Genomic DNA, 67,893 nt, shown 5'->3' with positions numbered 1-67,893 from the left:
GGCAGTCGCTCTCAGCCCCTTTGCTCTGCTGAGGCAAGTGGCCACGTGTCAGGAGAGATGCACCTCTGCCGTGCTAGAGCTCTGGCTGCAGAGGAGGCAACTCCTGCCCTGGACCACGCAGCCTTGAGGGCAGAGGCTCTGCTGGGTGGGAGACGAGACCAGGGCTCTGGCTCAGAGGAAGGCGTCTGCGTTGGAGGGGATGACAGGCAGCTTTCCAAATTCTCCCTCCCGTGACATTTCTGGTCGGAGCTGCATAGAGCTCTCTGGCCATGTGTCTGCTGCCTGGAGCTATCCCTGCCGCGAACTGTTCCTCTGCCCTCAATGTTTCCCCTGTCTGGGATCACAGACCCCATCAGCAACTACTGTCGGCTCAGCTCTGACCTGAAGAAACCTCCCCGTTTCAGGCACTCTCTAGAGGTTCTCCCCGTTTGCAGGCAGTAAGGAGCAGGTCAGACAAACCCCGATGAGGGCAACAAAGGTGATGCTGGTGCTCTCCGCAGGTAGAGGAGTGGATGAAAGCAGTTTACTTGGCTCCTACCACACCCACTGATCCCTCAGTGTAGCGGCTCAGGACTCTCAGTCTCCCTCTCCAAACATAGCAGCGCCTTTTCCCTGAAAGAGCAGGAAACTGAAAGCGTAGACTCCGGAAAGCTCTTCACCTTTAAGGCATCCCCTGCCTTGATCTTCCTCTGGAAAAGTCCCCTCTGAAATGCCCTGGGCAGCTCTGGGTGCACACCCTGGCTTCACCCCTTCACGCTTGTCTAACATGAGCCCCTGGACTGGGAGTCCTCCCGACGGATCCTGTAGGCTACGATAGCTGTAGGAGACCCTGCCAGGAACCGCAGCTGCATTGCCCTGCACCAAGAGACTTACCGTGTCAAGGGCTGTAACGATTTCTTCCTTTGAGCTCTCCTCTGTCCTCCCACTCCAGACTGCTTTCAATCTCTCTCTGCCCTACTCCTTTCCTCTGAGCCCTGCCACGCTTTGCAGAGGAGTTGTTCCTTGGCAGAGCTCTCTCTCTGCAGTGCTGCCTGCTTACCCTGAGCTCCCTCCATCCCAGGAGCCTGTCTCAGCCCAGGAGGACAGGACCTGCCCAAGACGTCACTTTCTCTGCCCCCCACCCCACGCTGCGCTCCCGCCAGCTGTCCCTGGGGCTCTCCAGGATCCCATGTGGAAAGAGACTGAAGTAATCACCGATGTGGCCTGTCTCACCTCTGCAGAGACATTTCTTCCCAGCACTGTCCTTTCTCCTCTCAGAGACACCGTGAGGTCTGACAATCACCCTGCCTTGTCCCGTCATTAGGCAGGGCACCTGGACACTGACAGGGAGGGATCTCCTTTACCCCTGCTGAGGGAGGGGAATCGGCTGAGTCAATGGAGGCATCTCATCCTGGATGTGTAGTCCTGGGGCTGGAAGGGACCTCAGCTCCCTCCCATGCCTCCCACAAACCCACAGCAGGTGAGATTCCTCTTGCTTCCGCAACGGTGTCTGTTCAAAATAGGCACCTGCACTCCTTTTCTATGGTCCCATGGTCATTGGTGGAGATGGAGAGCAGGAGTTCACACACAAACACCTGGTGACACTGGAGGTGCCAGAGGTAGTCCACGAGAGTGGAGCAGGACTGAGAGAGTGGGAAACACCTGGGGGCATCACCCTGCAGCCTGGTGAGGATGCCAGCTGAAACGACGGCAGATGCCCACATGTAGGACATCAGCACCTGTCCCTCCTCACGCTCTTCAGGGCCGCCTAAGGAGGTGTTCAGCTGACCAAATGGAGTCATGTGCCCGAGGGAGAGTGAAGGCTTTCTCTTTCTCCCCTCCCTTAGCTGTATTTACTGGCTGTCCCTTGTCTGTAACAATAGCTGTCTCACACGTCCCCACGCAGCCTAACCGAATTCAGGGCAGCCGCTCAGCTAATGGCCACATACAGGCCTGTAGTGCTGTGTGAGACGCCGAGGCTCTCCAGACATCCATAGCCCCGTACTAGCTACTCTGAGGAACATTAACTCTATCCCAGCCAAAACCAGCACACCAGGGTGCCCCTTCGCTGATGTCGGGGAGCGCTCCATGTCTTCCTGACGACGGCAGCCAGTCAAACACAGGCGGTACAGTCAGGGCAACAGGTTTCTTCTCCTGCTGCAGGCTGCACAGAGCAGGTACACAGGGCTGCTGGACTGGGGCCCCCAGGCGTCCCCGCCTCATTTTTCAGCCGCACCTTCTACTCCCCCTTTTCCCCTTCTATCCTGACGCTCTACTTTCCGAGCTTTTGGCTGGCACGTTTTCCCTTTATATTCTCACCAGTTTCACCCCAGGCCAACTAGGTTTCTCCTCTCATGGCCTGCCATCTCCAACAGCTTCTCACTTTCTAAAGCGGTGAGTTGCGCCTCAAGCCAGGGTTGATGAAGACAAAAGTGAACGAGAGCTTCTGTAAGCAATGAGACGGCAGACACCATCAAAAAATGTCTATCGTCTCCACTGCCCACCTTAGAAACCTCGAGAAATCTCTAAAGGCACAAATAAGGAGCAGCTTAGAAGCTGTTCACATCAGTTGGGCAGGTTTGGATCCCAGTGAGATCCATGTGTTTAGAGAAGACTTTTCTGAATGACTCCTCAAGTTCTCCGTCTCTCAGGCTGTGGGTGAGGGCCTTGATTAAAGATGTTAAGGCAGCACAGAGAGACTATTTCTTTCAGGCTTCCTATTCTGACAGTATCTGGTACGCGCTACACACTGTAAGAGTCCCATCGACAACTGTATCCCCAAGCAGGGATTGGAGGAGAGGAGCAGGCGTAAACATCTTCTGCTTCCTGGTGCTGAGAGAGATTTTCAGAGTGGGGGAAAGGACGTAACTGTGAGATGCCAGAAACTGCGGAGATGTGAAGAGAGCACGACACGGAGGGGGAGAAGCAGAGGTCTCCCAGGGAGGTCCTGGGGCCGTGCCTGGGGCATGTGAACACAGGGCTCTGGGATGAGCCAAAGGGTACAGGAAGGTCCTGAGGGGACATAAAAGCAGATGGGGGCCTGGGGGCACCCCGAGAGGACCCATGGGCCAATGGTGAGCTGGCTCCCTACCCCCTGCAGTGGACTCCCTGCCCCTTCCAGCCCGGGCGGTGGGTCACAGCGGGGTCCCTTGTGACCCCCCCTCTGTGACACCCCACGGCACCATATATAGCCAGCGGGGCCGTGGCCCTGCAGTGTCTGACAAGACAGCGACGGGACAGGGCGGGAGCACGGAGCTGGCGAGGAGACCCCGAGCGCAGCCCACGTCTTTCCCTGCCGCCCCTGGCAGCCTCGTGCTGCCGAGGTGTTGCCCTTAAGCTGCCCCCCCCCTCCCCTCCCCCCAAAACTTTCCTCCATTTCGCAGGATGGCGGAGAGACCCCCCAGCCACCCCAGGGTGGCCTGGGAAGAGGTGGGGGCTCCCCAGGAGAGCCGCTCTCTGCCAGAGCCCTACGAGGTGTCCACGGTCCAGCCCCTGCAGACCGGTGAGTGAGGGGCCCCCCGGGACTGGCAGAGCTGGGGCCAGCAAGTACGACCGGCTCAACGCCGGGACCCCATTTCCTCGGCACGCTGGCAGCAGGAGTCCCACGGGCAGGGACACAGTGATGCCTGAACGCCAAGGCTGCTCGGGGCTGGGAGCCGTCCCCAGCACAGCCTCCCTCCTCAGCCATGCCGAGCTTTTTCACCGATTGGGAAGCTTGTTGGCAAAGATGCTTTGTCCTACCGACTCTCCTGTGTTTCCCCTCCACGTAGGCGAGACGCTGCCAGAGGGGAATCCAGAGCATCCGGAGCTCCAACTGGGATGGGATTCTGAGAGCACCTGGTTGCTTTCTTCGCTCGACAGCAGCGACATGACCACGGTAATGAGCTCCCCCCTTGCTGGGACTCTTGTCCCTGGCATCCGCAGGAGGCTTGTGTGAGCAAAGGGACCCAGAATCAGTGGGGTTGGCATGGCCTTACTGTCCCTGCTGAGAGGGTTCCTGCTGTCCCCGAGCAGGGACTAGGCGAGGGTGGCACTCCAGTGTCCCAGCAGCAGCTCCAGCCCTTCTGGCCACCAGCCAGCCCTGGTTCTCTCCAGGGCAAACACACGGCGCCCATGATGCCAACCCTCCTCCCTCACCCTGGGGACCCTCTGCTCTCACCCTCTGCCCTGCAGAGACTGCAGTCCCTGCTTCCAGCTTTCCTGCGGGCACTGCTGACAGCACTGCCGGGCACCTCTTGCCAGAGCTGCTGGCGGTGCTCAGCCAAGAAGCACCATCAGGGTGCTCGGCGTGACATGTCTTTGCTCCCCTCCTTCCTCCCGTAGGTGTTTGGAGAATACCTCCAGCCTTCTCAGATGACAGACATTCTCCTCGTGGCCATTGAGGCCTTGACAGCAGACGACATCTACGACAGGCAGCTGGGCAGCAACATCCTGGATATGGCCATGAGAGACCCTGCCTCCTGGCTGACGGATGTAAGTGCCCTGCGGCTGGATTGCCCTGCCCGTGAGCCCTGTCAGCCCCTGTTCTTCCCTCCTTCCCTAACCCAGCTCTCTCGGGCACCTGAAGGCATTTCAAGGCAGCAGAGAGGGATGGGAAGGTCAGCAGTTTCGGTGGCAGCTTGGGAAATGGCTGCACTCCAGTGGCAGCACCATCCTCACCTGTGTCCCCTCCAGGTGCCAACGATTGTGAGGTACACCCACAAAAACATGGAGCACATCCGCATGGAGCCAGCCCGGCACAGCCTGGATTCATTCCTTCTCCTGCTGACCAAGCGGTGCCCCAGGGAAGTGGTCAGGAGCCTGTTGAAGATCTCTCCAACATGCGACAGGTACCGGCCCCGACAGCCTTGAGGGCTCGTTCCCTGTGGGGAGAGGGGCCCAGGGACGCTCTGGCTGCCAGGCCCATGGAAAACTGCAGGACATCCCCACGGAGCAGGGCCCTCCATCCCACCACGCTTCCCAGCCCCGGTGGGTCAGCCAGGCCCGCAGCAGCCAAAGCTGGCCAAGCCAGAGTCCCGCCACCACGCTCCTCCCTGCCCCATGGGGAACACCACCTCAGCCCCCTCCTGCCTAAGCGGGCAGGGTCCCCGGGCACCCCAAGTGAGGGGGGTGGGCAGGGCCAGGGCTGCAGCACCGCCTGGGTCCGGAGAGGCTGGCCTGGGCACGGTGCAGTGGCCAAGGCAGCCCTGCTGACCGAGCGCTCTGGGTCTGCAGCGCTGCCCTGGCCATGTGGGAGGTGATGATCTCTGTGCCTTGGGCTTTGTGGAGTGTCTTGACGGAGCTGCTCAGCGTGCTCCAGGACCAGCGGCTGCGCAAGGTGTTCAGCTGTGCCGCGGAGGACGCCTGCATCTACCCCTTGGCTGTGAGTGACCTTCAGGGCTGTGCCTGCCTCCCCAGGGAAACAGGCACGGCCCCCTCCCCTTCCGTCTGCCTCCAAATGGCCACCTCCTCCAGTACATATGGACACAGCCCCGGAGGGTCAGCAGGGACCTGCCCAGCACCAGCCAGACCCCGTGCCAGACACTTGGGGCCGCCCTGTGCTGTTTTGGCCCCGGTGAAAAAACACGAAGCCTGCCCCTGCCCGGGCAGCACCCTGCTTCCCCCCTGCCTGCATCCCCCTGCCTGCATCCCCCTGCCTGCATCCCCCTGCCCTGCTCTGCAGCCTGGAAACCCGGGGCAGGGGCAGAGAAAGGAGCAGAAGCCCGAGTCAGGGCAGTTGCTGGGCCTGGGGCAGAGGCACGGCCTCTGCGCAGGCTGAGGGGGCTTCAAGTCTGGGGAGAGGAGACACTTACCACCGCCCACGTGTCGTGCCCCCTTTGTGCCAGCGCGGTGGAGGGAGCCCTGCGGGCTCTGCTGGTCTCTCACTGCTGTCTTCGTTTTAGCTGCTGCTCTGCGCCGACGTTGGAACAGAGGAGTTTGCTGCCCTGTACAAAGCCCAGAGGTACCTGAGGCATCCAAGCCCGGTGATGCTCTCGCTGGTGCTGAGGGGCCTCATCACGCTTTCAGAGACACCCGAGACGGTGAGCAGGGTGTAGTCAAGCGGAGCCATGTTGGCAGCCGGGGCCTGGGGCAGGGGGTAATGTGGTGGCTTGGCCTTGGCTGGGAGGCAGGAGGCGGGGTGAGGGCTCCAATCACCCTCCCTGCTATGGAGGGGCCTGGTGGGTGCCTGGGGAGCCCTCCAGGCACAGAGGCTTGCCAATCCACCTGCCCCCTTCAGGCCAGTCGGTTTCAGGGGGTGGCTGAGCAGGGGACACTGCTCTCCTGCACTCCCTTCCCTTCCTCGGGCTCTCCCCGCATCCCCATCAGTGGCCACTGCCTGCCAGGAGGCTGCTGCAGTGACTCCTGGGCCACCTGCTGGGAAGCCGGGCGGGAGGCTGGTGCTCAGCAGCCGGCGCATTTTTGCCAGGGTGCTCGTTCCCTGCTTCACAATAAAGAAACTCTGTGTGTTTCGTACAGGCAAGAAAAATACCGGTCCTGCTGCCAGACATCATGGAGACCCTGCAGGATGCCAACGCTGATGTCAAGATGAAGGCCCTGGTACTCCTCAGGAACATGATGGGTCACATGAAGAGGGAGGAGGCCAGCGTCATCGCTCTGCAGCTGGCGGAGAAGCTCCTGCCCCTCTTTGATGATGTAAGGCTGCTGTGGGAGCCTGAGCCCTACAGATGGGCACCCTGCAAAGACAGCTGCCCTTCAGCCCAGCCCTGTGGGCAGCACTTGGGCAGGGCTCCCCTCCTCACTCCTCTTGCATGGCCTTTCAGGGCTTTGGGGCTCTTCAGCCGCAGCTGCAGATCTGGCCCACAGCCCCTGTGTTCAGGATCCGACCCCAGAGCAGCCCCCCTCACACCAGACACGCTGATGCCCTTGCTCACTGTGGGCAGGGAGCGGCTGTTGCTCAAGTCCCCCTGTCCTCCTCACCACCAGGTGTCCAGCCAGGTGCGGGAGCTCTCCATCAGCTTCTTCGAAGGCGTGATGAAGACTGTGGTGGGGAGAAACGTGAAAAAGATGAAGAAGAAAGTGCAGAGGGTCCTGCTCCCGCTCTTTCTCCACATGAACGACCAGATCGAGAGCGTGGCGAAGGTGAGTGACCAGCGACCCACTGGGGACGCCGGGAAGGGCGTGCCGACGCTGGCCTGGCATAAGGGGCGAGGGCTGCTGGACGTCAGAGTCTGGGAATGTGTGTCACCCCAGGGTCCCACTGCTCCCCTCCTTCCCTGCCCTGGGCCCACCGCTGCCTTCCTCCTTCCCCCCTGCTGCCTGCTGCTGAGGTGGATGGGGAGCGGGGGTCCCCTCCCAGCCCCGCTCTCCCCACTCAGCCCTCCTCCAGCACAGCCCAGAGGAAGGCTCCCTGCAGACCCAGCACGAGCAGGGCCGGGGAACCTGGCACAGGCATTTCCCAGACCTGCCCTGCCTGGTCCAGCAGGGCTCAGCAGCAGCCCCACGGCCAGCGAGCACACGAGTCCCTACGGGCTTCCCAGCTGTCCCTGCAGGTGTGGGAGGCCAGGGCTTTGAGCCCCAATCCCTGTCCCCCAGGGCTGTGCCCAAGAGACCCCCAAATGTTTGGGCCAGGGCATGTCCCAGCTCCCTGAGGGCAGGATCGCTGCAGAAACAGAGCCCTGCTCACCCCGATGCCCTTGCAGGGGGCCAGTGAACTTGGCCTCTGCAGAGGGGTGCAGCACTTAGAAGGGGTGGAGAGCCAGCTTGTTCCCCAGCCTGGGGCAGGGAGAATGGTGGGAAGGGAGGTGCAGCCAGAAGGGGACTGGCCCTGCATCCCGGGATCAAAGCTCTGCTCACCCGGAGCCTGGGTGTGGAGGAGCTGGGGCAGCCCCGGCTGGGGAGCCAAGCGTCCTGCTGGGGGATGCTCCTGGGACGTGCTGCTGGCTCCATCCTGCCCCAGTGTCTCTGGGGCTCCAGCCCTCGCTGCCTACAGCTGTGGGCCCACACCTCCTTTGCCCTTCGGCCTGCCCCCATCCCTGGCAGCAGCTCAGCAGCTCTTGAGGATCTCTGTTCTGTTGGCCGGCAGCAGGAGATACCTGAGGTGGTGGCTGCCCCGTGTCCCTGCCCTGGGCACTGAACCCAGTTCAGACTCTGTCCCCTGCTGCCTCTTCCCATAAGGGGCTGGGAACAGCTCGGAGCCTGGCCAAGAGGAGGAGGATGCCAGGGCTGCTTCCCTGGGCTGTGGTGCCATCTCCCAGCCTCTGCTTCTCTGCAGGCCTCTGGGAACACCCTCCTCGCCTGTGCAAAGTTCCTGGGATGGAGGAAGCTCAGCTACCTGGCCGAGACGCGTCAGACACACCTGATTGGAGAGTGCTTGGTGAGGACAACCCCCAAGCCCCACGGCCGGGCCCCACGTGCCCGTGGGGAGGGCTGTGCAGCTGTGCCTCGCCTGCCCTGCTCCAGCCTGGAGCCCAGAGCCTGGAGCTGCATCCTCCTTCCTTGCCCTCAAGCACGCAGCCCCCAAGGGCTCTTCTCCAGGCCCTTCTCCCCTCCCTGCCCCCAGGGTGCTGAACAAGACCCTGGCACATGTAAGCCCTGGCACTGGGACAGAGGGGTCGCAGCACCCCCAGGCCCCCTGTGCCTGCGGCTCGCTCTGAACCTCAGCCCCACAGGGCTCCTGCCTGGGAGGGAGGGAGGGAGGGAGGGAGGGAGGGCACCGGTAGGAGGGACTGGTCCGGATGGCTGGGGAGGGTCTGTATGAGCCACGTGCCCTTGTGCTCTCTCCAGCTACTGCACAACAGGAGCAGGGTGGAAGAATATCTGTGTCAGAGCCTGCCGTACCTGAAGGACCCTCAGGCCACCCTGCGAGTGGCGGCCATCAGGTTCATCGGTGAGCCACAGCCCCTGGGGTCCCTCTTCTGGCAGCCTGGCCCCGGTCCCCTCCACTGCACCGGCAGCAAGGGACAGCCCTGTGGCTGCCAGAGCCCCGGCTGCCCCGTGCAGGGCCCGCCACGCAGGTGGGCTCGCTGGGAGCCTTGCTCAGTCCCACCGCCCTCACGTACTGTCCTTCCCTGGGGTCCGCCCTGCTGAGGGGGAGGAGGGGGTGCAGCCAGTCTGGCAGGGCCGGGGGCCGTGCTGCTGGGAGCGTGCTGGGGAGCAGGAGGTCTGACAGGAGCTCTGTGCCTAGGGCTTGCCGCGCAGCACCTGAGGAACCGAAGCTCAGAGAAGCTCTGGGATATCTGCAACGGTGAGTAGGGGCGGTGCTGTGCTGGCCGGGGCTGGCGGGGCAGGGGACAGAGCCGGGGCAGGGTGCTGCCCTGCCTGGCCCCGCGCCAGGGCAACGCTCCAGGGGCAGAGGAATGTGTCAGGGGCACATGGGGCATTCCTGAGCAGCAGCTTCCAGCTGGTCTGTTTGTCCCACCTGCTCCTCCTGGCCAGGGCAAGAGATGGGTGGGGCTGGCATGGGCTGGAGGGGACTCCTGGGGGTCTCTGCAGGCAGTGGGGGTTCACGTCCGCTTCGCTTCCTTTCGTTGCAGCCCTCCTGCCCTTGGGGAAGGACACGGAACTCTCGGTCAGCTCCCTGGCAGTTCAGACCCTCTTCATCCTGACAAGAGATGTGCCAACATCAGGATGGAGCCTGCGATCGCTGTGCTGCTGGCCCTGCTGAGCCTTTGAGAGATTACGTTCTCCTCTCAAAAACGGCCGTATTTGAATATTTTTTTTTTTTAATTAAAGCTGGAACAAGCAGCCCCGTCCCATGGTGTCCTTCCCATGGGGACCACCCTGAGGGTGCTGAGCAGACAGCGTCCTTCCTGGCCTCTGCCGCTGCCTGCAGGACAGCACACCCGGACCCAGGGTGTCCTTGCAGCCAAGCCCCAGCTGCCCCGCTAGACCACAAAGCCCCGAGGGGAGGAGGGGAGAAGCTTTAGCCCAACCTGCCCCTCCTGAGACATCCCAGGGCACGAAAAGGCACCCGTGCTCTGCCAAGCTGGCGAGTCGTCACTTGTCCCGGCATCAAACTCCTCTCTTGTACTGGGAGCTGGGCTGGTTTGGGCTGGGATGGAGTTAATTTCCCTCGTAGTAGCTGCTACGGGGCTCTGGGTTGGATTTGTGCTGGAAACGGTGTTGATAACACAGGGGTGTTTTCGTCCCTGCTGAGCAGTGCCTACACTGAGCCAAGGCCTTTTCTGCTTCCCACCCCGTCCCACCAGCGAGCAGGCTGGGGGTGCACGAGAAGCTGGGAGGGGACACAGCCGGGACAGCTGACCCCGGCTGACCCAAGGGATATTCCACACCATATGACGTCACGCTCAGCAATAAAACTGGGGGGGAGGTTGGCGGGGGGGCTGCTGGCCGGGCATCGGTCACTTGGTGGTGAGCAACAGTTTTCATTTGCATCACTTGTCTTTCCTGGGTTTTATTTCTCTCTCTTTGTCATCTTCCTTTTCATCATTATTATTACTATTTCTTATTATTATTACTTTAGTTCATGTCAATTATTAAACTTTTTATCTCGTGCGTTTTCTCTCTCTTACCCTTCCGATTCCCTCCCCCCATCCCGCCGGGGGGAGTGAGCGAGCGGCCGTGTGGTGCTCGGTTACCGGCCGGGGTTACACCACGACAGTCCTTTCTCCACCCCCTCTTCCGTGCCGATGTCATACCCACATCTTCAATGTCTACTACATTGCTTCCAAGACAATGTCGGAGGACTTGGTGTTTTAACGAGTCTGTTCTCCTTTTGTTCGCAATGTTTTGGGAGTTAAGCTCATGGTACCATTGGGTTCCACTGGACCAGATGTTCTGGATTTCAAACGTCTCTTCTTGGTGTCCAATGGCAGGGGAGATGGTCCATGAGCTCCCCTTCTCTCCTCAGGTTTCTTCATGTACGACAGGACTGATGGCATACAGCAGACGCTGTGGAAATGAATGTGGAGGGGAGAGGAGAGGCGAGGATGGGGACTCGCCACGTGCCCTGGGGTTGGAATGAATGGAGACTCAGAAGGTGCAACACCCTGAAAGGTGAAGTCCCCCCAAAGTAAAGCACTGGATTGAGGTATCCACAAAGGACTCTGCAGTGCCATGGGAGTCAGCGGGGACCCAGCAGGCACAGGAAGGGGAGACTGGAGAGATGCGGGAGCTGCCTGAGGAGGCCCAGGGCTCTTGTGCTGTCCTGGGGAGTGGGGCTGGTGGGAGCAGAGAAGAGGTCAAATGCAGTTGGGGTTGATGGTCACCAACAAGATGACTGCAGGAGATCCTGGGAGTGACTGGCCTCTGTTTCCTTGTGGCATTTTGGCAAGCATCATCCCTGGGGCTGGTGGGGAGGCTGAGACCCCTCTCTGCCCCCCAGGACCTGCTGTGCCCTTCAGAGGGGCCGGGGCTGTTGCCGAATGGCCAGAGCTCTGCAGCACCCTGCGATGAGCACTGCAGTGGGACCAGCCCAGACTGGGCTGCTCCGCTGGGCTGGGCTGTGCTGTGCTGGGCTGCTGTAGAGGGCAGGGGAGGTGGGGAGAGGTGGGGAGAGGCTGGGCTGGGCTGGAAAGAGCCCAGGAGAGGGAAACACCAGTGTTCCCAACGCTGTGAGAGTGTGCAGGGTGAGGGCACCCAGCAGGGTGCTCACGGTGCAGAGCCAGGCGTCGTGGTGAAGGAAGCAAGGCACCAAAGGTGCAGAAGAGAGGGGCCCGCTCTGTGCCATGTTCCCTGGACACCCCGGGGAAGCTGCCCTGGGAAAACTGTCCCAGGTCAGTCCCGCACACCGGCCATTTCCATGTCTGGTCGTACACCCCAGCCCTGAGGAGGGACTTTTGCTGCTCCATGGTCAACTCTGTTCTCCTCCGGAGCCCTGTGATACCCAACTCCACCGCACTCATTAATAGAAAGGGAACCAGTTTCCTACTGACTCTTACGACACACGAGTCCCGGAGCTCTGGCCACTGCTGGTCTCTCAGCCAAGCCCTTTCCCAGACAACTCCAAAGAGATCAGGTGCTCATGGCCTTGTCCCTTGGATCTTTCCAACATTGAAAATCTCCATTGACTGAGGTCCCACCAACGGGCCTGGGCCCTTGCTCCACTGTTTCTCCCTGAACAATTTCTCAAAAACCCCAGCTCTCTCAGCCTCTGCTTCTCCATACTGTGCTCCAGGCCTCAACCACCCTTCTGGCCTCTGCAGGACTCGCTCCATTCGGTGTAGGGTCTTCCTTGTGCTGGGAAGCCCCATACTGGACGCAGCAATCCTGATGCGGCCCTGTGGTGGGTTCACCTTGGCCAGCAGCCAGACAGCCACCCAGCTGCTCACTCCCTCACTCCCCTGACTCAACAGGACAAGGGGAGAAAAGAAACCAGGAATCTCATGGTTCAAGACAAAGTCAAGGAGATCAGTTACCAATTACTGTCACGGGCAAAGAGGTGTGGACTTGCCGAAGATTAATTTAATGTATTGCCAATTAAAAAGATGTGGATTGTGAGAAACAATGACAAAACTATTAAAGGACCCTTGCCCTCACACATTCTCCCAGGCTCAGATTGCTCCATTGCTCCCAATTCATCTACCCTCCCCAACCCCAAGAGGAGCAGGGGTGGTGATGAAGAGGGGGTTAACAGTCAAAGAACACCTCTGCCGCTCCTTCCTCCTCACACTTCTCCCCTGCTCCAGTGTGGGTCCTCTCCATGGGATCCCACCATATTTGTGGTCAAGGCTCTGTGTTGTTCATTTCTTCCTGTCTTACTTCTTTATACTCCCAGAATCGCGGCAATGTTGAGGTTGGAAGGGACCTCTGGAGATCATCTGGTTCAACCCCCCAGCTGAGGCAGGGCCAGCTAGAGCAGGTTGCTCAGCACCTTCTCTAGATGGGTTTCAAATATCTCCATGGATGGGCACTCCACAACCTCTCCAGGCAACCCGTTCCAGTGACTGACCACCCTCACAGTCTAAAAGTGTTTTCTTGGCTTCAGATGGAATTTTATAGACATTAATACGATCCCTCCAAGACTTTTTTTCTCCAGGCTGAACAGACCCACATCTCTCAGCCATTTCCTCCTATGAAAGACGCTACAATCCCTGAAACCAGCTCTGTGGCCCTTTGCTGGACTTGCTTGAGTAGGTCAACAGCTTTCTTGTACTGGGGAGCCCAGCCCTGGACAAAACACTCCAGACGTGGCCTCACCAGTGCTGAGAAGAGGGGATGGGTCACCTCCCTCCATCTGCCAGCAATGCTTTTCCGAATGCAGCCCAGGAGGCTGTTGGCCTTTGCCGCGAGGGGGCATTGCTGGCTCGTGCTCAGCTTGTTGTCCTCTGGGAGGCCAAGGTCCTTCTCTGCAGAGCTGCTACCTGGCCAGTCGGCCCCCAGCATGATGTCCACAGTGTGGCTGGATCACAGGCTCTCTTCCCACAGGGACTTTCTCAGCAGCACCTTGTCCTTCTTGGAGATCAGCTCCACCTCTGGCCCAGGCCCCACGGTGCTGCAGGGTCACCTGGGACAGCAAAGCCCTCTCCTGCCAGGGCTGCACAGCCCAGGCCTCTTTCTCTCAGGCCTTGGGGACTGCAGCTTGTGCTCTCCTTGTGGGAACCTCATCCATCATGATGTCGCCACCTGCCATCCACTCCAGCATGCCTCTGCTGGGAAGCAAAGCCTTTCCACGCAAGGGGTCCAAGCTCTGCGCAACAGGTTTCCATGTGACAATCTGCCCTTGGGCCTGGTGCCCCGTGTGAGGTGCTGCAGCCCAAATGGGCACCAAAACCCACAGCCTGGGCCACAGACAGCAGGAGCCCCGTGTGCCACCACCGAGCTGTGACTTCAGTGGAAGAAGAGCTGAGGTGGGGAAGGACAGCTCCCACGGCTTTTGTGGTCATGGAGATAGAACATCTTTAGGAGAGACCAACAGGGAAGATGAGAAGTGGGGGATGCCTTGTGTGATGTCAGGGCAGCTCAGATATATGAGGGTCTCTGTGGGACACGTAACAGGTCAGATGGCGGCTTGTGTGGGGGTCACCTTCTGAATGGGCCACCCAGTCTTCTGCTCACCTGGACCTGGTACTCCCAAAGGAGGAAGAGCTGGTCAGGGATGTGAAGACCAGTGTCAGCCTTGGCTGTAGTGACCATGAAACGGTGGTCTCCCAGATCCCCAGGGACATGGGGAGGGAGAGTAGCCGCAAGCAGACCCTGGACATCAGGGCATGAGAACTTGACCTGCTGAGGGCACTGGCAGGTGGGAACCCGTGGGGGCAGTGTCAGGGCCCTGAGAGCATCCATAGGCCTTCATGGCCCTGAGCAGCATCACCTGAGGCCTCCACCTGCCTCTCTGTCCAGGGGCCCAGGAGACCACTGAAGCAAGGCCTGAGTTTCAGCCCCAGCTTCATCTATGCTGTAGGCGTACGGGTCTCCAGACACAGCCACAGACACAGCCTTGCCTGTCCATGCACCTTGTTGATTCGGACTTGCAGACTCACTCCCCAGCTTGATTCTTTATCGGGTGTACAATGGAATGACACCATGGCCCTCCAGGTGCCAGACCCCAGCTGATTGTCAGAGGCCTAGGGCCGTTCTGCTTCCTTTCTTCCCACCACTTGCTCAGGTTTTGGGAGGAGAGCAAGGAAAAGCAGGTGAGGTTTCTGGGTGCCAATGACTGAAGGGGGGAGCAGAGCCCTCACATGTCAAATGATCTAAGGCTCTGCTAGTTCAAAACTGTTATCTTCTGCTCCTTTCTCGGAGGCCTTAAATCTTCTGCAGGAACCTGGAAGCGCTGAGATCCCTCCACCTCCCTCTCTTTTAGCAGTGAAGTTGACAGTACCCAAGTCAGAGGTTTTGTTTCAATTCTGCTTCCAGCCTAAAGCCCCCCATGGTCTGGAGATATGCCAGGAAACTTGCAGGAGTAGCCCGCTCCTCTGGACAAAGAGGTGGATGTTCCCAGGAATCTCTGGAGGAATGGTGTCCCGATAGCTGTGTTCACGGAGCTGGTCAAATGCCTGTCTCCTTTGTTTAATGGGGGCTTAGATGCCTTGTTCATGGGTAAACTCTCTCTGTGGATGCTGACATGGACTGAGTGACCTGGTCTGACCTCAGAGCTGGCCCTGCTTGGAGCTGGCCATTGGACTACAGACCACCTGAGCTCCCTCCCTCCCTGAATTGTCCTATGAGCATATGATGTCGAGACCCTCACCTCCAGCTTTGTCTCTTCTTGTACGGTGTGTGGCAAGGCACAGGCTCCTGGAAGGGCTGGTGGGAAAGAGGCTGCTGGGGGTCTCTTGTCCAGCCTCCAGGCTGGCTGTGACGTTGTGGAGCAAAGAAGAGCTCCAAAGGTGGAGATCACAGCAACGCTCCTCTAGTCCATTTTATTTTCCGAAGGCTCAGCCTAAAGCTCCCAAGAGGCCGTTTGTGGCTGTTGCCTCTGCCATATCTTTGGCCACTGCAGAAGAGAGCTTGGCTCATCATCGCTCCAGGTAGGTGTAGGCTCCTACTAGGTTGCCCCATGCCTCCTTCAGCAGCCTGGAGAGGCCCAGTTCCCTCAGACTCTCCTCACAGCTCGTGCTTTAGGCCCCCAGCTCCATCTTGGCAGACCTCCTCTGGACCCTCTCCAGTTTCTCCACTTTCCTTTTGAAATCTGAGGACCACTGGCACGTATGGCACCGTCCTGGTGCCCAGGCTCTTCTCCTCAGGGCACTCCGTAGCCAGACAGGTCTCCACCCATCCTGCTGCATAAACCTGTTGTGCAGCATGTGGGTTGAGATAAAAAACCGCTAATAGGCCCCAGCTGTTATTGCTGAGCGTGTCGTCATACGGTATGGAATATCCCTCTGGTCAGTCGGGGTCAGCTGTCCTGCCTGTGGCCGCCCACCAACTTCTTGCCCACCCCCAGCCTACTCGCTGGGAGGGAGCAGAGTGAGACACAGAGGAGGCCTTGACGCTGTGCAGACACTGCTCAGCAACGGCCAAAACGCTGCTGTGTCATCAACACTGGTTGAGGCACAAACGCAAACCACAGCACCACAGGGGCTGCTACGAAGGACGTGAACCCCATCCCAGCCAGACCCAGGACACTTGAACTGGGGCTCCAGAAATGGACACAGTAGTCTACTGGTGGCCGAACAAGGGATGAGCAGGGGCAGACAATCCCTTCCCCCACTCTTCTGGCGAGGCTCCTCTTTACACACCCCAGGACACTGCTGGCCGCCTTTGCCACCACGTCACGCTCCTGGATTTTGTTTTGCCGTCTGTTCCCCAGCACCACCAGGGCCTTTTCCGCAGAGCTGCTCCCCAGCCAGGCAGGCCCCTTCCCCTGCCACTGCAGGGTGTCACTCTATCTCCCCCAGGCGCAGGACCTGGCCTTTGTCCTTTGTCTTTGCCATGAAGTTCCTGGCAGGACAGTCCTCCCGCCTGCCAGGTTCCCCTGAAAGGCATCCCGAAGGCACAGGAATGGTCCTCCCAAGTGAGTATCATTGAAACCTGTGGTGAGAGCTGCCTCCTCCGCGTCATGGATACAGGTGTGAAACTGCACAGGGCTCAGGAGAGTCCCCTGTGCCGCCTCACCAAACCCCAGTATGTCCCCTGGCCTCCAGGTAGAGGATGGCCCCTTCACCACTGCCCTCTCAGCCTCATCATCCAACTGGTGCTTTGCTCGTCTGATTGTCTATCCGTCCAGACTGTAACGGCCTCACTTGGGTACAAGAATATTGAGGGAGACCATGCCAAAAGTCTTGCTGAAGTGGAGGTAAACGACATCACCTGGTGTCCCCTCATGCACAAATGCAGCTCCTTCATCGTGAAGGCAGCCAGGTTGGCGAGGCATGGTTGACCCTTGGTCAGTCCATGATGATGCTCTTCTCTTTTAGGTGCCCAGGGATGTCACCCAAGAGCACTCCTTCAATGGCTCCCTCCTCACCAAAGTGAGCTTGTACAGCCTGGGGTTCCCTGGGTTCCACTTTGGTCCGCTTGCAAAGATGAGCGCAACACTTGCTTCTCCTAACTCACAAGAGACCTCCTCCAATCCCAGGACCTTTCAAAAGGGATATTCCACAGAAATATCCATCTTGCCCTGTAACTTCATGACCACTGTTGTTCCTGTGATACGGTGTGTTTAGTTTCTCTAATCTTTCTTATCATTCCACCTGTCCTGATACAACGACCATTTCTAAGGTCATCTCTGCAGGTGCAGACTCTCTAGACAAAGGCCCCTTCCATTATTCTCTCATTTTCTCCTACCCTTTTTCTTTGTTCGCTCAGATAACTCTCACCTACCCAGGTGCTGCTTTGAGCTTCAGGGAGTCAAAAGCTTGCCTGTCTTTCCGTTCTCTAATTGTCTCTTCAGCCAAGTCTTTAATTATGATTATAACTAAATTTTCTGTCTCTTCTAAAACATTTCTCCTAAGATTATCCCTTGTGGAAAGGCAACCTCATTAGAGACAGCTTGTGCTTAGCGTATGGTTGAGGAGGGTGTTTTACTGTTTAGCAAACTTTATCATGCTTTTCTTGTCTTTGGTTGCAAATGGGAAGAAATCTTCTGTGGCCTGTGTGCAGCCAGTTCTCGAAGGAGAGCAGGAGGGAGCTGGTGCAACAGAGCTGTAACATTCAGCTCCAGAGTTCAGTGAAGTCTGATGTAAGGCAAACTGATGCAAGTCCCAGGGGGCCAATGAGAACAATGGTGGGGTTGGGGAGGTGAGGAGCGAGGTTGTCCATCCGGCGTCAGACCTCAAAGGACTGCTGTTCCTACCTGCCCAGGCCTCCTGAGGAGACACTCTGCATCAATATCAATTGGAGAATGCTTCTATCACCTCTTCTCTACAATGAAAAGAAATAAAATATCAAACTTTAATTTAAAAAATACATTTTATTAGGTGCCCTTTGAAATCTTCCTCTTTCACTGCACTATGAAATGACTCCAATGAGCTGTACAAGCCTGGAAGACCTGAAGAAAACTACAGGAAGAGAAAGAGCTCGTTAAGGCTCTCTGTCTTTTAATGAGACCCATGGAGTATTTGGTGCCGAGTCCTTGAAGCTCCCATGATGAGAGGAGATTGAAGAAACCTCTCCAGAAGTCCAAGTCAGAAGCAAAGGAGTACTGAAGTATGACTGGGTCCCCCTGAGGACCATTCCTGACAAAGCCTCCCCATGGACTCGTTAGAGCAGGTAATTGGAGGCTGTGATTGCAGGTAGGCAAAGGCACTGTGCAGGCAGCTGTGATGCTGAGAAAAGCCTTGGTTGTATTCAGAAAGCAGAAATGCCAAGCCCTGACCCCCAGGCCCTGAGAAGGCCGACCCTGTCCCTCACGCGTGGCTCAGGGCTCTTCCTGGGGGCAGTGGGATGTGAGGGTGAGCAATGCCAGGTGTAGAAAAACTGTACAACCCCTCCCGGCCTCCCCAAGCAGGGGAAAGGAAGAAATGCAGTCCAGAGCCTCAACAGAAAGTTCCTCCTTGTAGGCCTCGGTGGTAGAGGCAACTGCCGTAGCCAAGGGGACAAAGACCTCGGTTTTGATGGGCCTTTCAGCCTTGCCAGAGGCCGAGGCCGTCTCTACTGCAGGCTGTCCTACACTGTCCCATGCCTGCACCTCTTTCCCTTCAGGCTGCCGACACCCTTCTTGCTTTCCCACCTACCTCTCAGCCCAGCGTTTCTATATCTTCACTGATGTCTCTCCACCCATTGTTGGCTTTTCCTTGAAAGACAAAGCCATGGGCTGATCCAGACGCCCTCTGGGTGACCTCTTGCACCACAAGGCTACCCTCAGAGTGAGATTTCTTTTTCCTCACCTCCAGTCTGAACCTTCCAAGCTGCAATCTGTGGAGGTTTCCTTCTCTTCCCACTACCCAGAAAAGCTCCATTATCTTGGAAACCACCCTTCAAGTAGTTGCAGGTTACTACTATAGAGTCCTGAGCCTCTACTTCACCAGGCTAAAGAACCCCAGGTCCCTCAGCCTCTCCCCAGAGGCCTCAAACCACATCCTGGCAGATGCCCTTTGGGGCCACTCCAGTTCTTCCCCATTCCTCCAGACCAGGGAGGCCTTGGTTTTCCATTTCTAGGATCCAAGAAGAAATTCCTTTCCTTTCCTTTCCTTTCCTTTCCTTTCCTTTCCTTTCCTTTCCTTTCCTTTCCTTTCCTTTCCTTTCCTTTCCTTTCCTTTCCTTTCCTTTCCTTTCCTTTCCTTTCCTTTCCTTTCCTTTCCTTTCCTTTCCTTTCCTTTCCTTTCCTTTCCTTTCCTTGCCTTTCCTTGCCTTTCCTTGCCTTTCCTTGCCTTTCCTTGCCTTGCCTTGCCTTGCCTTGCCTTGCCTTGCCTTGCCTTGCCTTGCCTTGCCTTGCCTTCCCTTCCCTTCCCTTCCCTTCCCTTCCCTTCCCTTCCCTTCCCTTCCCTTCCCTTCCCTTCCCTTCCCTTCCCTTCCCTTCCCTTCCCTTCCCTTCCCTTCTCCTGACTCGGCACCTTTGCAGCAAAGGCAGACAACGCCATCCTGGGCTGCAGGAGGAAGAGCACTGCCAGCAGCTGGGTGGGGGTGATCCTTCCTCTCTACTCAGCCCTGCTACAAGTGCTCTTGCTCACTTCCCTCAAGCTTTTCTACATTGCCACCTCACGCGCACTGCAGCCAAAGCTGCCCTCCGCATCTTCCAGCAGTCCTGCCTTGTCTTCTGGTGAAAAACAAGTCCAGGAGAGCATCCCCCCATGTCGGGTCAGGGATTACCTTCTACCTTCCCTCCTACCGAGGCCTTTTAGCAGAGGTCCATGGTCTTCAAAGTCCCCAGCGACTCCCAGGTCCTAAAAAGGTGTCCCTTCCTCCAGCTGTCTAAAGGAGACCTCACCCTCTTCCTAACCTTCCTCAGGCAGTTCAGGGATCCTGACCATAAGAGCATTGTCCATGGAGGAGTCAGTGATCCACAGAAGAGTAAACCTGAGTGGACCCGGGCCTGTGCTGCGCTGTGCTGGGCTCCACGTGCAGCTTGGCCTTCAGGCTGTGTTGTGCTGAGCATGTCCCTGGGTCACAGGATCAGCTTGATGGCAACAGAGAAATCTGCAGGAAGCTCCCACCTGGGACTGGCCAGGAGGCCCACTGCACGTCCTTACCTTTGTCAAAAACTGCAGCAACAGATTTGCACGTGAACATCACGTCTCAGGGCAGTAGAAATGATGACCAGAGTGTTTTTTCCCTGTTAGAAAACCTTGAAAGAGATCACAGGAGCAGATTCAGAGATGGAAGCTGCACAACTCTCTGCACCACTGTCAAAGGCCCTGGCACCTGAAGGGACGTCAGATTGCCTACACGATCCTCTCTTTGTTCAGAGTGTTTCTCTAACAAATGGCATTGTAAGGAATGCCTCGCAGAGTCTGAGTGCCTTTCTTACTGGGGACATAACAAACCAGAACCTCCAGGTACAAAACAACCACCAAGTCACGTGTGCCTGCTGCTGGCTCTCAGGTTCTCAGCCAGAAGTGAATGTCACGGTCACCAGCCCAGCCCTGTGCCTGCTGATGGCCAGTCACTCCAGGAGATTGGAGACTAAAGTGGCCTCACACTCGCCTTCACGGCCACGTGCCTCCTCCTGGCCTATGAGCTTCTCAGACACAATTGATAACGTCATCACATCCCGAGCCATCAGCCTTCTTGTGGCCTATCGGCCGACTCGACAGACGTAACCTCACCATGGTCTTCCAAGCCACGTGCCTGCTGCTGGCCTTTCAGCTTCTGGGACTGACACGGCCAAGCTGTGTGCCTGCCCCTGCCCCCTCAGTTACTCAGGTGGAAAGGAAGTGACAACCCATATCCAACGCCTCTTCCTGGAGAGGCCTCCCAGCTCATTAGGGAAACGGCTTCCCACAATCCACGTGCCAGGCAGGTGCCTTCTGCTGGCCTATCAAGGACGCTGGCAGACGTGAGCCTAACAGCAAATATCCCAGCCATGAGTCAAGGGCTGACCGAGCAGCTACCTCAGAAAGAAGTGACCTCCCCGTCCTTTACCAGCCATGTTCCAGCTGCTGGTCAATCAACTCCAGAGGCAGAAGGGGCATCACAGTCACCTTCACAGCCACGTGCCTCCTGCTGGCCCATGAAATTCTGAGGTACCGCTGACCTCATCATAGCATTCTCACCCCTCTCCTCCTTGAGGCCTGTGAGCTAGTCAGATTCCTCACAGTCCTCTTCCACTGCCTTGAGAATGCTCTGGGACCTCCTGAGCCCTGCTCTTCCCCCAAGGGTCCAAACAGCAGAAGTTCAGGTTTGGAGAGGGGTTGAAACTGAGCAGTTGCATCACATTTTTTTTCCCCTTCCTCGGTTTTGTTTATTTCTCTCTCTCTCTCTCTCATTGTTTTACTTTCCATTACAATTTTTTTTTTGTTGTTGTTATAATTTTTATTATTATTATCTTATTATTTCAAGTATGAAATTGTTCTTATCTCAATCCACGAGTTTTCTTACTTTTACTCTTCCACTTCTCTCCCCCCATCCACTGTGGCGGGGAGGGTGAGCAAGCAGCTCTGTGGTGCTTCGTTGCTGAAGGTGTAAAGCGGGACAGGGACACTCCCAGAGCTTTCCCACGGGTGACACTGGAGACACCCATCCTCTAAGACAAGAATCTGGAGCCGCCTGGAGTGCACGGTGGTTCTCCAGGGTCATCACGTTCCTGAGGTTGTGTTGGGATGGAAGAGGTCGGCAAAGATGGGGACTGGGGCCTGAAGTCCAGGAGATGTGCAGACCTCCTCTGGGCACTCTCCAGTGGCTCCCCACCTGCCTAGAGCAGGAATTCCCACAGAGGGACACACTAGTGCAGGTGTGGCCACACCACGGCTCCCTGGAGGGGGATGAAAACTCAAGATGTCTGGGTGGCCATGCTCCTCCTAGCACATCCCCCTGTGCAGCTGGCCTTGCTCATGGTGAGCATGCACCACTGGCTCGTCTGGCGTCCTTCGTAGTGCCCAGGCCCTTCTCCTCAGGGTCACTGCTCAGCTGGTCCAGTTCCCTGATACATGGGGTTGTTATTCCCTGCCGATGCAGGACTGGGCACTTCTCCTTGGAAAACTTCAGGAGTTTTTGTTGGCAGAATCCCAGAGTTTCTCAAGGTCCCCCTGCACTGAAGATCCATTTTGTCACCTCTTCTTTTTTGCATGCAGACGGCTCACCGTGGTTGTGGTGAGCCATGACCACAAGATAACCGCATGAGAAGTTGCAGGGCACTGCAGGTAATTGCAGGATTTACTGGTTCTGTACTGACCAACATAGGAACCAGCACGACGACCCTCTTAGAAACACTTCACGAGGGCACAAAGCAAGCAAAGCCAGGGCCAGTGGGGCAAGAGCAGAGCTGGGCTGTTTGTCGAGGAATGTATGAGGATGATCAAAAAGAAGAATTTGGGAGGGGGAAAGAGGGAAAAGGAAAAGCAAAAGTTCAGCTCAGGATATGATGAGGCGGGTCTGGGGTAACCTGCCTGTCCACCCTGAGTCAGTGAGTTGAGTGGGACAAAAAAGCCACACCTGAGTGGGTCACACTTATGTCTGCTTACTTCTGTGGTCCTGGGGAACCTGAGCGCTCTCCCTGTCCTCATCAAGGGAAGACCCATGGTGGAAGGAAATGCACACTCACTCATGCTGGAAGGGACCTCGGGAGGTCTCTAGTCCAAGCCAAATCGCAGTCTGTGGAGAAAGGGAAATGAGGGTTGGGCTGTTTGCATGCCAGGCTGTGTTCGTGTGAGATGTATACCTGTATAGACACACAGACGGGACGGGTCCCTCCCGGAGCTGGTCTTAGACCCTCCACCTCTCTAGGAGCTGGCCTCAAGATTCCCTCATCCCTCCAGGTCCCCCATGCACAGACAAGCACACACACACACACACACACAAATGGCTCTCTCCAGCACAGAGTCATAGACCATTGAGGCTGGAAGGCAGCCAGCTCCCCCCTTCTCTGTGCTTCCTCTTCATGCTTGACCTTAGTCAGGAGCTCCTTTCTCAGCCATGCCAGCCTCCTGACGCCTTGGCGTGACTTCCTGCATGTTGGGGTGGAGCATTCTGGATCACGGAGAGGTGATCCTTGACCATCAAAGAGCCTTCTGCAGAATCCGCCTGGCCACAGGCATCCCCTGCTCCAAGGTTATCAAACTTTCCCTCCCTAACTCTTAGGACAATCAGTCTTTATACTATGAAAACGTATTCACTTTCTGAAGATGGAGATATAGCTCACGTTGTATACTGATTTATCACGCTTGAGTAAGCAAACTAAAGGACACCAGCTCATCAGAAGGACCAGAAGAACAGCCCTGCCCTGGAAATAAGGGCTTTGCTTCTCGGAACCTTAGAGCTGTCCGTGAAGGCTGAAAGAGACCCCTGGACAACCAAGATAACGCCAGTACCCCAGTCCCTCTAACACACCTTTGAAACTCTCCCAGTCTCTAGCAGCCCAGATAAGTAACTATCAATAGACCAGCTCCAGGGACGCCTGGATCAATAGACAAGCAGCGAGAATGCTGATGGCTGATGACGCTGCAGAAAAATAGTTGCTTTGTGAAGTGTTACTATGATGGTCATCAGTACTGTGTGTGTGTTAATTAGTGATTGGTCAAATCATGTTGTACCTCAATGCTTGACCGGTATAAGAACCCTCTGTAAAACCACATTTGAGGTACCCCAATTTCGCTCAGACACCTCATGTGCATGAATAAATGCTTACCCTTGTAATTCCGTGCTTTGTGTCCGAGCCTCTCTCCTCGGACAGCACGGGCCAGTTGCACATTTTCCTAACACAAGTGATTCATGGCCACTGCACTGTGGCAAGGTCTCTCCCTTCTCCATGCAGGAGATGTAGGGCAGTCCAGGAAGACAAGGCACATCACACCGGGGTCTCCGCTCATGTGCCTGCCCTCTCAAACTGCTGTTTTATCTCTTCCCCAACCTTTACTCACCCCCTTGATTAGACAGTCAAGGAACAGACAAACAATTTTCACAGGGGGCCTCTCAGCAGCACCTTGTCGTTCACGGAGATCACCTTCACCTTTGCCAAAGGCCCTCAGGGGCAGCAGAGACACCACTGAGAAAAACCTTGTTTCTTGCCAGGGCTGCAGTTCCCAGCCCTGTTTCTCTCTGGCCTTGGGGACAGCAGGATTTGCTCACACTCGGCACTCAATTTCAGCTTGAGCTTCTCTGCTGTGAAGCAAAGCCTTTGCACACAGAAGGATGTCGACGCTCGGTACCAGGTTTCCTTTAAGGCGAGTCAGAGCTTGGCCTGGAGCTACACCTGAGGTGCCACAGCCCAGATGGGCACCCATGCCCTCAGCCAGGGCAGCAGACAAGCGGAGCGAGAGCCTGTGCTTTTTGACATCGATAGAGTAACAGCCACAGCGCGGCTGGACAAGGCACACAGCGTGGAGTGCTGCACTGGATGGGTATCGGCTCTTCAGGAGGGACAGGCTGGAAGGATCAGGAGTGGGGTTCCCTGAAAGTGAAGGCTTTAACGGGATGTATGGAGCTCCTCTGTGGGGCGGGTGAAGAGTTTGGTGATCCCTTGTGAGGGAGGGTCCGAGGAGAGGCCAGTAAAAGTGGCCTCTCATGGTGGGCGATAAGGAACCCACAGTCAGGGTGAGGAAGCGGGTACAGTCTTTTTGAAGGATCCCAAGGAAGCCTCTGGCTGTAGAAGCCTGGGTCTCCCTGGGGCCTGCAATGACCCTGGCAATTTCTGAAAGGGGAACACAGCAGCATGCACAGTCCAGGCGGTTCCTGGAGCATCTTATGACAACAAGCAGAATGGAAGAGTGGAGACGTTGGACCTCAGAGGAGCAGACTTGTGCCTCTTCTGGGGAGTTTCAGTGGGGATCCAATAGTCAGCACCACTGAAGGGCAGCAGAGCTCAGTACAGCTGGTCTCCAAGGACAGCATCCTCCAAGCAGAAGATTTCTCTGTATCAAAATCAGTTTGGAACCTGAAAGCGAATTCCAGGCAATCATAACGAGCTTTTCCTCCTTCAGGAACACTTCCAGGAGAAAACAAAGATACTGACTGGACACTGCTGGATTTAGGAAGAGTAGGTAAAGACAGATCTGAGATCCTCCATGTCCTTTTTGCCTCAGACTTCACCAGCAAGGTCTCCCAGGCCTTTGTGCCTCAAGGCAGGGCTCTGGAGGAGAACAGCCAACGGAGGACAGGAGTCAAATCAGGGGCTACTTGAGCAAACTCCACCATTACCAGGACATGGGAATGGACGGGTCACATCCAGGGGTGCTGAGAAAGTAAGACAATGTCACAGTGAGGCCACTCTCTGTCATCTTTGAAAGGTCATGGAGACAGGCGGGACTCCCTGACAGCTGGCAAAAAGTAGATGCTGCACGCATCTTTGAGAAAGGTCCAGGGAATGAGCTGGGGAGCTAAAGGCTGCTTAGCTTCACTTTAGATGGGGAACGTGTCCCAGAGCATGTCCTCTGGGATTGCATTTCTGGGTGCCTGAAGGAGAAGGTGACTGGGTGAACTCAGGGAACATGTACATCAATGGTGGTCTGGCACGTGGAGGGCCGGGGTGTTATGCCATTGCACAACCCCATAAAGATTTGGCCATCTCCAAAAAAGGGACGATATGAGGGAAGTGCCAGCAGGTGGGGCCATTGCTTGACAGCAAAGAGATGCGAGCAGGATTTGTCCAACTTATCCAACATTCATTGCTCCCAGCTCCATTTAGATATGAGACGTCGATGTGAAATGTGTTAGAATAAACATGTCCTCAGAACACAGTTTCTCCATGCAAAGTGCTGGGATGAAATGTGGTTTTGGAAATGGCTGCATAAACCTGTATTTCCAAAGGGGGTGAGAAAGTGCCATCAGCTTGCTGCTCCGTGTCATGTCCTATGGAAAAATTCATGAGACTTTACAGACCAGCACCAAAGATCTGAAAATGCAGACTTCCTGACCACTTCTCACACCCAGGCCTTTCCTGCATCTGTTTCAACTTCTGCCTAACCTCTTCCTCCAGGGCTTGACTCAGTTGCCCACACCGAGGGGGCAACTTCCTCCAGGATCCGTGGGAGCAGCTGAAGCCTCCACAAGGGACTGGGGAATGTGAGCCAGGACCGACAAGAGCCCTTCTGGAGCAGGAGCTGGTGGACAGACAGGGGAGGCCAGGGCATCTCAGTGGAGACAACCCATTTCTCTCCTTGGACCAGAAAGGTAAGCCTGGGCAATTGCACCCGAGGTGTCCTACACTGTAGCAGGTCACTCTCATCCCTGTCTTCACCTACAATGGAGTCACATGTAACTTACCCTCCAGCGAATGACAAATGAGGGGATCTGCGTGTTGCAGAGCCTACTTGAAGATGCTCCTGAGCCCCTGACATTTTGGGAGCAGTGCAGCTTTAGCTCGTCAAGAGAGAGCATTTCATTCCCTCTGCCTCTTTGCTTGCCTCTGGGAATGGAGGGAGCTTGTGACTCCAACGTGTGACTCACTGTGTGCAGAGAGCGACTACGGACAGAGTCCGGGGCAGGGAGAGTTTTGGGGGGTCTTGGGGTGATCTGTGCTTGACACAACAATGGGTTTGCGATTAGCCTAAGGCCGTCCAGAATGGAAAGTGAACTTCGGTGGAGGTAACGTGGACTCACCATGCAGCTGAGGAAGGTCTTTTGTTTATTGAACTCTGCCTTCCTTTGGTTTTCTTTGTTGGCAATTGAGAAACATCCTTCCGTGTCAGCTCCTGTTCCCAGTAAAGCAGGTGGGAATTGGTGCCCAGGAGCGGAAACATGCAGCTACAGACTTCAGTGGGGAAAGCTCAGGTTGGAACAGGCTGCTCTAAGTCCTAGTTGCCTGGTGAGAGAAATGGTGGGGTTGGGGCAAAGACTGTCCGTAGAGGGTCTGACAGAAAGGGTCTTGACTTCCATATTCAGGCTCCATTAGGAGACGTTCAGGATCAATATTGTCTGGAGATTGCTGATATCACCTAATGTGCGTAAGAAGAAAAATAAAGAAAAAATTTAAAAAAGAAGGAACCCTAACTTGTTCTTGTTTAGTATTGAAATCTATTGGCTTCTGAAATCTCTCAAAAGAACCCCATAAGAACTGAGGGATTAAGGAACACTATGCACAGACACTTGGCTTGTTGGGGCGTTTTGCATGTTAATGAGCCCTCTAGTGGCAAGATCCTGCAGGTCCTGGCAGATTGAAGAAGCCTCTAAGGAAGTAAAAGTCAGCAGCAAAACTCGGAGTTCCTGAGGGTGTTGGCAGGCCCCACTGATGCCCATCACTGGAGAGACCGTGGAGGGCATGACCAGAGAAGATTCCCGTCCCTGGGGACTGGTGAAGCAGAAAGTCAGAAGCACTGGTTACAGGTGGAAAAGCCCATGTGGAGGTGGCTCTGAAAGCCTTTGATGCATTTCCTCAATCAAGAGAGCAAAGGCCTGAGCCCTGTCCCCTGGGAAAGGGGATTCTTCCCTCATGGGAGTCTCGGGGCTTTTCCTGGGGGCAGTGAGAGGTGGGGGTGTGCAATGCTGAGTGCAGGACGGCGGTAGGACACCTCCCAGCCTCTGTGGAGGTCAGGAGGCCACAAGGCACTGGGAACATAAGGAACTGCTCTCCTCTCATGGGCCCCACTGGAAGAAGCAGCAGCCATAGCTGAGAGGACAAGGATCTCAGTTCTGTTGGGGGGGTGTCTCAGCCCCACCAAGGCCCTTGCTTGTCCCCACTACAGGCTGTCCTACACTCTCCTATACCTGTGCCTGCTTCCTTGAAACCTTTAAGCACCCCCTTGGTTCCCTGCCTTACTCTGAGCCGGGATCTCCCAAGCTTTACTGGTGTCCCTGTACGCTCACTGGTTGTGTCTTCAAACACAAAGTTTTCTGAGGATTTGCCAGTGCCTCAGAGATCCCAACAACTCACCCAGTTTCTTCCAAAGCCCTGCTAATGCTCCCCTAGCCCCGTGGCTTGCTTGAATCTTCACTCCATCTCCCAGCACTGACCTTGGCCAATCTGGCAGCTGTGCTATAAAGCCCTGTGTCCCAAGCTGGGTCCAGAGCGCCTCCAGGAACCTCCAGGACTCTTTGTACACTCTTGTGGTCTCCTTCCACTGAATACCAGGGTAATTCAAGTCCTCAAGGAAACTTCAATGGGTCTTTGTCTCCCACCACAATGGCACCCTTACCAGTCTCTCCTCTGACCCTCACCCACAAGGGCTCACCCAATTTCTTCATCCCAGAGAGGAGCTGAACACATCTAAGCAGCTCCTTCACACCCAGGACACCTCCCTCCTCAACTTTCCGGCCTGTCTCTCCTGGTGATCCTGTACCCACCCATCACGGCACCCCAATCCTGTGAGCTGTCCCAACACGCCTCAGCTGGTATTCCCCCCAAGTGGAAGGAAGAGATTGCACGCAGAGCTCCAGCTCCTCCTGGCTGTGCCCCAGGCTGAGGGCATGGGTGCATGTCTGGGCTGCAGCACCTCAGCTGTGGCACGTGTGGGCTGGGACCAGACTTGGAATGGGGAAACCTGCTACCAAGTGCCCAAGGCCTCAAGTGTGCAAAGGCTTTGCTTCAGGGCAGAGACATGGTGGAGGGGAGAGCAGATGGCAATGTAAAGAAGAAATGAAGTGCCCGCAAAGAAGGCAAAGCCTGCTGTCTCCAAGGCCAAAGAGGAACAGAGCTGGGCTGTGCAGTCCGAGCAGGAGAGGGGTTTGCTGTCTGAGGTGTCTCTGCAGGCTCTGAGGGCTTGTGGTGGAGGTGAAGCTGATCTCAGGAAGGAAGAGATGATGTTGAGAGTGTCCTTGGGTGTGGACCTCCTGCAATCCCGGCACAATGAAAATCATTGGCCTGATCCATGATTGTGACATCGAGGGGATGGTTAAACGATGGGGGAGAGAAGAATGGCAGAGATTGAGAGGGAAGGCACACGAGTGGGGGGACCCTGGTGTGATGTGCTTGGCATTCATGCACTGCCCAGCATCTACTGGATAGAGAAGGGACAGACCTTACGTCACTGCAGCGGTGGGATTCGGTCACTGGCCCAAAGGTTCCGAATTTGTCTGAGATGCCCTGGGTGGTGCTTGTCACACAACTAGTCTGAATGGGGATCGGGTTCTTGTACAGGACCTGTGCTGTCCATGTCAGCTGCATGCAGTTGTGCTGGAGCACCCTGGCATCTCACATAGCGCTACAGGCCTGTGTTTGGAGATTCCTTTAAGATTCAGGTGCCCTGAGTTAGTTGAGGCAATGAGAGTGCAAGGGATGCACTTGACAAAACTGCCATTCTACTGGAAGGACATGTAGAAAATAGAGCTGATGGAGAAGAGAAAGGGAGAGGCTTAGCTCTCCCCATGGCACGTGACACCATTTGGTCAGCTGAATACCTCTCTAGGCTGCCCAGGACATAAGGAATATCTCCACGTTCAGGTGTCCTACATGTGGGCACCCGATGTCATTCCACCTGGCACAGTTAATTTCCCAGCAGCCCCCAAGAAGATGCCCCCAGATGCTGCCCTGTCTCTCAGCATTGCTCCACTAGAGCTCGCAGTCACCTGCACACATCTTAGACCACCCCCTGAACCTCAGATGGCACCAGGTGTTGGGGTCTGAACAGCTCCCTCCTGCTCTCTAGCTCCATTCTTGCCATGGGAGCTGAGACATGGAGCTGACATGTAGGTGCCGATTGTGTGCCCACCTGAACTGATGCAAGAGGAATCCCACCTCCTGTGGGTTGTGGTCTGCATGGGAGGGAGATGAGACCCCTTCCAGCCCCAGGACTACAGACCCAGGATGAGATGCCTCCATTGACTCTGCTGAATCCCTTCCCTCAGCAGGGGTAAAAGAGATCCCTCCCTGTCACTGTCTGGGTGTCCTGCCTGATGATGAGACAAGAAAAAGGGATTATAGGACCTAACTCTGTCTCTGGGAAGAGAACTGACAGAGCAGGAAAGAAGTCTCTCTGCCCAGCTGAGGGAGGGAACATCAGTGATTCCTTCAGCCTGTTTCACAGCAGGTTCCCCTGGAGCCCCAGGGACACCTCCTGGGAGCCCAGAGGGGGCAGGGAAAGTGCTGCCCTGGGCTGGTCCTCTGCTGCTGAGCTGGGCTGGGCTCCTGGGATGGAGGGGGCTCATGGCAAGCGGGCAGCGCTGCCGAGAGCCAGCTCTGCCCAGGAGCAGCTCCTCTGCAAAGCGCAGCAGGGCTGAGGGCACTGCCTGCAGGCACCGAGGGGAGAGGAGCGAGGCAGAGAGAGAAGGCAGCGTGGAGTGGGAGGAGAGCTGAGTGTCCACTGTGGGAGAAATGTTCACAGCCCTTGACACAGTAAGTCTCTGGCTGCAGGGCAACACAGCTGCGGTTCCTGGAGAGATCTCCTAAAGCTGGCACATGACCACAGCTTATGGAATCTGTCAGGAGGACTCTCAGTGTTTCTCTAGCGTAGAGGAGGAGGAGGTGTTGCAGAGCAGGGCTTCCCTGCTGCCCTTTCAGAGGGACAGGGCATGAGGTGTCCCTTCTCCCAGGGACGGCTGCAGGGCTGTGAAGGTGGGTGTGCAGCCAGGGGTGCCCAGGGCTGTCCTTGCGAGCAGGGTCCCTGCGCCCCAGGGGGCTGTGTGCCAGGGCAAGGGACTCTGCCGCCTGCCAGGGTCAGCACTCAGCCTGCCCGGGGCACTCCCCACGGTGCTTTGGGGAAAAGCTGTGGGTGGAAGGAGCGACCCCCGGCAGGGCAGGGTCCTTCTGCTGTCGAGAGGGTGCTGTGTGGGTCAGGGCTGCTCAGAGCTCCAGATCATTTCTAAGGCATTTCTGAGGAAGTGCCTTAGAGAAGGCCCTGGAGAAGGCCCTGAGACCCCAGTTCTGGTTAGCACTTTTCTGAGCTGCTCCTCAGACCCTGCACACACAGAGATGCCCTTGGGCGGTGTCCTGCTGCCAAGAGGGGTCTGCAGGGCAGAGTGGAGCATGCAGCGGGTTGGATGGAGCCTGTGAGCACTGGCAGGGAGGAGACGTGGGGACAGAGAAACATCTCCTGGCAGGGACAGCTCCAGGCAGCAGAGATGGGCAGGGAGTGAGAGGGGAGCTGGTCCCAGCAATGCTGGGGGAAGGGGGATCTGGGCACCTCCCTGCCACCCCCTGCTGGGACAGACCCCTTCCCCGGAGCAAGCCCCTGATCTCCTCTCCCACACAGCAGAGCTCTAGGGAAAATGAAGTAGATTTTGTTCACACTAGTCTAACATAAATATTTTACTGCCTTTTCCTCCATGGACAGTGCTGATGCCCAGCAGGACCAGATGTCCAATGGCAGCTCCATCACTGAGTTCCTCCTCCTGGCATTCACAGACACGCGGGAGCTGCAGCTGTTGACCTTCTGGCTCTTCCTGGGCATCTACCTGGCTGCCCTCCTGGGCAACGGCCTCATCATCACCGCCGTAGCCTGCGACCACCACCTCCACACCCCCATGTACTTCTTCCTCCTCAGCCTCTCCCTCCTCGACCTGGGCTCCATCTCCACCACTCTCCCCAAAGCCATGGCCAATTCCCTCTGGGACACCAGGGCCATCTCCTACCCAGGGTGTGCTGCACAGCTCTTTTTATTTGCCTTCTTGCTAGTAGCAGAGTATTGTCTTCTCACTGTCATGGCCTACGACCGCTACGTTGCCATCTGCAAACCGCTGCACTACGGGACCCTGCTGGGCAGCAGAGCTTGTGCCCACATGGCAGCAGCTGCCTGGGGCAGTGGGTTTCTCCATGCTCTGCTGCACACGGCCAATACATTTTCCATAGACATCTGCAAGGGCAATGCCCTGGACCAGTTCTTCTGTGAAATCCCCCAGATCCTCAAGCTCTCCTGCTCAGACTCCTACCTCAGGGAGGTTGGGCTTCTTGTGGTTAGTGCCTGTTTATATCTGGGGTGTTTTGTTTTCCTTGTGGTGTCCTATGTGCAGATCTTCAGGGCCGTGCTGAGGATCCCCTCGGAGCAGGGACGGCACAAAGCCTTTTCCACGTGCCTCCCTCACCTGGCCGTGGTCTCCCTGTTTCTCAGCACTGGCACGTTTGCCTACCTGAAGCCCCCCTCCATCTCCTCCCCATCCCTGGACCTGGTGGTGTCGTTTCTGTACTCGGTGGTGCCTCCAGCAGTGAACCCCCTCATCTACAGCATGAGGAATCAGGAGCTCAAGGATGCCCTATGGAAACTGGCCCAATGGACGCTGTTCACTGACAGTGAAACCTCCCTCCCCTTCTCTGCACATTTCCCAGAGTTTATCTTAGGCCAGGAGTCTGCTGTTTTCCCTTGTGATCATCCTACTTATAGATATTTTCTGGGTTTATACTGCTTCTCTTGAGGCTTGATCTTATTGTGTCTGACCCTTGCACAACACTGTCTCAAATGTCACCTGTCCACATGCAGCTCTTCAGTAAAAGGTTAGCTGCCAGGTGCAGTGCCTGAAGGCTGAGCTCTTCCTCCAGATCTGCTGCCAAGAAAATGTCCAAGGAATTGGTCTTTTAAAGAGGCTGTTCTCCTTTTGTTCTCAATGGTTTGGGGGTTAAGCTCATGGTACGATTGGGTTCCACTGGACCGAAAGTTCTGGTTTTCAAAGCCCTCTTCTTGGTGTCCAATGGCAGTGGAGATGGTGCATGGGCTCCCAGTTACTGTCTCTGGCTGCTTCACTTATGACAGGATGGATGGCAGATAGTAGTCTCTCTGGACATGAATTTGGAGGGCTCAGGAGAGGACGGGGACTCGCCACGTGCCCTGGAATGGGAGTGAATAGAGACACACAAGGCGAATCACCCTCAGAGGTGAAGTTCCCCCAAAGCAGAACACTAAATTGAGGCACGCACAAAAAAGGACTTTGCCATGGGAGTCAGTGGGGTCCCAGCAAGCAGAGGGAAGGGAGACTGGAGAGATGCGGGAGCTGCCTGCGGAGGCCCAGGACTCTGATGCTGTCCTGGGGAGTGGGGCTGGTGGGGATAGAGAAGGGGGCAAATGCAGTTGGGGACACCCTACAATATGAATGCAGCAGAGCTAGAGGTTGACTGGCCTCTATTTCCTTGGGGCCTTGGGGGCAGCATCAGCCCTGGGGCTGGTGGGGAGGCTGACCCCCGTCTCTGCCCCCCAGGAGCCTTCAGAGGGCTGGGGCTGCAGTTAAGGGCCTAGAGTTCTGCAAGACCCTGCAGTGGACCCTGCCATGGGGTGAGGGAGGTGGAGAGATCTGGGGAGGGGCTGAGCTGGGCCCAGAAAGGCCTGGAAGAGCTTAGGGACATGGTTTAGTGAACATGGTGGTGTTGGGTCGACGGTTGGACTCGATGATGTTAGAGGTCTTTTCCAACCTTAATGATTCTATGATTCTATGATTCTGTGATTCTATTATTATTATTATTATTTTTATTACTATTATTATTATTATTGTTATTATTATATTCTATTTCAATTATTAATCTGTTCTTCTCTCAACCCACGAGTTTTCTCACTTTTACTCTTCTGATTCTCTCCCCCATCCCTCCAGGGTGGGGAGAGTGAGCAAGAGGCTGTGTGGCGCTCAGTTGCCGGCTGAGGTTAAACCACGACACCTAGTCAGCCATCAGCTGCCTGTGTCAAGAAAGGGAGGGGTGAGGCAGGTGAAAGGGACCTGTCTGGGTGCTGGCTCTGAGGACATCTCTGTTACAGCCACCCGACCTGCTGTGGCAGGCAGGAGGGCAGGCCACGCTCATGGACACCCTGCTCAGCCCTATCTCCCCTGGAGCAGACCTGACACCAAGCAGCATGGCACCTCAGAACCACACCTGGGACTTCAGCTTGGCGGGGGTTCGCCTGGAAAGAAGAGCCCAGGAGTGAGCTCATAGCCAGGCTGTGTGGGGGCTGATCAGGTGCCTGGAGGACAAGGCAATGAAGGAACCAAGGGATTTGAAACTGTGGAAGAGTGGAAAGAATCCCAAACAACGGTTGTCTAAAAGAAGGGGAGACAAATCCCAGGTGGAGAGTCCATGGCACATGGGAAGGCACCAGAAGGAGAAACTCCTTGCTGTCCACGAACACCGGGAATGTCTTGAACAGTCACAGGTGGCATTCAGCTTCCCTGAGGCCAGAAACCTACGAGTAGGATCCTAGGATGATACGGTTATTGAGGTTCAGAGTAGACCTTGGGAGGTCTATAGAAAACCCCTCTGCTCAAAGCAGGGTCAGGTATATGGTCAGACCTGGTTTCTCAGGGCTTGGTCCATCTGGGTCTTGAAAACCAGCAAGGACCAAGGACTTCACAAGCTATCAGGGTGACCAACGCTTGTTCCAATGCTTGCTTCCAATGCCTCATGGTGAAAAGATGAGCCTGCCCCACCCCCTGCTGTGGGGTGTCCTTCAGCCATTCCTTCTCCAGGCTGAACAAGCCCAGCTTCCTCAGCCTTTCCTCACAAAGTGATCCAGCCCCCTGACCATCTTCAGGGCCCTTCCCTAAATCTGCCCCAGCTTGCCGGCACCTTTGCAGTACTGGGGCTCCCAAAACTGGACACAGTGTTCTGGATGTGGTCTAACAAGTTCCACGTGGAGGGGGAGAGCCCCTTCCCTCCACCTCCTGGCCGTGCTTCTGGTCGTACAGCCCAGGGCCCTGCTGTCCTCCCTTGCTGCCAGGGCACGCAGCTGCCTCCTGTCCAGCTCCCTGCCCACCAAGACCTTTCCCACAGAGCTGCTCCCCAGCCAGGCAGCCCCCAGCCTGTGCCATTGCCAGGGTGAGTCCCCTCCAGGGGCAGAACCTGACATCTCTGGGATGTCATGAGGTTCCTGTCAATACGTGCTCTCCTCCTCCTTGAGCCCTTTCACTGAGCAGAGGCCTGGGAGACCTTTTGAGCAAAGCCTCGGGCACTAAAGGCATTGAGTGCCTCAGCCTTGTCTGTGTCTGCTGTTAGGAGCCCTCCCTCATCACTCAGCTGCATGTTCCTTGTTCAGCCTTTTACTGCAGACACAGTGACTGAAGCTCTTCATTTTGCTCTTCATGTTGCCTGCAGCCCCCATCAGCTCCAGGTGAGCTTTGGCTTTCCTAAACGCATACCCGCATGCTCAGGTCATATTTCTAAATTCCCCCTTCGTAGCCTGTGCTTGCTTCCACCTCCTGATCATTGTGTGGTAGCTGCCATCTGTGACGTGTCCCTGAGCCAGTGCAGCCCCAAAGCCCAACACATGCCCCCACATCCCCACTCATCAGACACAGCACAGGGCAGGGTATGTTTGGGGTGGGGAAACGTTCCCCCTCCACAAGTCCCCGTGGCAGCCCAGCCTGGGCTGGCCCCATGGCAGTGCCCACCACAGCGTGCTGCAGAGCTCTGGGCACTCACCGCACAGCCCCATCCCCTCTGGAGGGCACAGCAGGTGCTGGGGGGCAGAGAAGGGTCAGCCCCCCACCAGCCCCAGGGCTAGAGGCTCACCAGGGAGTGAGAAAATGGAGGTTAGTGAAACTGAAGAACTCCTGGTCCAGTGTCCAGGAGATCCCCACCACAGACTGCCTCTGCCAGCTCAGTGCCAGCCCCTCTCCCCACACCACCACAGGAGTCCTGGTCAGGGGACCGAGCAGCCTGCCCCGAGGGGGTGCCTGCAGAAAGAGGTTTCTCGTTCTCAAGGGCTCCTCCCTGCAGGCACAGAAATGCTCCCTTGCTCTTCTCCCTGGACATCCCTTTCCCCAGGTGAGCATGTCCAGGCTGGCCTGGCCAGCCTGTCTTGGTTCCCAGCCCGTGCTCTTCACAGGGCCCTGCGCTGGCAGGGCTGCTCTAGTAAGACCAGATCCTGCGGTTGTCCATGGCCATGGCTCCAGGGAAGCAGCAGCCCCGATGTGAAGGTGGCAGAAAGGATCTGTCCACTGAGGCAGCGAGGGGCAGCCCCAAGGTCCACAAGTGCTGCTCCTCCATGTGGCAGCTGGGCTCATGGCTCCTTGACCTCTCCTGTGTGCTGGGGCTGCACCCCCAGCTCCAGAGGAGATCTAAGAGATGGGAGCAGAGACAAATAATATTCTGCTGGATTCTTTATTGTCTTTACCGACACAGGGAGCCTGGCTCCATATGTACATGAGGTCTTTCGGGTCAGAAAACACTGCTAGAGGGGGAAGAAGATTATTATTTAAGTAGAAGTAATATATGAAGTATAATAAACCAAGAGAAAAACAAGGCACATATGAGCAAAAGAGCATCCGAGCTTTTCCTGAGGATGATGGACACCTTATTGATGCTGCAGTAGTCCGTGTTCACAGTTTGCGCAGGGCATCCTTGATCTCCTTGTTCCTCATGCTGTAGATGAGGGGGTTCACTGCTGGAGGCACCACCGAGTACAGAAACGACACCACCAGGTCCAGGGATGGGGAGGAGATGGAGGGGGGCTTCAGGTAGGCAAACATGGCAGTGCTGAGAAACAGGGAGACCACGGCCAGGTGAGGGAGGCACGTGGAAAAGGCTTTGTGCCGTCCCTGCTCCGAGGGGATCCTCAGCACGGCCCTGAAGATCTGCACATAGGACACCACAAGGAAAACAAAACACCCCAGATATAAACAGGCACTAACCACAAGAAGCCCAACCTCCCTGAGGTAGGAGTCTGAGCAGGAGAGCTTGAGGATCTGGGGGATTTCACAGAAGAACTGGTCCAGGGCATTGCCTCGGCAGAGTGGGAGTGAAAATGTATTGGCCGTGTGCAGCAGAGCATAGAGAAACCCACTGCCCCAGGCAGCTGCTGCCATGTGGGCACAAGCTCTGCTGCCCAGCAGGGTCCCGTAGTGCAGGGGTTTGCAGATGGCAACGTAGCGGTCGTAGGCCATGACGGTGAGAAGGAAATACTCAGCTGATATAAAAAAGACAAATAAAAAGAGCTGTGCAGCACACCCTGGGTAGGAGATGGCCCTGGTGTCCCAGAGGGAATTGGCCATGGCTTTGGGGAGAGTGGTGGAGATGGAGCCCAGGTCGAGGAGGGAGAGGCTGAGGAGGAAGAAGTACATGGGGGTGTGGAGGCGGTGGTCGCAGGCTACGGCGGTGATGATGAGGCCGTTGCCCAGGAGGGCAGCCAGGTAGATGCCCAGGAAGAGGCAGAAGGTCAAGAGCTGCAGCTCCCGCGTGTCTGTGAATGCCAGGAGGAGGAACTCAGTGATGGAGCTGCCGTTGGACATCTGCTGCTTCTGGGCATTCAAACTGCCAAAGGAGATAAACCAGAAAAATTCAGAGAAGCTTCTCTGAGCAAAACTTAATTCATTCATTGTGAAACACCCGAGGGTGCTTTTCTTGCCTGGGGGACTGTTCTGCAGCTCCGAGGCTTCAGCTCTGGTTTGTGCTGGCTGAGGGCGCGGTGCAGAGCAGTGCCCTCTACCCGTGGGCTCCTTCAGGGTCAGCCCTGCTTTACAGCAATGACACATGGAGGTAGCAACAGCCCAGATAATTTGGAGGGAGGGTTCCCGGGGAGGAGTTCCCTGGGCTGCACCAGAGCGGAGGGTAAAAAGCTCAGAAGGATGCTTTCTTCCACAGAGGAGGGGGGGAGATGACGTGCAGCAAATGTGTCTCGTTACACTGTGTTTTAGACTTCAGACACCCCCATCCCACTCGGGAGATGTTATTGGAAAGGGTGAAATCCCCCCGTTGCCCCTTTGCTCTCAGTGTAAACCTCCATCAGTGCTCACGTCCAGGAGGGCTGCTCTGTCCATCAGCCGGGTGCCCAGCTGCCCTGTGCTCGCACCGCTCTCAGCTGGAGGAGGACCACACACAGAGGTTGCTCTGAAGAAGAAACCGGACTGTACTGGGAGCAGAGGGGTCCTGTTCAACGTGGAGATTTAAAACCACCTCTCCTTGCCAGCAGAGCTATGCAGAGTGTGATGAAGAGGACAGGACAGGGATGCTGATTCGCATGGGCAGATCAGGTGCTCTCAGACATCACAGAGGTCCGACAGGAGAGCGATGCCCTTCTGGAGTGATGCTCACAGCCTCGCAGGACTCCCTGTCCAGCATAGTCAGGTGCCTTAAGGTGGTGTCTGCTAAGGGAAGCAGCGTCTCATTGCCCAACCACGGACTGCAGTGTCTCCAGCCTGGACAATTAAGAGAGGGCTTGGGCACCTTGGTCCCATGGAAACACCTCCAGGGCAGCGCCCTCCAGGGCAGCGTCAGAGCAGGCACTCAACACCCCCACCCCTTGCGCCACACCACCACTGTTCTGGCCAGGGACCCCAAGAGCAGGAAGAAGAGCAGCACAACCAGGTGGAGAAACAAAGAAAGACTCTGTGACTCTCCTCCTAAGGGAAGCAAGGAGAGGAGAGGTGGCCGGGCACTCGGCAAAGCCTTCTCCTTACCCAGCAGAGCGCAGCCCCTCCCAGTTAGCAAAATCCCAGGGCAGTCGCTCTCAGCCCCTTTGCTCTGCAGAGGCAAGTGGCCACGTGTCAGGAGAGATGCACCTCTGCCGTGCTAGAGCTCTGGCTGCAGAGGAGGCAACTCCTGCCCTGGACCACGCAGCCTTGAGGGCAGAGGCTCTGCTGGGTGGGAGACGAGACCAGGGCTCTGGCTCAGAGGAAGGCGTCTGCATTGGAGGGGATGACAGGCAGCTTTCCAAATTCTCCCTCCCGTGACTTTTCTGGTCGGAGCTGCGTAGAGCTCTCTGGCCATGTGTCTGCTGCCTGGAGCTATCCCTGCCGCGAACTGTTCCTCTGCCCTCAATTTTTCCCCTGTCTGGGATCACAGACCCCATCAGCAACTACTGTCGGCTCAGCTCTGACCTGAAGAAACCTCCCCGTTTCAGGCACTCTCTAGAGGTTCTCCCCGTTTGCAGGCAGTAAGGAGCAGGTCAGACAAACCCCGATGAGGGCAACAAAGGTGATGCTGGTGCTCTCCCTAGGTAGAGGAGTGGATGAAAGCAGTTTACTTGGCTCCTACCACACCCACTGATCCCTCAGTGTAGCGGCTCAGGACTCTCAGTCTCCCTCTCCAAACATAGCAGCGCCTTTTCCCTGAAAGAGCAGGAAACTGAAAGCGTAGACTCCGGAAAGCTCTTCACCTTTAAGGCATCCCCTGCCTTGATCTTCCTCTGGAAAAGTCCCCTCTGAAATGCCCTGGGCAGCTCTGGGTGCACACCCTGGCTTCACCCCTTCACGCTTGTCTAACATGAGCCCCTGGACTGGGAGTCCTCCCGACGGATCCTGTAGGCTACGATAGCTGTAGGAGACCCTGCCAGGAACCGCAGCTGCATTGCCCTGCACCAAGAGACTTACCGTGTCAAGGGCTGTAACGATTTCTTCCTTTGAGCTCTCCTCTGTCCTCCCACTCCAGACTGCTTTCAATCTCTCTCTGCCCTACTCCTTTCCTCTGAGCCCTGCCACGCTTTGCAGAGGAGTTGTTCCTTGGCAGAGCCGTCTCTCTGCAGTGCTGCCTGCTTACCCTGAGCTCCCTCCATCCCAGGAGCCTGTCTCAGCCCAGGAGGACAGGACCTGCCCAAGACGTCACTTTCTCTGCCCCCCACCCCACGCTGCGCTCCCGCCAGCTGTCCCTGGGGCTCTCCAGGGTCCCATGTGGAAAGAGACTGAAGTAATCACCGATGTGGCCTGTCTCACCTCTGCAGAGACATTTCTTCCCAGCACTGTCCTTTCTCCTCTCAGAGACACCGTGAGGTCTGACAATCACCCTGCCTTGTCCCGTCATTAGGCAGGGCACCTGGACACTGACAGGGAGGGATCTCCTTTACCCCTGCTGAGGGAGGGGAATCGGCTGAGTCAATGGAGGCATCTCGTCCTGGATGTGTAGTCCTGGGGCTGGAAGGGACCTCAGCTCCCTCCCATGCCTGCCACAAACCCACAGCAGGTGAGATTCCTCTTGCTTCCGCAACGGTGTCTGTTCAAAATAGGCACCTGCACTCCTTTTCCATGGTCCCATGGTCATTGGTGGAGATGGAGAGCAGGAGTTCACACACAAACACCTGGTGACACTGGAGGTGCCAGAGGTAGTCCACGAGAGTGGAGCAGGACTGAGAGAGTGGGAAACACCTGGGGGCATCACCCTGCAGCCTGGTGAGGATGCCAGCTGAAACGACGGCAGATGCCCACATGTAGGACATCACCGCCTGTCCCTCCTCACGCTCTTCAGGGCCGCCTAAGGAGGTGTTCAGCTGACCAAATGGAGTCATGTGCCCGAGGGAGAGTGAAGGCTTTCTCTTTCTCCCCTCCCTTAGCTGTATTTACTGGCTGTCCCTTGTCTGTAACAAGAGCTGTCTCACACGTCCCCACGCAGCCTAACCGAATTCAGGGCAGCCGCTCAGCTAATGGCCACATACAGGCCTGTAGTGCTGTGTGAGACGCCGAGGCTCCCCAGACAAACACAGCCCCGTACTAGCTACTCTGAGGAACATTAACTCTATCCCAGCCAAAACCAGCACACCAGGGTGCCCCTTCGCTGATGTCGGGGAGCGCTCCATGTCTTCCTGACTACAGCAGCCAGTCAAACACAGGCGGTACAGTCAGGGCAACAGGTTCCTTCTCCTGCTGCAGGCTGCACAGAGCAGGTACACAGGGCTGCTGGACTGGGGCCCCCAGGCGTCCCCGCCTCATTTTTCAGCCGCACCTTCTACTCCCCCTTTTCCCCTTCTATCCTGACGCTCTACTTTCCGAGCTTTTGGCTGGCACCAAATATCCCTTTATATTCTCACCAGTTTCACCCCAGGCCAACTAGGTTTCTCCTTTCACGGCCTGCCATCTCCAACAGCTTCTCACTTTCTAAAGCGGTGAGTTGCACCTCAAGCCAGGGTTGATGAAGACAAAAGTGAATGAGAGCTTCTGTAAGCAATGAGATGGCAGACACCATCAAAAAATGTCTATCGTCTCCACTGCGCACCTTAGAAACCTCGAGAAATCTCTAAAGGCACAAATAAGGAGCAGCTTAGAAGCTGTTCACGTCAGTCGGGCAGGTTTGGATCCCGGTGAGATCCATGTGTTTAGAGAAGACTTTTCTGAATGACTCCTCAAGTTCTCCGTCTCTCAGGCTGTGGGTGAGGGCCTTGATTAAAGATGTTAAGGCAGCACAGAGAGACTATTTCTTTCAGGCTTCCTATTCTGACAGTATCTGGTACGCGCTACACACTGTAAGAGTCCCATCGACAACTGTATCCCCAAGCAGGGATTGGAGGAGAGGAGCAGGCGTAAACATCTTCTGCTTCCTGCTGACCGAGCGCTCTGGGTCTGCAGCGCTGCCCTGGCCATGTGGGAGGTGATGATCTCTGTGCCTTGGGCTTTGTGGAGTGTCTTGACGGAGCTGCTCAGCGTGCTCCAGGACCAGCGGCTGCGCAAGGTGTTCAGCTGTGCCGCGGAGGACGCCTGCATCTATCCCTTGGCTGTGAGTGACCTTCAGGGCTGTGCCTGCCTCCCCAGGGAAACAGGCACGGCCCCCTCCCCTTCCGTCTGCCTCCAAATGGCCACCTCCTCCAGTACATATGGACACAGCCCCGGAGGGTCAGCAGGGACCTGCCCAGCACCAGCCAGACCCCGTGCCAGACACTTGGGGCCCCCCTGTGCTGTTTTGGCCCCGGTGAAAAAACACGAAGCCTGCCCCTGCCCGGGCAGCACCCTGCTTCCCCCCTGCCTGCATCCCCCTGCCTGCATCCCCCTGCCTGCATCCCCCTGCCCTGCTCTGCAGCCTGGAAACCCGGGGCAGGGGCAGAGAAAGCAGCAGAAGCCCGAGTCAGGCCAGTTGCTGGGCCTGGGGCAGAGGCACGGCCTCTGCGCAGGCTGAGGGGGCTTCAAGTCTGGGGAGAGGAGACACTTACCACCGCCCACGTGTCGTGCCCCCTTTGTGCCAGCGCGGTGGAGGGAGCCCTGCGGGCTCTGCTGGTCTCTCACTGCTGTCTTCGTTTTAGCTGCTGCTCTGCGCCGACGTTGGAACAGAGGAGTTTGCTGCCCTGTACAAAGCCCAGAGGTACCTGAGGCATCCAAGCCCGGTGATGCTCTCGCTGGTGCTGAGGGGCCTCATCACGCTTTCAGAGACACCCGAGACGGTGAGCAGGGTGTAGTCAAGCGGAGCCATGTTGTCAGCCGGGGCCTGGGGCAGGGGGTAATGTGGTGGCTTGGCCTTGGCTGGGAGGCAGGAGGCGGGGTGAGGGCTCCAATCACCCTCCCTGCTATGGAGGGGCCTGGTGGGTGCCTGGGGAGCCCTCCAGGCACAGAGGCTTGCCAATCCACCTGCCCCCTTCAGGCCGGTCGGTTTCAGGGGGTGGCTGAGCAGGGGACACTGCTCTCCTGCACTCCCTTCCCTTCCTCGGGCTCTCCCCGCATCCCCATCAGTGGCCACTGCCTGCCAGGAGGCTGCTGCAGTGACTCCTGGGCCACCTGCTGGGAAGCCGGGCGGGAGGCTGGTGCTCAGCAGCCGGCGCATTTTTGCCAGGGTGCTCGTTCCCTGCTTCACAATAAGGAAACTGTGTGTTTCGTACAGGCAAGAAAAATACCGGTCCTGCTGCCAGACATCATGGAGACCCTGCAGGATGCCAACGCTGATGTCAAGATGAAGGCCCTGGTACTCCTCAGGAACATGATGGGTCACATGAAGAGGGAGGAGGCCAGCGTCATCGCTCTGCAGCTGGCGGAGAAGCTCCTGCCCCTCTTTGATGATGTAAGGCTGCTGTGGGAGCCTGAGCCCTACAGATGGGCACCCTGCAAAGACAGCTGCCCTTCAGCCCAGCCCTGTGGGCAGCACTTGGGCAGGGCTCCCCTCCTCACTCCTCTTGCATGGCCTTTCAGGGCTTTGGGGCTCTTCAGCCGCAGCTGCAGATCTGGCCCACAGCCCCTGTGTTCAGGATCCGACCCCAGAGCAGCCCCCCTCACATCAGACACGCTGATGCCCTTGCTCACTGTGGGCAGGGAGCGGCTGTTGCTCAAGTCCCCCTGTCCTCCTCACCACCAGGTGTCCAGCCAGGTGCGGGAGCTCTCCATCAGCTTCTTCGAAGGCGTGATGAAGACTGTGGTGGGGAGAAACGTGAAAAAGATGAAGAAGAAAGTGCAGAGGGTCCTGCTCCCGCTCTTTCTCCACATGAACGACCAGATCGAGAGCGTGGCGAAGGTGAGTGACCAGCGACCCACTGGGGACGCCGGGAAGGGCGTGCCGACGCTGGCCTGGCATAAGGGGCGAGGGCTGCTGGACGTCAGAGTCTGGGAATGTGTGTCACCCCAGGGTCCCACTGCTCCCCTCCTTCCCTGCCCTGGGCCCACCGCTGCCTTCCTCCTTCCCCCCTGCTGCCTGCTGCCGAGGTGGATGGGGAGCGGGGGTCCCCTCCCAGCCCCGCTCTCCCCACTCAGCCCTCCTCCAGCACAGCCCAGAGGAAGGCTCCCTGCAGACCCAGCACGAGCAGGGCCGGGGAACCTGGCACAGGCATTTCCCAGACCTGCCCTGCCTGGTCCAGCAGGGCTCAGCAGCAGCCCCACGGCCACCGAGCACACGAGTCCCTACAGGCTTCCCAGCTGTCCCTGCAGGTGTGGGAGGCCAGGGCTTTGAGCCCCAATCCCTGTCCCCCAGGGCTGTGCCCCAGAGACCCCCAAATGTTTGGGCCAGGGCATGTCCCAGCTCCCTGAGGGCAGGATCGCTGCAGAAACAGAGCCCTGCTCACCCCAATGCCCTTGCACGGGGCCAGTGAACTTGGCCTCTGCAGAGGGGTGCAGCACTTACAAGGGGTGGAGAGCCAGCTTGTTCCCCAGCCTGGGGCAGGGAGAATGGTGGGAAGGGAGGTGCAGCTAGAAGGGGACTGGCCCTGCATCCCGGGATCAAAGCTCTGCTCACCCGGAGCCTGGGTGTGGAGGAGCTGGGGCAGCCCCGGCTGGGGAGCCCAGCGTCCTGCTGGGGGATGCTCCTGGGACGTGCTGCTGGCTCCATCCTGCCCCAGTGTCTCTGGGGCTCCAGCCCTCGCTGCCTACAGCTGTGGGCCCACACCTCCTTTGCCCTTCGGCCTGCCCACATCCCTGGCAGCAGCTCAGCAGCTCTTGAGGATCTCTGTTCTGTTGGCCGGCAGCAGGAGATACCTGAGGTGGTGGCTGCCCCGTGTCCCTGCCCTGGGCACTGAACCCAGTTCAGACTCTGTCCCCTGCTGCCTCTTCCCATAAGGGGCTGGGAACAGCTCGGAGCCTGGCCAAGAGGAGGAGGATGCCAGGGCTGCTTCCCTGGGCTGTGGTGCCATCTCCCAGCCTCTGCTTCTCTGCAGGCCTCTGGGAACACCCTCCTCGCCTGTGCAAAGTTCCTGGGATGGAGGAAGCTCAGCTACCTGGCCGAGACGCGTCAGACACACCTGATTGGAGAGTGCTTGGTGAGGACAACCCCCAAGCCCCACGGCCGGGCCCCACGTGCCCGTGGGGAGGGCTGTGCAGCTGTGCCTCGCCTGCCCTGCTCCAGCCTGGAGCCCAGAGCCTGGAGCTGCATCCTCCTTCCTTGCCCTCAAGCACGCAGCCCCCAAGGGCTCTTCTCCAGGCCCTTCTCCCCTCCCTGCCCCCAGGGTGCTGAACAAGACCCTGGCACATGTAAGCCCTGGCACTGGGACAGAGGGGTCGCAGCACCCCCAGGCCCCCTGTGCCTGCGGCTCGCTCTGAACCTCAGCCCCACAGGGCTCCTGCCTGGGAGGGAGGGAGGGAGGGAGGGAGGGCACCGGTAGGAGGGACTGGTCCGGATGGCTGGGGAGGGTCTGTATGAGCCACGTGCCCTTGTGCTCTCTCCAGCTACTGCACAACAGGAGCAGGGTGGAAGAATATCTGTGTCAGAGCCTGCCGTACCTGAAGGACGCTCAGGCCACCCTGCGAGTGGCGGCCATCAGGTTCATCGGTGAGCCACAGCCCCTGGGGTCCCTCTTCTGGCAGCCTGGCCCCGGTCCCCTCCACTGCACCGGCAGCAAGGGACAGCCCTGTGGCTGCCAGAGCCCCGGCTGCCCCGTGCAGGGCCCGCCACGCAGGTGGGCTCGCTGGGAGCCTTGCTCAGTCCCACCGCCCTCGCGTACTGTCCTTCCCTGGGGTCCGCCCTGCTGAGGGGGAGGAGGGGGTGCAGCCAGTCTGGCAGGGCCGGGGGCCGTGCTGCTGGGAGCGTGCTGGGGAGCAGGAGGTCTGACAGGAGCTCTGTGCCTAGGGCTTGCCGCGCGGCACCTGAGGAACCGAAGCTCGGAGAAGCTCTGGGATATCTGCAACGGTGAGTAGGGGCGGTGCTGTGCTGGCCGGGGCTGGCGGGGCAGGGGACAGAGCCGGGGCAGGGTGCTGCCCTGCCTGGCCCCGCGCCAGGGCAACGCTCCAGGGGCAGAGGAACGTGTCAGGGGCACATGGGGCATTCCTGAGCAGCAGCTTCCAGCTGGTCTGTTTGTCCCACCTGCTCCTCCTGGCCAGGGCAAGAGATGGGTGGGGCTGGCATGGGCTGGAGGGGACTCCTGGGGGTCTCTGCAGGCAGTGGGGGTTCACGTCCGCTTCGCTTCCTTTCGTTGCAGCCCTGCTGCCCTTGGGGAAGGACACGGAACTCTCGGTCAGCTCCCTGGCAGTTCAGACCCTCTTCATCCTGACAAGAGATGTGCCAACATCAGGATGGAGCCTGCGATCGCTGTGCTGCTGGCCCTGCCGAGCCTTTGAGAGATTACGTTCTCCTCTCAAAAACGGCCGTATTTGAATATCTTGTTTTTTAAATAAAGCTGGAACAAGCAGCCCCGTCCCATGGTGTCCTTCCCATGGGGACCACCCTGAGGGTGCTGAGCAGACAGCGTCCTTCCTGGCCTCTGCCGCTGCCTGCAGGACAGCACACCCGGACCCAGGGTGTCCTTGCAGCCAAGCCCCAGCTGCCCCGCTAGACCACAAAGCCCCGAGGGGAGGAGGGGAGAAGCTTTAGCCCAACCTGCCCCTCCTGAGACATCCCAGGGCACGAAAAGGCACCCGTGCTCTGCCAAGCTGGCGAGTCGTCACTTGTCCCGGCATCAAACTCCTCTCTTGTACTGGGAGCTGGGCTGGTTTGGGCTGGGATGGAGTTAATTTCCCTCATAGTAGCTGCTACGGGGCTCTGGGTTGGATTTGTGCTGGAAACGGTGTTGATAACACAGGGGTGTTTTTGTCCCTGCTGAGCAGTGCCTACACTGAGCCAAGACCCTTTCTGCTTCCCACCCCGCCCCACCAGCGAGCAGGCTGGGGGTGCACGAGAAGCTGGGAGGGGACACAGCCAGGACAGCTGCCCCCGGCTGACCCAAGGGATATTCCACACCATATGACGTCACGCTCAGCAATAAAACTGGGGGGGAGGTTGGCGGGGGGGCCGCTGGCCGGGCATCGGTCACTTGGTGGTGAGCAACGGTTTTCATTTGCATCACTTGTCTTTCCTGGGTTTTATTTCTCTCTCTTTGTCATCCTCCTTTTCATTATTATTATTATTATTATTATTATTATTATTATTATTATTACTATTATTATTATTATTACTTTAGTTCATGTCAATTATTAAACTTTTTATCTCGCGCGTTTTCTCTCTCTTACCCTTCCGATTCCCTGCCCCCATCCCGCCGGGGGGAGTGAGCGAGCGGCCGTGTGGTGCTCGGTTACCGGCCGGGGTTACACCACGACAGTCCTTTCTCCACCCCCTCTTCCGTGCCGATGTCATACCCACATCTTCAATGTCTACTACATTGCTTCCAAGACAATGTCGGAGGAGTTGGTGTTTTAACGAGTCTGTTCTCCTTTTGTTCTCAATGTTTTGGGAGTTAAGCTCATGGTACCATTGGGTTCCACTGGACCAGATGTTCTGGATTTCAAAGGTCTCCTCTTGGTGTCCAATGGCAGGGGAGATGGTCCATGAGCTCCCCTTCTCTCCTCAGGTTTCTTCATGTACGACAGGACTGATGGCATACGGCAGACTCTCTGGAAATGAATGTGGAGGGGTGAGGAGAGGCGAGGATGGGGACTCGCCACGTGCCCTGGGGTTGGAATGAATGGAGACTCAGAAGGTGCAACACCCTGAAAGGTGAAGTCCCCCCAAAGTAAAGCACTGGATTGAGGTATCCACAAAGGACTCTGCAGTGCCATGGGAGTCAGTGGGGACCCAGCAGGCACAGGAAGGGGAGACTGGAGAGATGCGGGAGCTGCCTGAGGAGGCCCAGGGCTCTTGTGCTGTCCTGGGGAGTGGGGCTGGTGGGAGCAGAGAAGAGGTCAAATGCAGTTGGGGTTGCGGATCACCAACAAGATGACTGCAGGAGATCCTGGGAGTGACTGGCCTCTGTTTCCTTGTGGCATTTTGGCAAGCATCATCCCTGGGGCTGGTGGGGAGGCTGAGACCCCTCTCTGCCCCCCAGGACCTGCTGTGCCCTTCAGAGGGGCCGGGGCTGTTGCCGCATGGCCAGAGCTCTGCAGCACCCTGCGATGAGCACTGCAGTGGGACCAGCCCAGACTGGGCTGCTCCGCTCGGCTGGGCTGGGCTGGGCTGGGCTGCTGTAGAGGGCAGGGGAGGTGGGGAGAGGTGGGGAGAGGCTGGGCTGGGCTGGAAAGAGCCCAGGAGAGGGAAACACCAGTGTTCCCAACGCTGTGAGAGTGTGCAGGGTGAGGGCACCCAGCAGGGTGCTCACGGTGCAGAGCCAGGCGTCGTGGTGAAGGAAGCAAGGCACCAAAGGTGCAGAAGAGAGGGGCCCGCTCTGTGCCATGTTCCCTGGACACCCCGGGGAAGCTGCCCTGGGAAAACTGTCCCAGATCAGTCCCGCACACCGGCCATTTCCATGTCTGGTGGTACACCCCAGCCCTGAGGAGGGACCTTTGCTGCTGCATGGTCACCTCTGTCCTCCTCTGGGGCTCTGTGATACCCAACTCCACTGCACTTATTAATAGAAAGGGAACCGGTTTCCTACTGACTCTTATGACACATGAGTCCCGGAGCTGTTGCCACTGCTGGTCTCTCAGCCAAGCCCTTTCCCAGACAACTCCAAAGAGATCAGGTGCTCATGGCCTTGTCCCTTGGATCTTTCCAACATTGAAAATCTCCATTGACTGAGATCCCACCAACGGGCCTGGGCCCTTGCTCCAGTGTTTCTCCCTGTACAATTTCTCAAAAACCCCAGCTCTCTCAGCCTCTGCTTCTCCATACTGTGCTCCAGGCCTCAGCCATCCTTCTGGCCTCTGCAGGACTCACTCTAGTCTGTGTAGGGTCTTCCTTGTGCTGGGAAGCCCCGTACTGGACGCAGCAGTCCTGATGCGGCCCTGTGGTGGGTTCACCTTGGCCAGCAGCCAGACAGCCACCCAGCTGCTCACTCACTCACGCCCCTGACTGAGCAGGACAAAGGGAGAAAATAAACCAGGAATCTCATGGGACAAGATAAAGTCAAGGAGATCAGTTACCAATTACTGTCACGGGCAAAGAGGTGTGGACTTGCCGAAGATCAATTTAATGTATTGCCAATTAAAAAAGATGTGGATTGTGAGAAACAATGACAAAACTATTATAGAATCATAGAATCATAGAATCATTGAGGTTGGAAAAGACCTCTAAGATCATCGAGTCCAACCGTCAACCCAACACCACCATGCCCACTATACCATGTCCCTAAGCACCTCATCTACACGTCTTTTAAATACTTCCAGGGATGGGGACTCCACCACTTCCCTGGGCAGCCTGTGCCAATGTTTCACCACTCTTTCAGTAAAGAAATTTTTCCTTACATCCAATCTAAACCTCCCCTGGCACAACTTGAGGCCATTTCCTCTCGTCCTATCACTTGTTACTTCGGAGAAAAGACCAACACCCACCTCGCTACAACCTCCTTTCAGGTAGTTGTAGAGAGCGATGAGGTCTCCCCTCAGCCTCCTTTTCTCCAGGCTGAACAGTCCCAGTTCCCTCAGCCGCTCCTCATAAGACTTGTTCTCCAGACCCCTCACCAGCCTCGTTGCCCTTCTCTGGATACGCTCCAGCACCTCGATGTCCTTCTTGTAGTGAGGGGCCCAAAACTGAACACAGTATTCGAGGTGCGGCCTCACCAGGGCCGAGTAGAGGGGCACGATCACTTCCCTACTCCTGCTGGCCACACTCTTTCTGACACAGGCCAGGATGCCATTGGCCTTCTTGGCCGCCTGGGCACACTGCCGGCTCATGTTCAGCCGGCTGTTGACCAGCACCCCCAGGTCCTTCTCTGCTGGGCAGCTTTCCAGCCACTCTTCCCCAAGCCTGTAGCGCTGCATGGGGTTGTTGTGGCCGAAGTGCAGGACCCGGCACTTGGCCTTGTTGAACCTCATACAGTTGGCCTGGGCCCATCGATCCAGCCTGTCCAGGTCCCTCTGCAGAGCTTCCCTACCCTCGAGCAGATCAACACTCCCGCCCAGCTTGGTGTCATCTGCAAACTTACTGAGGGTGCACTCAATCCCCTCATCCAGATCATCGATAAAGATATTAAACAAGACCGGCCCCAGTACTGAGCCCTGGGGAACACCGCTCGTGACCGGCCGCCAACTGGATGTAACTCCATTCACCACAACTCTCTGGGCCCGGCCGTCCAGCCAGTTTTTGACCCAGCGCAGAGTCCACCTGTCTAAGCCGTGAGCCGCCAGCTTCTCTAGGAGAATGCTGTGGGAGACAGTGTCAAAGGCCTTGCTGAAGTCCACAGCTTTTCCCTCATCCACTAGGCGGGTCACCTGGTCATAGAAGGAGATCAGGTTGGTCAAGCAGGACCTGCCTTTCATGAATCCATGCTGGCTAGGCCAGATCCCATGGTTGTCCCACTCATGCCTTGTGAGCGCCCTCAAGATGAGCCGCTCCATAATCTTCCCCGGCACCGAGGTCAGGCTGACAGGCCTGTAGTTCCCCGGATCCTCCTTCCAGCCCTTCTTGTGGATGGGCATCACATTGGCAAGCCTCCAGTCTTCCGGGACCTCCCCCGTTAACCAGGACTGCTGATAAATGATGGAGAGCGGCTTGGCGAGCACCTCCGCCAGCTCCCTCAGCACTCTCGGGTGGATCCCATCCGGCCCCATAGACTTGTGAGTGTCCAGGTGGCATAGCAGGTCATTGACTGCTTCCTCTTGGATTACGGGGGGTTCATCCTGCTCGCCGTCCCCGTCTTCCAGCTCGGGGGGCCGAGTACCCTGAGGATAACTGGTCTGCTGTTAAAGACTGAGGCAAAGAAGGCATTGAGTACCTCAGCCTTTTCCTCATCCTCGGTGACAATGTTCCCCCCTGCATCCAATAAAGGATGGAGATTCTCCTTGGCTCTCTTCTTGTCATTAATATATTTGTAAAAACTATTTTTGTTGTCTTTAACGACAGCGGCCAGATTGCGTTCTAGCTGGGCTTTTGCCTTTCTCATTTCTTCTCTGCACGACCTAACGAGATCCCTGTACTCTTCTTGAGTCGCCTGCCCCTTCTTCCACAAGCGGTGAACTCTCCTTTTTTTCCTGAGTCCCAGCAAGAGCTCCCCGTTCAGCCAGGCTGGTCGTCTTCCCCGCCCATTCTTCTTACGGCGTATGGGGACAGCCTGCTCCTGCGCCTTTAAGACTTCCTTCTTGAAGATCGTCCGGCCTTCCTGGACCCCTTTGCCCTTCAGGACCGTCTCCCACGGGACTCTCTCAACCAACATCCTGAACAGGCCAAAGTCCGCCCTCCGGAAGTCCATGGTTGTGGTTTTGCTGCCCCCCCTCCTTACTTCACCAAGAAGCGAGAATTCTATCATTTCATGGTCGCTAAGCCCAAGACGGCCTCCGACCACCACATCTCCCACCAGTCCTTCTCTGTTTGTAAGCAGCAGGTCGAGCGAGGCACCTCCACTAGTAGGCTCACTTACCAGCTGTGTCAGGAAGTTGTCTTCCACACACTCCAGGAACCTCCTAGACTGCTTCCTCTCTGCCGTGTTGTATTTCCAGCAGACGTCCGGAAAGTTGAAGTCCCCCACGAGAACAAGGGCTAGCGATTGAGAGACTTCTGCCAGCCGCTTATAGAACGCTTCATCCGCCCCTTCATCCTGGTTGGGTGGTCTATAACAGACTCCCAGCAGGATATCTGCCTCGTTGGCCTTCCCCCTCATCCTTACCCATAGACACTCAACCGTACCATCATCACAATCGTTGAGCTCTATACAATCAAAACACTCCCTAACATACAGGGCCACCCCACCGCCTCTCCTTCCTCGCCTGTCCCTTCTGAAGAGTCTATAGCCATCCATTGCAGCACTCCAGTCATGAGAGTCACCCCACCATGTTTCTGTGATGGCGACTAAGTCATATCTCTCCCGCTGCACATTGAGTTTCTCTAATCTTTCTTATCATTCCACCTGTCCTGATACAATGGCCATTTCTAAGGTCATCTCTGCAGGTGCAGACTCTCTAGACAAAGGCCCCTTCCATTATTCTCTCATTTTCTCCTACCCTTTTCTTTGTTCATTCAGATAACTCTCACCTACCCAGGTGCTGCTTTGAGCTTCAGGGAGTCAAAAGCTTGCCTGTCTTTCAGTTCTCTAATTGTCTCTTTAGCTAATTCTTTAATTATTTTCATATCTAACATTGTTGTGTGTAAAACATTTCTCCTGAGATTATCCCTTGTGGAAAGGCAAGCTCATTAGAGACAGCTTGTGCTTAGCGTATGGTTGAGGAGGGTGTTTTACTGTTTAGCAAACTTTATCATGCTTTGCTTGTCTTTGCTTGCAAATGGGAAAAATTGTTCTGTGGCCTGTGTGCAGCCAGTTCTCGAAGGAGAGCAGGAGGGAGCTGGTGCAACGGAGCTGTAACATTCAGCTCCAGAGTTCAGTGAAGTCTGATGTAAGGCAAACTGACGCAAGTCCCAGGGGGCCAATGAGAACAATGGTGGGGTTGGGGAGGTGAGGAGCGAGGTTGTCCATCCGGCGTCAGACCTCAAAGGACGGCTGTTCCTACCTGCCCAGGCCTCCTGAGGGGACACTCTGCATCGATATCAATTGGAGAATGCTTCTATCACCTCTTCTCTAAAATGAAAAGAAATAAAATATCAAATTTTAATTTAAAAAATATTTTTTATTAGGTGCCCTTTGAAATCTTCCTCTTTCACTACACAATGAAATGACTCCAATGAGCTGTACAATCCTGGAAGACCTGAAGAAAACTACAGGAAGGGAAAGAGCTCGTTAAGGCTCTCTGTCTTTTAATGAGACCCATGGAGTATTTGGTGCTGAGTCCTTGAAGCTCCCATGATGAGAGGAGATTGAAGAAACCTCTCAAGAAGTCAAAGTCAGAAGCAAAGGAGTACTGAAGTATGACTGGGTCCCCCTGAGGACCATTCCTGACAAAGCCTCCCCATGGACTCGTTAGAGCAGGTAATTGGAGGCTGTGATTGCAGGTAGGCAAAGGCACTGTGCAGGCAGCTGTGATGCTGAGAGAAGCCTTGGTTGTATTCAGAAAGCAGAAAGGCCAAGCCCTGACCCCCAGGCCCTGAGAAGGCCGACCCTGTCCCTCACGCGTGGCTCAGGGCTCTTCCTGGGGGCAGTGGGATGTGAGGGTGAGCAATGCCAGGTGTAGAAAAACTGTACAACCCCTCCCGGCCTCCCCAAGCAGGGGAAAGGAAGAAATGCAGTCCAGAGCCTCAAGAGAAAGTTCCTCCTTGTAGGCCTCGGTGGTAGAGGCAACTGCCGTAGCCAAGGGGACAAAGGCCTCGGTTTTGATGGGCCTTTCAGCCTTGCCAGAGGCCGAGGCCGTCTCTACTGCAGGCTGTCCTACACTGTCCCATGCCTGCACCTCTTTCCCTTCAGGCTGCCGACACCCTTCTTGCTTTCCCACCTACCTCTCACCCCAGTGTATCTATATCTTCACTGATGTCTCTCCAGCCATTGTTGGCTTTTTCTTGAAAGACAAACCATGGGCTGATCCAGACGCCCTCTGGGTGACCTCTTGCACCACAAGGCTACCCTCAGAGTGAGATTTCTTTTTCCTCACCTCCACTCTGAACCTTCCAAGCTGCAAATTGTAGAGGATTCCTTCTCTTCCCACTACCCAGAAAAGCTCCATTATCTTGGAAACCACCCTTCAAGTAGTTGCAGGTTACTACTATAGAGTCCTGAGCCTCTACTTCACCAGGCTAAAGAACCCCAGGTCCCTCAGCCTCTCCACAGAGGCCCCAAATCACATCCTGGCAGATGTCCATGGCAGAGGCCCTGGTTTTCTATTTCTTTTATCCAAGAAGAAATTCCTTTCCTTTCCTTTCCTTTCCTTTCCTTTCCTTTCCTTTCCTTTCCTTTCCTTTCCTTTCCTTTCCTTTCCTTTCCTTTCCTTTCCTTTCCTTTCCTTTCCTTTCCTTTCCTTTCCTTTCCTTTCCTTTCCTTTCCTTTCCTTTCCTTTCCTTTCCTTTCCTTTCCTTTCCTTTCCTTTCCTTGCCTTGCCTTGCCTTGCCTTGCCTTGCCTTGCCTTGCCTTGCCTTGCCTTGCCTTGCCTTGCCTTGCCTTGCCTTCCCTTCCCTTCCCTTCCCTTCCCTTCCCTTCCCTTCCCTTCCCTTCCCTTCCCTTCCCTTCCCTTCCCTTCCCTTCCCTTCCCTTCCCTTCCCTTCCCTTCTCCTGACTCGGCACCTTTGCAGCAAAGGCAGACAACGCCATCCTGGGCTGCAGGAGGAGGAGCACTGCCAGCAGCTGGGTGGAGGTGATCCTTCCTCTCTACTCAGCCCTGCTACAAGTGCTCTTGCTCACTTCCCTCAAGCTTTTCTACATTGCCACCTCACGCGCACTGCAGCCAAAGCTGCCCTCCGCATCTTCCACCAGTCCTGCCTTGTCTTCTGGTGAAAAACAAGTCCAGGAGAGCATCCCCCCATGTCGGGTCAGGGATTACCTTCTACCTTCCCTCTAACAGAGGCCTTTTAGCAGAGGTCCATGGTCTTCAAATTCCCCAGCGACTACCAGGTCCTAAAACGGTGTCCCTTCCTCCAGCTGTCTAAAGGAGACCTCACCCTCTTCCTAACCTTCCTCAGGCAGTTCAGGGATCCTGACCATAAGAGCATTGTCCATGGAGGAGTCAGTGATCCACAGAAGAGTAAACCTGAGTGGACCCGGGCCTGTGCTGCGCTGTGCTGGGCTCCACGTGCAGCTTGGTCTTCAGGCTGTGTTGTGCTGAGCATATCCCTGGGTCACAGGATCAGCTTGATGGCAACAGAGAAATCTGCAGGAAGCTCCCACCTGGGACTGGCCAGGAGGCCCACTGCACGTCCTCACGTTTGCCAAAAACTGCAGCAACAGATTTGCACGTGAACATCACGTCTCAGGGCAGTAGAAATGATGACCAGAGTTCTTTTCCCCTTTAGGAAACCTTGAAAGAGATCAGAGGAGCAGATTCCACAGATGGAAGCTGCACAACTCTCTGCACCACTGTCAAAGGCCCTGGCACCTGAAGGGACGTCAGATTGCCTACACGATCCTCTCTTTGTTCAGAGTGTTTCTCTAACAAATGGCATTGTAAGGAATGCCTAGCAGAGTCTGAGTGCCTTTCTTACTGGGGACATAACAAACCAGAACCTCCAGGTACAAAACAACCACCAAGTCACGTGTGCCTGCTGCTGGCTCTCAGGTTCTCAGCCAGAACTGAATGTCACGGTCACCAGCCCAGCCCTGTGCCTGCTGATGGCCAGTCACTCCAGGAGATTGGAGACAAAATGGCCTCACACTCGCCTTCACGGCCACGTGCCTCCTCCTGGCCTATGAGCTTCTCAGACACAATTGTTAACATCATCACATCCCGAGCCATCAGCCTTCTTGTGGCCTATCGGCCGACTCGACAGACGTAACCTCACCATGGTCTTCCAAGCCACGTGCCTGCTGCTGGCCTTTCAGCTTCTGGGACTGACACGGCCAAGCTGTGTGCCTGCCCCTGCCCCCTCAGTTACTCAGGAGGAAAGGAAGTGACAACCCATATCCAACGCCTCTTCCTGGAGAGGCCTCCCAGCTCATTAGGGAAACGGCTTCCCACAATCCACGTGCCAGGCAGGTGCCTTCTGCTGGCCTATCAAGGACGCTGGCAGATGTGAGCCTAACAGCAAATATCCCAGCCATGAGTCAAGGGCTGACCGAGCAGCTACCTCAGAAAGAAGTGACCTCCCCGTCCTTTACCAGCCATGTTCGTGCTGCTGGTCAATCAACTGCAGAGGCAGAAGGGGCATCACAGTCACCTTCACAGCCACGTGCCTCCGGCTGGCCCATGCAATTCTGAGGTACCGCTGACCTCATCATAGCATTCCCACCCCTCTCCTCCTTGAGGCCTGTGAGCTAGTCAGATTCCTCACAGTCCTCTTCCACTGCCTTGAGAATGCTCTGGGACCTCCTGAGCCCTGCTCTTCCCCCAAGGGTCCAAACAGCAGAAGTTCAGGTTTTGAGAGGGATTGAAACTGAGCAGTTGCATCACATTTTTTTTTTCCCTTCCTTGGTTTTGTTTATTTCTCTCTTTCTCTCTCTCATTGTTTTACTTTTCATTACAATTTATTTTTGTTGTTGTTATTATTTTTATTATTATTATCTTATTATTTCAAGTATGAAATTGTTCTTATCTCAATCCACGAGTTTTCTTACTTTTACTCTTCCACTTCTCTCCCCCCATCCCACTGGGGCGGGAAGGGTGAGCAAGCAGCTCTGTGGTGCTTCGTTGCTGAAGGTGTAAAGCGGGACAGGGACACTCCCAGAGCTTTCCCACGGGTGACACTGAAGACACCCATCCTCTAAGACAAGAATCTGGAGCTGCCTGGAGTGCACGGTGGTTCTCCAGGGTCATCACGTTCCTGAGGTTGTGTTGGGATGGAAGAGGTCGGCAAAGATGGGGACTGGGGCCTGAAGTCCAGGAGATGTGCAGACCTCCTCTGGGCACTCTCCTGTGCCTCCCCACCTGCCTAGAGCAGGAATTCCCACAGAGGGACACACTAGTGCAGGTGTGGCCACACCACGGCTCCCTGGAGGGGGATGAAAACTCAAGATGTCTGGGTGGCCATGCTCCTCCTAACACATCCCCCTGTGCAGCTGGCCTTGCTCATGGTGAGCATGCACCCCTGGCTCGTCTGGCGTCCTTCATAGTGCCCAGGCCCTTCTCCTCAGGGTCACTGCTCAGCTGGTCCGGTTCCCTGATACATGGGGTTGTTATTCCCTGCCGATGCAGGACTGGGCACTTCTCCTTGGAAAACTTCAGGAGTTTTTGTTGGCAGAATCCCAGAGTTTCTCAAGGTCCCCCTGCACTGAAGATCCATTTTGTCACCTCTTCTTGTTTGCATGCAGACGGCTCACCGTGGTTGTGGTGAGCCATCACCACAAGATAACCGCATGAGAAGTTGCAGGGCACTGCAGGTAATTGCAGGATTTACTGGTTCTGTACTGACCAACATAGGAACCAGCACGACGACCCTCTTAGAAACACTTCATGAGGGCACAAAGCAAGCAAAGCCAGGGCCAATGGGGCAAGAGCAGAGCTGGGCTGTTTGTCGAGGAATGTATGAGGATGATTAAAGAGAAGAATTTGGGAGGGGGAAAGAGGGAAAAGGAAAAGCAAAAGTTCAGCTCAGGATATGATGAGGCGGGTCTGGGGTAACCTGCCCGTCCGCCTTGAGTCAGTGAGTTGAGTGGGACAAAAAAGCCACACCTGAGTGGGTCACACTTATGTCTGCTTACTTCTGTGGTCCTGGGGAACCTGAGTGCTCTCCCTGTCCTCATCAAGGGAAGACCCATGGTGGAAGGAAATGCACACTCACTCATGCTGGAAGGGACCTCGGGAGGTCTCTAGGCCAAGCCAAATCACAGTCTGTGGAGAAAGGGAAATGAGGGTTGGGCTGTTTGCATGCCAGGCTGTGTTCGTGTGAGATGTATACCTGTATAGACACACAGACAGGACAGGTCCCTCCCGGAGCTGGTCTTAGACCCTCCACCTCTCTAGGAGCTGGCCTCAAGATTCCCTCATCCCTCCAGGGCCCCCATGCACAGACAAGCACACACACACACACAAATGGCTCTCTCCAGCACCGAGTCATAGACCATTGAGGCTGGAAGGCAGCCAGCTCCCCCCTTCTCTGTGCTTCCTCTTCATGCTTGACCTTAGTCAGGAGCTCCTTTCTCAGCCATGCCAGCCTCCTGCCGCCTTGGCGTGACTTCCTGCATGTTGGGGTGGAGCATTCTGGATCATGGAGAGGTGATCCTTGACCATCAAAGAGCCTTCTGCAGAATCCGCCTGGCCACAGGCATCCCCTGCTCCAAGGTTATCAAAACTTCCCTCCCTAACTCTTAGGCCAATCAGTCTTTATACTATGAAAACGTATTCACTTTCTGAAGATGGAGATATAGCTCACGTTGTATACTGATTTATCACGCTTGAGTAAGCAAACTAAAGGACACCAGCTCATCACAAGGACCAGAAGAACAGCCCTGCCCTGGAAATAAGGGCTTTGCTTCTCGGAACCTTAGAGCTGTCCGTGAAGGCTGAAAGAGACCCCTGGACAACCAAGATAACGCCAGTACCCCAGTCCCTCTAACACACCTTTGAAACTCTCCCAGTCTCTAGCAGCCCAGATAAGTAACTATCAATAGACCAGCTCCAGGGACGCCTGGATCAACAGACAAGCAGCGAGAATGCTGATGGCTGATGAGGCTGCAGAAAAATAGTTGCTTTGTGAAGTGTTACTATGATGGTCATCAGTACTGTGTGTGTGTTAATTAGTGATTGGTCAAATCACGTTGTACCTCAATGCTTGACCGGTATAAGAACCCTGTGTAAAACCACATTTGAGGTACCCCAATTTCGCTCAGACACCTCATGCGCATGAATAAATGCTTACCCGTGTAATTCCGTGCTTTGTGCCTGAGTTTCTCTCCTCGGACAGCACGGGCCAGTTGCACATTTTCCTAACACAAGTGATTCATGGCCACTGCACTGTGGCAAGGTCTCTCCCTTCTCCATGCAGGAGGTGTAGGGCAGTCCAGGAAGACAAGGCACATCACACCGGGGTCTCCGCTCATGTGCCTGCCCTCTCAAACTGCTGTTTTATCTCTTCCCCAAACTTTACTCACCCCCTTGATTAGACGGTCAGGGAACAGACAAACAATTTTCACAGGGGGCCTCTCAGCAGCACCTTGTTGTTCATGGAGATCACCTTCACCTTTGCCAAGGGCCCTCAGGGGCAGCAGAGACACCACTGAGAAAAACCTTGTTTCTTGCCAGGGCTGCGGTTCCCAGCCCTGTTTCCCTCTGGCCTTGGGGACAGCAGGATTTGCTCACACTCGGCACTCAATTTCAGCTTGAGCTTCTCTGCTGTGAAGCAAAGCCTTTGCACACAGAAGGATGTCGACGCTCGGTACCAGGTTTCCTTTAAGGCGAGTCAGAGCTTGGCCTGGAGCTACACCTGAGGTGCCACAGCCCAGATGGGCACCCATGCCCTCAGCCAGGGCAGCAGACAAGTGGAGCGAGAGCCTGTGCTTTTTGACATCGAGAGAGTAACAGCCACAGCGCGGCTGGACAAGGCACACAGCGTGGAGTGCTGCACTGGATGGGTATCGGCTCTTCAGGAGGGACAGGCTGGAAGGATCAGGAGTGGGGTTCCCTGAAAGTGAAGGCTTTAACGGGATGTATGGAGCTCCTCTGTGGGGCGGGTGAAGAGTTTGGTGTTCCCTTGTGAGGGAGGGTCCGAGGAGAGGCCAGTAAAAGTGGCCTCTCATGGTGGGAGATAAGGAACCCGCAGTCAGGGTGAGGAAGCGGGTACAGTCTTTTTGAAGGATCCCAAGGAAGCCTCTGGCTGTAGAAGCCTGGGTCTCCCTGGGGCCTGCAATGACCCTGGCAATTTCTGAAAGGGGAACACAGCAGCATGCACAGTCCAGGCGGTTCCTGGAGTGTCTTGGCACAACGTCTTAGCACAGCGGCCAGATGGGCCAACCAAAATAATGCCAACCTGGATGTGATACTTGCAAGGAAGGAAGAGCTGGTCAGAGGTGTGAGGATTGGCTGTCGTGGCCCTGAAATAGTGGGGTCCCATCACCCGAGGGGAGTGAGGAAGCCAAAAGGAAGAGTGGAGACGTTGGACCTCAGAGGAGCAGACTTGTGCCTCTTCTGGGGAGTTTCAGTGGGGATCCAATAGTCAGCACCACTGAAGGGCAGCAGAGCTCAGTACAGCTGGTCTCCAAGGACAGCATCCTCCAAGCAGAAGATTTATCTCTATCAAAAATCAGTTTGGAACCTGAAAGCGAATTCCAGGCAATCATAACGAGCTTTTCCTCCTTCAGGAACACTTCCAGAAGAAAACAAAGATGCTGATTGGACACTGCTGGATTTAGGAAGAGTAGGTAAAGACAGACCTGAGATCCTCCATGTCCTTTTTGCCTCAGACTTCACCAGCAAGGTCTCCCAGGCCTTTGTGCCTCAAGGCAGGACTCTGGAGGAGAACAGCCAACGGAGGACAGGAATGATATCAGGGGCTACTTGAGCAAACTCCACCATTACCAGGACATGGGAATGGACGGGTCACATCCAGGGGTGCTGAGAAAGTAAGACAATGTCACAGTGAGGCCACTCTCTGTCATCTTTGAAAGGTCATGGAGACTGGCGGGACTCCCTGACAGCTGGCAAAAAGTAGATGCTGCACGCATCTTTCAGAAAGGTCCAGGGAATGAGCTGGGGAGCTAAAGGCTGCTTAGCTTCACTTTAGATGGGGAACGTGTCCCAGAGCATGTCCTCTGGGATTGGATTTCTTGGTGCGTGAAGGAGAAGGTGACTGGGTGAACTCAGGGAACATGTACATCAATGGTGGTCTGGCACGTGGAGGGCCGTGGTGTTATGCCATTGCACAACCCCATAAAGATTTGGCCATCTCCAAAAAAGGGACGGTATGAGGGAAGTGCCAGCAGGTGGGGCCATTGCTTGACAGCAAAGAGATACAAGCAGCATCTATCCAACTTATCCAGCCTTCATTGCTCCCAGCTCCATTTAGATATGAGACGTAGAGGTGAAATGTGTTAGAATAAACATGTCCTCGGAACACGGTTTCTCCATGCAAAGTGCTGGGGTGAAATGTGGTTTTGGAAATGGCTGCCTAAACCTGTATTTCCAAAGGGGGTGAGAAAGTGCCATCAGCTTGCTGCTTCGTGTCATGTCCTATGAAAAAAATCATGAGACTTTACGGACCAGCACCAAAGATCTGAAAATGCAGACTTCCTGACCACTTCTCACACCCAGGCCTTTCCTGCATCTGTTTCAACTTCTGCCTAACCTCTTCCTCCAGGGCTTGACTCAGTTGCCCACACCGAGGGGGCAACTTCCTCCAGGATCCATGGGAGCAGCTGAAGCCTCCACAAGGGACTGGGGAATGTGAGCCAGGACCGACAAGAGCCTTTCTGGAGCAGGAGCTGGTGGACAGAGAGGGGAGGCCAGGGCATCTCAGTGGAGACAACCCATTTCTCTCCTTGGACCAGAAAGGTAAGCCTGGGCAATTGCACCCGAGGTGTCCTACACTGTAGCAGGTCACTCTCATCCCTGTCTTCACCTACAATGGAGTCACATGTAACTTACCCTGCAGCGAATGACAAATGAGGGGATCTGCGTGTTGCAGAGTCTACTTGAAGATGCTCCTGAGCCCCTGACATTTTGGGAGCAGTGCAGCTTTAGCTCGTCAAGAGAGAGCATTTCATTCCCTCTGCCTCTTTGCTTGCCTCTGGGAATGGAGGGAGCTTGTGACTCCAACGTGTGACTCACTGTGTGCAGAGAGCGACTACGGACAGATTCTGGGGCAGGGAGAGTTTTGGGGGGTCTTGGGGTGATCTGTGCTTGACACAACAATGGGTTTGCGATTAGCCTAAGGCCGTCCAGAATGGAAAGTGAACTTCGGTGGAGGTAACGTGGACTCACCATGCAGCTGAGGAAGGTCTTTTGTTTATTGAACTCTGCCTCCCTTTGGTTTTCTTTGTTGGCAATTAAGAAACATCCTTCCGTGTCAGCTCCTTTTCCCGGTAAAGCAGATGGGAATTGGTGCCCAGGAGCGGAAACATGCAGCTACAGACGTCAGTGGGGAAAGCTCAGGTTGGAACAGGCTGCTCTAAGTCCTAGTTGCCTGGTGAGAGAAATGGTGGGGTTGGGGCAAAGACTGTCCGTAGAGGGTCTGACAGAAAGGGTCTTGACTTCCATATCCAGGCTCCATTAGGAGACGTTCAGGATCAATATTGTCTGGAGATTGCTGATATCACTTAATGTGTGTAAGAAGAAATACAAAGAAAAAATTAAAAACTTGTTTTTTAGTATTGAAATCTATTGGCTTCTGAAATCTCTCAAAAGAACCCCATAAGAACTGAGGGATTAAGGAACACTACGCACAGACACTTGGCTTGTTGGGGCGTTTTGCATGTTAATGAGCCCTCTAGTGGCAAGATCCTGCAGGTCCTGGCAGACTGAAGAAGCCTCTAGAGAAGTAAAAGTCAGCAGCAAAACTCGGAGTTCCTGAGGGTGTTGGCAGGCCCCACTGATGCCCATCACTGGAGAGACCATGGAGGGCATGACCAGAGAAGATTCCCGTCCCTGGGGACTGGTGAAGCAGAAAGTCAGAAGCACTGGTTACAGGTGGAAAAGCCAATGTGGAGGTGGCTCTGAAAGCCTTTGATGCATTTCCTCAATCAAGAGAGCAAAGGCCTGAGCCCTGTCCCCTGGGAAAGGGGATTCTTCCCCCATGGGAGTCTCGGGGCTTTTCCTGGGGGCAGTGAGAGGTGGGGGTGTGCAATGCTGAGTGCAGGACAGCGGTAGGACACCTCCCAGCCTCTGTGGAGGTGAGGAGGCCACAAGGCACTGGGAACATAAGGAACTGCTCTCCTCTCATGGGCCCCACTGGAAGAAGCAGCAGCCATAGCCGAGAGGACAAGGATCTCAGTTCTGTTGGGGGCTGCCCCAGCCCCACCAAGGCCCTTGCTTGTCCCCACCACAGGCTGTCCTACACTCTCCTATACCTGTGCCTGCTTCCTTGAAACCTTTAACCACCCCCTTGCTTCCCTGCCTCACTCTGAGCCGGGATCTCCCAAGCTTTACTGGTGTCCCTGTACGCTCACTGGTTGTGTCTTCAAACACAAAGTTTTCTGAGGATTTGCGAGTGCCTCAGAGATCCCAACAACTCACCCAGTTTCTTCCAAAGCCCTGCAAATGCTCCCCTAGCACCCAAGATGTCTTAGCCCCAGGCTTGTTTGAAACTTTACGCCATATGCCAGCGCTGACCTGCGCAGCCTCCTTCTTCTGCTGCTTCGAATTCAAAAAACCAACCTACTTCAATTCAGGATGACCCCCACCCAACACTTACCCATGCTATTTCAGGTCTCCTTCCTACCCTTAGCACACTTGTTGCTACACATATACCGCTCCCTCACCTGCACTCCCATGTGTCTCACAAATCCTTCCCTCTTCCCCTGCACTGACAGAACCTCATCCCAGGAGGTCTGGGCATCCTCCAGGCTCACGGATGTTTCCTGAGCTCCGTCCCAGCGTGGGGACTGAAGGAGAAAAAGAGGGCAAGGTCCTTCCTGCCATATTCCCGGGACAAACATTCTCTGCGTCTCCTCTGCCAACAGCCATCAAGTGCCTTCCCTTCCTGGGCTCTGACATGGTTGTGAGGATTTGCTAAAGCCAGCAGCCATCACTTGGATTCTCACTGATGAGCCCCGACTCTCTCTCCCAGACCTCCACACGGGCAAGCACTGCTGCTCAAGGCCACTTACGCTTTAGAAGAGGCCTTGAGCTTCCTGGATCTACCTGGTGCTTATCAACTACCTTCCTGGCGCCTTCCAGCGCTCATGGTGAGCTTTCTTGTCCATAGCAGGGCCTTTATGACCATCTTTTATGAAATCATTGTCCTTTTATGATCTTCTGTGCAGAAAGAGTAGTCACAGGAAGGCATCAAACACCCCAGAAGGGCTGCCAAGTGAAGTGCCAGTAAGAACCAGGTGAGCAACACCCACGGCTGTGGCTTCCTTGCAGGGAGTCCCTCCTCAGAAGGGGAGCCAGCCTCTGCCAGCCTGGGGAGGGCAATCAGCAGTGGCCATGCCACCTGGGAACACAAAGGGTGTCTTTTGCAAGACCGCCCTTCATCTGAACCGCTTTAGATCTGTACTTTGGGATTGGGCATCATGCTGTATATTGCAAATACTGATCTAATTGGCATTGCCCTAAGTGGCTGCCACAGGTGCCCACTGCTCCACTGCCGGTATTTATGTTTAGGGACATTAATGCCTTTGTTGTTGTTGATGTTGTTGCAGATACTGGTATTCTTGGGGGAATCACACAAACTCTTGAAGGGTAATGGAAGGATTACCATCTTAGTGGCCCTCCGGTGAAGTGGCTCCTCTTTGCCAATGTCTCACTGTCATTGCCCAGGGTCTAAACCTGGGCAAGTATTCTGGGTGTGGTGTCAAAAGCGCTGAGCAGAGGGGGATAATCGCTTCTTCTGGCTGTGGTCCTGCTCAAAGAGCCCAGGATCCTCTGCTGGGTCATGTTTTGCCTAATGAAACTCAAGGACCACCAGAGCCTTTTCCACAGAGCTGCTACCCAGCCACGCAGCCCCTGGCCTCTGTCACTGCAGCCTGTAATTCCCCTGCTCAGTCCTTGGCTCTCTTTAGAAGAGGTATGCAAGATTTGCCTCTTGCTTTCTCCGGTCATGGTGACCTTCCAAAATGTACCAGAGCGGCCCTACTATGACATCGGCTGGTCTCTCAGCATCCTTGGATGCATCCCGTCTCAGCCAATGGACTCTTAAGGGTTGACCTTACCTAAGTAACCCCAGATTGATCTCCATCCACTGCTTGGAAAGAGATCGCCATCGCCGCCAGCATCCAGCTGTCGGTGGTGAGGACATGGCGGTGAGGCCGCCGGGGTGGCGGTGGGGTGGCTGAGGAGGGGTGGGGGTGGTGCTTGCCGTGGGGCTGCCCGCCATCACCTCACCCACATGCCCTGCCCGCAGCCCAACCCCACAGCAGCCTGAAGGGTGGTGAGGAGGGGGAGGACGTGGCCGCCATGCAGCGTCTCCCCCCTGAGCTGGTGAGTTGAGCAGGGGTGGATGGCGGGGCTGGGGTCTCCCCCTGAAAGCAGGGGGGGTCCCAGGGTTGCTGCTCTCGCCCCCTCTCTCCCCACAGCTACTGCACGTTGTCTCCTTCCCGACGCTGCCCGACCTGCTGAGACTGGGCCAGACCTGCCGCTGCCTCCAGGAGGTGTGCGACAGCGAGGCTGCCTGGCGCCACCTCTGCACCCCTCTCCCTCCTGCTGCCGCCAGCGCCCAGCCCTGCAAGAGGGCCGCCATCCTCAACTGTGAGTCCGCCCTTGCCAGTGGGGGGAGAGGGTGGCACTTTGTCCCCCAGCCGGTGACGACGTCCCTGCGTTCCCCCCTCTATTCACCGAGGGGCTGTACCTCCAGAGCCTGGGCCGCTGCCGGCAGCGAGCGCTGATGGCCTCCAGGTTCCCAGCCCGTGCTCTCCACAGGGCCCTGCACTGGCAGGGCTGCTCTAATAAGACCAGATCCTGCGGTTGTCCATGGCCACGGCTCCAGGGAAGCAGCAGCCCCGATGTGAAGGTGGCAGAAAGGATCTGTCCACTGAGGCAGCGAGGGGCAGCCCCAAGGTCCACAAGTGCTGCTCCTCCATGTGGCAGCTGGGCTCATGGCTCCTTGACCTCTCCTGTGTGCTGGGGCTGCACCCCCAGCTCCAGAGGAGATCTAAGAGATGGGAGCAGAGAGAAATAATATTCTGCTGGATTCTTTATTGTCTTTACCGACACAGGGAGCCTGGCTCCATATGTACATGAGGTCTTTTGGGTCAGAAAACACTGCTAGAGGGGGAAGAATATTATTCTTTAAGTAGAAGGAATACATGAAGAATAATAAACCAAGAGAAAAACAAGGCACATATGATCAAAAGAGCATCCGAGCTTTTCCTGAGGATGATGGACACCTTATTGATGCTGCAGTAGTCCGTGTTCACAGAGTTTGCGCAGGGCATCCTTGATCTCCTTGTTCCTCATGCTGTAGATGAGGGGGTTCACTGCTGGAGGCACCACCGAGTACAGAAACGACACCACCAGGTCCAGGGATGGGGAGGAGATGGAGGGGGGCTTCAGGTAGGCAAACACCACAGTGCTGAGAAACAGGGAGACCACGGCCAGGTGAGGGAGGCACGTGGAAAAGGCTTTGTGCCGTCCCTGCTCCGAGGGGATCCTCAGCACGGCCCTGAAGATCTGCACATAGGACACCACAAGGAAAACAAAACACCCCAAACCTAAACAGGCACTAACCACGAGAAGCCCAACTTCCCTGAGGTAGGAGTCTGAGCAGGAGAGCTTGAGGATGTGGGGGATTTCACAGAAGAACTGGTCCAGGGCATTGCCCTTGCAGGTGGGTATGGAAAATGTATTGGCCGTGTGCAGCAGAGCATGGAGAAACCCACTGCCCCAGGCAGCTGCTGCCATGTGGGCACAAGCTCTGCTGCCCAGCAGGGTCCCGTAGTGCAGGGGTTTGCAGATGGCAACGTAGCGGTCGTAGGCCATGATGGTGAGGAGAAAATACTCAGCTGATATAAAAAAGACAATTAAAAAGAGCTGGGCAGCACATCCTGGGTAGGAGATGGCCCTGGTGTCCCAGAGGGAATTGGCCATGGCTTTGGGCAGAGTGGTGGAGATGGAGCCCAGGTCGAGGAGGGAGAGGCTGAGGAGGAAGAAGTACATGGGGGTGTGGAGGCGGTGGTCGCAGGATACGGCGGTGATGATGAGGCCGTTGCCCAGGAGGGCAGCCAGGTAGATGCCCAGGAAGAGGCAGAAGGTCAACAGCTGCAGCTCCCTCGTGTCTGCGAATGCCAGGAGGAGGAACTGGGTGATGGAGCTGCCATTGGACATCTGCTGGTTCTGGGCATTCAAACTGCCAAAGGAGATAAACCAGAAAAATTCAGAGAAGCTTCTCTGAGCAAAACTTAATTCATTCATTGTGAAACACCCGAGGGTGCTTTTCTTGCCTGGGGGACTGTTCTGCAGCTCCGAGGCTTCAGCTCTGGTTTGTGCTGGCTGAGGGCGCGGTGCAGAGCAGTGCCCTCTACCCGTGGGCTCCTTCAGGGTCAGCCCTGCTTTACAGCAATGACACATGGAGGTAGCAACAGCCCAGATAATTTGGAGGGAGGGTTCCCGGGGAGGAGTTCCCTGGGCTGCACCAGAGCGGAGGGTAAAAAGCTCAGAAGGATGCTTTCTTCCACAGAGGAGGGGGGGAGATGACGTGCAGCAAATGTGCCTCGTTACGCTGTGTTTTAGACTTCAGACCCCCCCATCCCACTTGGGAGATGTTCTTGGAAAGGGTGAAATCCCCCCGTTGCCCCTTTGCTCTCAGTGTAAACCTCCGTCAGTGCTCACGTCCAGGAGGGCTGCTCTGTCCATCAGCGGGGTGCCCAGCTGCCCTGTGCTCGCACCGCTCTCAGCTGGAGGAGGACCACACACAGAGGTTGCTCTGAAAAAGAAACCGGACTGTACTGGGAGCAGAGGGGTCCTGTTCAACGTGGAGATTTAAAACCACCTCTCCTTGCCAGCAGAGCTATGCAGAGTGTGATGAAGAGGACAGGACAAGGGTGCTGATTCGCATGGGCAGATCAGGTGCTCTCAGACATCACAGAGGTCCGACAGGAGAGCTATGCCCTTCTGGAGTGATGCTCACAGCCTCGCAGGACTCCCTGTCCAGCATAGTCAGGTGCCTTAAGGTGGTGCCTGCTAAGGGAAGCAGCGTCTCATTGCCCAACCACGGACTGCAGTGTCTCCAGCCTGGACAATTAAGAGAGGGCTTGGGCACCTTGGTCCCATGGAGACACCTCCAGGGCAGCGCCCTCCAGGGCAGCGTCAGAGCAGGCACTCAACACCCCCACCCCTTGCGCCACACCACCACTGTTCTGGCCAGGGACCCCAAGAGCAGGAAGAAGAGCAGCACAACCAGGTGGAGAAACAAAGAAAGACTCTGTGACTCTCCTCCTTAGGGAAGCAAGGAGAGGAGAGGTGGCCGGGCACTCGGCAAAGCCTTCTCCTTACCCAGCAGAGCGCAGCCCCTCCCAGTTCGCAAAATCCCAGGGCAGTCGCTCTCAGCCCCTTTGCTCTGCTGAGGCAAGTGGCCACGTGTCAGGAGAGATGCACCTCTGCCGTGCTAGAGCTCTGGCTGCAGAGGAGGCAACTCCTGCCCTGGACCACGCAGCCTTGAGGGCAGAGGCTCTGCTGGGTGGGAGACGAGACCAGGGCTCTGGCTCAGAGGAAGGCGTCTGCGTTGGAGGGGATGACAGGCAGCTTTCCAAATTCTCCCTCCCGTGACATTTCTGGTCGGAGCTGCGTAGAGCTCTCTGCCCATGTGTCTGCTGCCTGGAGCTATCCCTGCCGCGAACTGTTCCTCTGCCCTCAATTTTTCCCCTGTCTGGGATCACAGACCCCATCAGCAACTACTGTCGGCTCAGCTCTGACCTGAAGAAACCTCCCCGTTTCAGGCACTCTCTAGAGGTTCTCCCCGTTTGCAGGCAGTAAGGAGCAGGTCAGACAAACCCCGATGAGGGCAACAAAGGTGATGCTGGTGCTCTCCGCAGGTAGAGGAGTGGATGAAAGCAGTTTACTTGGCTCCTACCACACCCACTGATCCCTCAGTGTAGCGGCTCAGGACTCTCAGTCTCCCTCTCCAAACATAGCAGCGCCTTTTCCCTGAAAGAGCAGGAAACTGAAAGCATAGACTCCGGAAAGCTCTTCACCTTTAAGGCATCCCCTGCCTTGATCTTCCTCTGGAAAAGTCCCCTCTGAAATGCCCTGGGCAGCTCTGGGTGCACACCCTGGCTTCACCCCTTCACGCTTGTCTAACATGAGCCCCTGGACTGGGAGTCCTCCCGACGGATCCTGTAGGCTACGATAGCTGTAGGAGACCCTGCCAGGAACCGCAGCTGCATTGCCCTGCACCAAGAGACTTACCGTGTCAAGGGCTGTAACAATTTCTTCCTTTGAGCTCTCCTCTGTCCTCCCACTCCAGACTGCTTTCAATCTCTCTCTGCCCTACTCCTTTCCTCTGCCACGCTTTGCAGAGGAGTTGTTCCTTGGCAGAGCCGTCTCTCTGCAGTGCTGCCTGCTTACCCTGAGCTCCCTCCATCCCAGGAGCCTGTCTCAGCCCAGGAGGACAGGACCTGCCCAAGACGTCACTTTCTCTGCCCCCCACCCCACGCTGCGCTCCCGCCAGCTGTCCCT

At 56.1% G+C, this 67,893-nt stretch overlaps 5 protein-coding genes across 5 annotated transcripts; 3 read left to right on the top strand and 2 right to left on the bottom strand.

Moving 5' to 3' along the window:
- The first annotated feature begins 4,799 nt into the window (after nt 1-4,799).
- LOC143173580 (maestro heat-like repeat-containing protein family member 7) lies at nt 4,800-7,630 on the top strand. Its single transcript, XM_076363847.1, has 5 exons — nt 4,800-4,808; nt 5,862-5,999; nt 6,436-6,612; nt 6,904-7,059; nt 7,586-7,630. Exons 1-5 carry the CDS (start codon nt 4,800-4,802, stop codon nt 7,628-7,630), a joined length of 525 nt encoding a protein of 174 aa, XP_076219962.1.
- A 23,420-nt stretch (nt 7,631-31,050) lies between these two features.
- Nucleotides 31,051-33,626, top strand: LOC143173579 (olfactory receptor 14A16-like). The gene is made up of 2 exons (XM_076363846.1): nt 31,051-32,011; nt 33,538-33,626. The coding sequence occupies exons 1-2, from the start codon at nt 31,051-31,053 to the stop codon at nt 33,624-33,626; spliced, it is 1,050 nt and encodes a 349-aa protein (XP_076219961.1).
- Nucleotides 33,627-36,015: 2,389 nt separating this feature from the next.
- LOC143173578 (olfactory receptor 14C36-like) lies at nt 36,016-36,924 on the bottom strand. The gene has a single exon (XM_076363845.1). The coding sequence runs from the start codon at nt 36,922-36,924 to the stop codon at nt 36,016-36,018; it is 909 nt and encodes a 302-aa protein (XP_076219960.1).
- A 3,667-nt stretch (nt 36,925-40,591) lies between these two features.
- On the top strand, nt 40,592-55,742 carry LOC143173576 (maestro heat-like repeat-containing protein family member 7). Its single transcript, XM_076363844.1, has 5 exons — nt 40,592-40,675; nt 41,634-41,771; nt 42,206-42,382; nt 42,674-42,829; nt 55,689-55,742. Exons 1-5 carry the CDS (start codon nt 40,592-40,594, stop codon nt 55,740-55,742), a joined length of 609 nt encoding a protein of 202 aa, XP_076219959.1.
- Nucleotides 55,743-64,608: 8,866 nt separating this feature from the next.
- Nucleotides 64,609-65,631, bottom strand: LOC143173575 (olfactory receptor 14C36-like). Its single transcript, XM_076363843.1, has one exon. It carries the CDS (start codon nt 65,629-65,631, stop codon nt 64,609-64,611), a length of 1,023 nt encoding a protein of 340 aa, XP_076219958.1.
- Between the last annotated feature and the right edge of the window lie 2,262 nt (nt 65,632-67,893).

Source organism: Aptenodytes patagonicus, unplaced genomic scaffold, assembly GCF_965638725.1.
Source record: "Aptenodytes patagonicus unplaced genomic scaffold, bAptPat1.pri.cur scaffold_129, whole genome shotgun sequence".
NCBI lineage: Eukaryota > Metazoa > Chordata > Aves > Sphenisciformes > Spheniscidae > Aptenodytes > Aptenodytes patagonicus.
Note: the sequence above shows the minus strand (reverse complement) of the source record. Positions and strands in the feature narration are given on the sequence as shown.

Bases quoted from the DNA above. Each gene is read 5' to 3' on its own strand.
- LOC143173580 (XM_076363847.1), top strand. The intron at 6,613-6,903 runs GTAAGGCTGCTG...CCTCACCACCAG, and splicing joins TCCTGCCCCTCTTTGATGAT to GTGTCCAGCCAGGTGCGGGA. The intron at 7,060-7,585 runs GTGAGTGACCAG...GGATCGCTGCAG, and splicing joins AGATCGAGAGCGTGGCGAAG to AAACAGAGCCCTGCTCACCC.
- LOC143173579 (XM_076363846.1), top strand. From the start codon at position 31,051: ATGGACAGTGCTGATGCCCAGCAGGACCAGATGTCCAATGGCAGCTCC. The intron at 32,012-33,537 runs GTGAAACCTCCC...CCCCTGGAGCAG, and splicing joins ATGGACGCTGTTCACTGACA to ACCTGACACCAAGCAGCATG.
- LOC143173578 (XM_076363845.1), bottom strand. From the start codon at position 36,924: ATGTCCAACGGCAGCTCCATCACTGAGTTCCTCCTCCTGGCATTCACA.
- LOC143173576 (XM_076363844.1), top strand. From the start codon at position 40,592: ATGTCTATCGTCTCCACTGCGCACCTTAGAAACCTCGAGAAATCTCTA. The intron at 42,383-42,673 runs GTAAGGCTGCTG...CCTCACCACCAG, and splicing joins TCCTGCCCCTCTTTGATGAT to GTGTCCAGCCAGGTGCGGGA. The intron at 42,830-55,688 runs GTGAGTGACCAG...CCCCCTGTGCAG, and splicing joins AGATCGAGAGCGTGGCGAAG to CTGGCCTTGCTCATGGTGAG.
- LOC143173575 (XM_076363843.1), bottom strand. From the start codon at position 65,631: ATGAATGAATTAAGTTTTGCTCAGAGAAGCTTCTCTGAATTTTTCTGG.